Source organism: Dryobates pubescens, chromosome 12 (assembly GCF_014839835.1).
Source record: "Dryobates pubescens isolate bDryPub1 chromosome 12, bDryPub1.pri, whole genome shotgun sequence".
Classification (NCBI taxonomy): Eukaryota; Metazoa; Chordata; class Aves; order Piciformes; family Picidae; genus Dryobates; species Dryobates pubescens.
Genome location: NC_071623.1, coordinates 21448234 through 21520322, shown reverse-complemented (window position 1 = coordinate 21520322; position 72089 = coordinate 21448234). Strand labels below are relative to the sequence as shown.

General features: G+C 41.9%; 1 protein-coding gene across 2 annotated transcripts; it reads right to left on the bottom strand.

Annotated features, from left to right (window-relative positions):
- Positions 1-28285: 28285 nt before the first annotated feature.
- RCAN1 (regulator of calcineurin 1) lies at positions 28286-70098 on the bottom strand. Of its 2 annotated transcripts, none has more exons than XM_054165987.1 (4): positions 69732-70098; positions 33432-33605; positions 32296-32455; positions 28286-29322 (listed from the first exon to the last, which is right to left on the bottom strand). In XM_054165987.1, the coding sequence occupies exons 1-4, from the start codon at positions 69972-69974 to the stop codon at positions 29159-29161; spliced, it is 741 nt and encodes a 246-aa protein (XP_054021962.1). In that variant the 5' UTR covers positions 69975-70098; the 3' UTR covers positions 28286-29158. The 2 variants fall into 2 exon arrangements, with proteins under 2 accessions (XP_054021962.1, XP_009905671.1); XM_009907369.2 differs by lacking the exon at positions 69732-70098 and adding an exon at positions 35710-35914.
- Positions 70099-72089: the final 1991 nt, after the last annotated feature.

Genomic DNA, 72089 nt, shown 5'->3' with positions numbered 1-72089 from the left:
TACCATCAGCTTCTCACCCACTGGGGACAATAAGGCAAGAAGCCAGTAAGGGCAGAAGAGAGACAACATTGCCTCCATGTCCACTTGTGTTCCCAGCAAAGATCATCTAGCTAGCTGTGTCCCTTGGAGCCACACATACCTCTGCACAAATAACCAGTGCCCTCCACATGACCACTAGCCCACCACTCTTGAGGAGAGTTGGCCATGCTACTGCCCCAACCTCCATCAGTCAAAGGTGCAGGAGGCCCAAGGACAAACATCCTCTTGGCCCAAAGCATTTCAGACCTTTACCATTCACTTCATCAGGCATGGCCCCACAGAGCAGGCTGCTGCTCTCATCATGCATGTGGGTGCTTTCTCCTCTCAAGGCTGGGTCACGTTACCCCTCTGGGCTCCACAGAGCAGTAAAGAGGCCACACTCTGCAAGCTGTGAATGGGGACCCTGTCTTGGGAGCAAAGATCTAAATTGCTGCATTTACCTCAATTTTTACTCTCTGCAGAGTGGTGTAATTCTGAGCTGCCATGGAGTTGCTGAGGCACATCCAGACTAGCTTGCAAGGTGCTGCCCTGGAAAGCAGGTTATACAGTTGGCAGCTTTTTAAGGATGCAACCCAACCCTTTCATTTCCTATATAACAGCTATAATGTCTCAATGCCACCACCAGCAAGTTAAATGCAAGCAGCTAAAAAGACTTTTTACAAGAAGTTCAACCTTACTCAGCTTGTGTTAGTTGTATACTGCAAATGCCCATTGGTTTGGACACATACCTCCAGGATTGAGGCAGAGGAAGGAAGGTGAGACTCTGGATCCCAGGCTCAGACATATCTTCCCCAGGAGTGTTTCTCCTGACCCACTCCGGTGCGCAGATCTCGGGAAATGGTTGGGCACCTCCAGGGCTCTGCAGGAGCTGGGCAGTGCTCACTGGGATCACTGTTTTGGTTGAGTGCACCAGGAGGTCCTGTTTTCCTCTACAGCTTCACAGGATGAGCACTGTGGAAGCTTGCACCTCCGGTGCACAGCCATAAGGAGCCATGCACTCAAGAGTCTCTGCACACTTTCCCCCCGGGTTGTCTAAGGGGGATTTAAGTATTTGCTTGCTGTCAAGATTTACAACAAGTTGGGGTTACATGCATCTTTCAAAGGATTATCTCAAACAAGATGTACTTAAGGGAGGATTTAAAGATGCTGTCTGAAGAGCTCACTTAAAGCAGATGGAATTACAACAGCTATATATTCATAAAAAGCAAACATCATGAGAAAAGAGCCTATGAAAGAAGGAAAAGCATCACAGAACCCTCCACACTTTTATGCTGAGGTCATGTTTATACTGATTAGTAAGTGGGAAACACTGTAAACTTTCTCTGCCTTTGTAGTACACAGAAGGTGAAATCCATGTCAGATTCTATTAAGAAATCAAAATGACACACAGAGATGCTGATTTCAGGACCTACCAAGCACAAAATGAGAGTACTGAGAAGGATTAATTGTCTCTTGTTCCACCTCACTGCATAAGTACATGATAGCACTTAAAGACCCTGCTCCCTGCTTAGGTATGAGGTTATATCTGCAACTCACTGTGCAACCCTTACTGCTGCTGCGGCGGTAAAACAGAGGTTGTTAGGTATTGTGCAGCACCCATCAGAACTTGAGCTTAACACCCAAAAGGACAAAGCACTTCCATCTTGCAGGGGAGCAGCCAGTGGTTTATGGTGCCTCTCCCTATGGCACAGCAGCACCTCTGTCTGAGGAAGCTGTTCCCAGACAATCCTCTTCTCCCAACCCTCTGTAGTGTGCAGCTCCCCCTCACGCTTAAGGGGAAAACATGGGCTTGGCAAGCTGTAATGACAACCCAGTCAGGTGGCAAAATTCAAAGGTTAAACTCACAAAGCACATCTAATCCATCCCCAGTGTTAAGGAGCCCATAGCTGTTAAACTATACATCTCCCCAAAAAACCAAAACCCAGTAGGGTTTGTGCTGGCATTGACCCACAAAGAGTCACGGCATCAGGCAGAAAGGACTTTTGGAAGCTACCACATCACCATCACATTGTTAAAGGTTTGTTTGTCCTCCCAGTGTTTAAAGTATTGAAAACTTTACAGCTTTGCATTGTTCTCCACTGGTAGTATGTTGCTTAAGCAAAAATAATACTAAAACTTTGGCTTTTCCTTTGCTTAATCCATCCATCCAAGAGAGCATTTTATACCCACATTTTCCTCTACAGATATCTCATTACACCCAAATGTAGAGAGGCTTTATGCTCAGAAACCCATTTCGCTAGCAGCATTACCAGAAGAAAGGGAGATCAAAGAAACCCTAATGATGGGGAAGGGGTGAGCAGTCCAAACATCCCCTCCAATCTCCAGGGAATACGCACTAAATTGCTAGGTAAGGTTGGGAGAGGAGGGTTCCCCATGCACTAGGAAGGATAGTCTCAAAGACGCACCCATACAGGAGAAGAGTCAGATCACAAGAGAAGGGAAACCTTGTATTCTGAGAAGCAAAAGTGAAAAATACCTTTCCATTAATTTAGCTAAAATAATGAAAGCTGTTTGCTCACCCTCTTGGCCGCATCATCTGCAGCTTCCTGTGCCTGCATGTCACTTATGGTCTGACCTTGCCTGTGTTATCAAGGAAGTCTTGTAGAGGCAGCACTAGTCCTGATTTGGTTGTTGGTTTTTTTTTTCTCTCTCTCTTTTCTTCTTCTAAAGAAGCTGCAAGTTTTAGAGTGTGAGGTACAGATAAGCTTTTCTCCCAAAGCAGCCACATGTGTCTTCCTGCTGTGTTGGTTTTCCCCCTGAGCAAACACCAGATGTGAGCAGTATGAGCAAACTGCCACCTTTTCAGAAACCTATGAGATCCTTTTTGTTTCTGGTCCACTGACCCGTGGTGCACAAAGAGGACCAGGACTGCCCCGGGACACTTTTTCTCTGGACACACATCTATGCCTCCTGCAGACTTTGCCAAAGCCCTGGCATGGTTTTGCTCTGTTCTGAGCATCTCACCTCTCTCTACTCCAACTTTGCCTGGATTTAATCATGTTAGTGTGAGTAAATTTTCTTCCAGTTCAGTGTAAGGAAAGACAGACCTTGTGTTGCCCCCAAGGGTACAGCCAAAGCTTTTGCAGTTGCTCCTGAAATACCTTCCTGAGCATCAGCAGAGGAGCTGGATCAGCCTGACAAGGACAAGGAAGTGATGCAGATCTCTTCATCACTGCACCATGACAGCCTGGAGAGCACAAAGCCTTGCTGCCATCGTCCCAGCTAGGGTCTGCACAACAGAAACGCATAGTGCCTGATGCTGGTCTCTGTCCTGCCCTTCTCTTCCTCAGACAAACACTGGGCACAGCCTGGTTCTCTGGCCATCCTGGCAGTCTATTGGCACTTCTCATGCCATGTCTCTGGTTTACTTGTCCCTGGGATTGGGAAGTGGTGGGCAAGAGAACTGTCTGCTGCTCAGTCCTTTTCCAGGTCAAGGAAGAAAATCTTTCTGTGTTTGTAAACTAAACCAGACATCAAAGGCAAGTGTGAGCCATGCCACCTGTATTTTCTTCAGCAGAAGTGATGCCCTGTGTGTTGGATAGCTGCTCAGGCTATGCAGCAACTTGTTTATAGCTTTATAAACAGAAGGGCAGGATCATGCCTTGGTTAGTACATGAGGTTAGCACACATAGGTTATCTTTGAACACAACCAAGCAGAAAGAAATGAAATCCTGAGGCTTAGGAACAGAAAGTACAGAAAAGTCAGCCAGAGAGTGGTTTTATTCAACCAAAAGCCATTTTCTGCCAGGCTCCTCTTCGCTTTGACAACCACACTTCACGGGAGAGAAAGCAAAAGGGCTTGAGCTGACTCAGAGAACATGAATAACAGAGAGCACTCAGTATCTGAAACGCCTTGAAGCAAAGGTACAAGCTGTGATCCTTTTCTTCCAGGAAACACTGACCACCTCCTCCACACAAACAGCCATAACTGTTTCATTCCACCTAACCCAATATCTTGAGTGGCCAGAGCACATGTTAGGGAACACCAGTAAGAAATTAGTGCCAGTCTAAGCAGCCTTTGGCACAGCCCCACAGCTAGCAGCAGTCCTGTCTGCAGTGGTGGGCACTCTGTGTGCAGCACTACACATTTTTAGACAATTTCCTAGGTATTGCTGGGATTAGCATCACAGAATTGTTCAGGGTGGAAAATACCTTTAAGATCATCAAATCCAACCATAAACCCGGCACTGCCAAGTTCACCACTCAACAATGTCCCAGCACATCTACATGTCTTTTAAATACCTACAGGGACAGTGACTCAACCTCTTCCCTGGGCAGCCTGTTCCAATGTTTGACAAGCCTTTCAGGAAAGAAATTTTTCCTAATGTCCAATTAAAACCTCCCCTGGTGCAACCTGATGCTGTTCCATGCTGTCCTAGTGCATGTTACTTGGGGAAAGAGACCAATGCTCACCTAAATACAACCTCCTTTCAGGTAGTTGTAGAAAGTGATGAAGGTCTCCCTTAAACCTCCTTTTCTCCAGGCTAGACAATCCCATCTCCCTCTGCCTCTCCTCATAAAACTTGTTCTCTAGACCCTTCATCAGCTTTCTTGCCATTCTTTGGACATGCTCCATGAGTGGATTCCATCTGACCCCATGGACTTGTGTGCATCTAAGTGGTGTAGCAGATAACTAAGAGGTAATAGTGATCTACATGAATTAAGAGCACATTCAAATGATCAAAACATCTCCCTAACTAAAAATACATGGAGAGAAAAAACCCACAGAGGTAGCACTGGATAAGTGCAAATCTGGCTGGGATGTTCTGCTTTGCCGTGGTGCTGAGCCCGCACATTCAGTGTCATGCAGTATCTCAAGGCTGAAAATGAGAGGACCATGGCCACCTATTTCTGCAAGTCAGCACCACTAGTGCATGTGATGGGTTAACACCCATCCTGGAAGCAGGGTGAGGAGGGCTTTCGAGTGCTTTGCCACCCCTGCTGGGTGTTTTCCCCCTGGGAAACTGAGTCTGTTCCACTCCCCCTCCCTGCCCAGCTTGGTGCTAAGTTCAGATTCATTCCATACAGCATCTTACAGCGTTCCAGGCCCTGCTGCACCTGAGCACCGTCTGCTGTGCTAGCACAGCTGCTACCCAGGTTGTTCTCCAGTCTGGAAGAGAAACACATCCTGTGGAGACTTGAGCAGCAGATCTCTGCTCAGCTGCTGGACAAGAAATCTCATCTTTACCACACATCGGTGTGCAATTTTTCTCCCTTTCAAACACAAGCAGCTCTCATTTAATACCTGCCTGAAGTTAGTGCCTCCAGCTGCCTGCAGACTGCAGGAGTGCATGCCAGCGATGCGTGGGGGTTAGGATTTGGCTCTGCTGGCCTGGGGGGAAGCAGCTTGCCTGCAAGCATGATGTTTAACTAGGCTTGCCTTGGGCTGAGGTTATGCAAATTCAATTAACCAGCACTTAAATCCTTACCTTAGAGAAGGGCCTGCAACACCAAGGTGAGGAAGAACGCAGCAAAGCAAAGCCCAGCACACAGGGTCTACTGCTGGGTGGCTCTGTTCTTCAAGGCAAGTCCTTCTCTTCCTTATCTATGTCAGCATCGTGTGTTAACTGCAACTTCCTCTCAGCAGAGTCCTAATCTCTCAGTTACTTACAAAACCTCTCAAAAAAAATTAGGTGTGATTTAATTAGAAGCCATGATGATTTTGTATCATCTATCTTCAGTGCTCTTAAAGAATGGCAGAGACAAAGCCTCTCAGAAGTGCCAGAGGCTGTAGCTCCACCTAATGACATTGCTAAAAGTGAACCTGAAAAGTGGTGGAAGAGATTAATTGTGGTAGGGAGGCTGTCACCACTCCAGTCAAACTTTTTTTGTCAGTCATCTGGAGACATGAGCCCAAGGCTTCTGAAAAAGGCAGAGCTGGACAATATTCCAGCTAATGGCTCATGTGGCTAGTAGTCAAAGGCGGTGACAGGGAGAGGAATGTTGAACTGTAGCCCGAGAGTTTCATACCTGTCCACTGAAATAAATACCTGGATGATTCAGAACATCTATACTATCAGTCTTAAACCCCAGACCTTCAGCATATTGTCCTGCTTTTCTTTTGTGCAGGCATAGAAAGTGATACACAGATTTATCAGTCATGCAAGTTCAACAGAAAGAGGAGTAACCTGTTCTCTGAAGTTCAGAAGGCCATGTGGCAGTCATGATCATGAAAGGCACACCCACATAATCTTAGAGCATTCTGAGAACTCTGAAACATTTTTATACTACACCCAGACCAGCAAGAAAGCAAGAGTTTTCTTGTGCTGCTGTCTCTGAAGAGGGGAACAGTTGGATGATAAAAGCTGTGTCACGCTTTCACCATCTCTCTCTTGTAAGAAATTCTTGGGTAAACCCAAGTCAAAGCCACATGTGTGGGGTATGGAATCACTGCACCTGCTGCCCGTCATGTGCACCACCCCCAGCTTTCTTCCCACTGTCCCCACCAGCCCTGCTCACCAGAGCTGCCACTCACTCATCTCCCTTACTCTGTGCTCCCCCTCTTCCTGGGGTTTTTGTACGTGTATGCATACACACATGCTTTAAATATGCACACGTGGACATTCTCTCCACACACCACATATTTTCATTACTTTAGGCGTTTCTTCTCCTCCTAGGCAAACAAGCCTTCCCAGTGTTTTTAATCTCCTCTCACTCAAAACAATAGGCTAGACATGAAGTGAAACAGTCCCTCCTTAAATCAGGCTGTCACACATTCCTCGTGCTTTAAATAAGGGGCTATTGCTAAACTCAATTTCCATTCTTTCTTGGTCAACAAGGAAGGTTGAAGCCTACACTGGTTCTCATCCAGGGCTTGAAAAATCAACCTCCACGGTCCATGCTTTGCTTGTTGCCTGCAATAAGCCATACTCAGTCACGGTCCAGGGATAACACCAGCACAAGTAAATGGTGAGGTGACCTTAATCACAATGTTTGTATGAAGGGCTGGACTTCACTATTGAGATGTTTTAATAAACTGTCCATGCTTTTAAAAATTCCTGGCTGAACCTATGCCTTCTCATCATTGAAAAGGAAATGTCCTCAGAAAAATGGGTTGCCAATAAATTAAAACCTGACAGCTAAAAATAAACTTTCAGATCCAGATAAAAACACTTTGGGAGGCCCAAACTTCCTATGGGAGAGCAGATCCTTCATTGAAATCCCAAAAGGCTACAAAACTCCTGAGCCTTGAAGAAGCCATCATGGCAGAAGCACCAGGGCCATCAATGCATCTGAGCTCTGTTAGCTTCCTGAGAAACCACCAAGCCTTCTTGGCCACCTGGGCATACTGCTGGCTCATGTTCAGCCAGCTGTCAGCCAGTACCCCCAGGTCCCTTTCTGCCTGGCTGCTCTCCAGCCACTCTGACCTCAGCCTGTAGCACTGCATGGGGTTGTTGTGACCAATGTGCAGCACCTGGCACTTGAACTTGTTGAGTACCATCATGCTGGACTCAGCCCATCTGTCCAGCCTGTCATGGTCCCTCTGCAGAGCTCTCATACCCTCTAACAGATCAACACCTGCCCCCAGCTTGGTGTTATTTGCAAACTTACTAATGGTGGACTCAATCCCCTCGTCCAGATCCAGGTAGACCACATCCACAGCCTTCCCCACATCCACCAGGAAGTCACCTGATCATAGAAGGAGATCAGGTTGGAGAGGCAGGACCTGCCCTTCCTAAATCCAAGCTGGCTGGACCTGAGCCCTTGGCCATCCTTCAGGTGCGCAGTTATTGCCGCCAGGATAATCTGCTCCATCACTTTCCCTGGCACTGAGGTCAGGCTGACAGGCCTGCTGTTTACAGGTTCCTCCATCCGACCCTTCTTGTGGATGGGGATCACATTGGCCAGTTTCCAGTCATCTGGGACCACTCCAGTGAGCCAGGACTGGTGGTACATGATGGAGAGTGGCTTGGCCAGCTCATCTGCCAGCTCTCTCAGCACCCTTGGATGGGTCCCATCCGGTCCCATGGACTTGTGGGGATGCAAGTGGCTCAGCAAGTCCCAAACTATTTCCTCACGGATTTCAGGGAGATCATACTGCTCCCTGACCCCTCCTGCCTTACTGTTGAAAATGGAGGCAAAGAAGGTATTTAGTACCTCAGCCTTTTCCTCATCTTTGGTTACAATGTTCCCCTCCAGGTCCAATAAGGAGTGGAGGTTCTTCTTGCCTCTCTTTTTAGCAGTAATATATTTATAAAAGTGCTTTTTACTGCCTTTCACAGAAGGGGCCAGCTTAAGTTCTAACTGGGCTTTTGCCTCTCTAATTTTTCTCCTACATGATCTAACAATATCCTTAAACGTATCTCGAGTTGCCTCCCCCCCTTTCCCAAGGTGATACAGCCTCTTTTTCCCCCTGAATTCCTCCAGGAGCTTCTTGCCCATCCAGGCTGGCCGCCTTCCCCGCTGGCTCATCTTTCAGCACATGGGCACAGCCTGTTCCTGTGCCTTCAAGTGCTCCTGTTTGAAGTAGGTCCAACCATCCTGGACCCCTTTGTTCTTAAGGGCTGCTACCCAGGGTACTCCCTGAATTAGTTGCTTAAATAAGCTGAAGTCTGCTCTCCGGAAGTCCTTTGGAAGTAAGGGTTCTGTTATTGCTCTTCCTTATTTCCCTGCATTTCTCCAGGGGCATATTTTGTGGTGAGAAGAGACTCACGAGCATGAGCTGAGTGTTCCACAGAGCATCAAGTGACCTGATGCGAAGGATGGGGAGCATCACTGATTTTGTTGGCTGGGTGTTGATGAAGGATCCATGAGGCTGCATTCACAGACCACCCAGCCAAACGGGACCCAGTTCCCACTGGAGTGTTTGGATGTTGCAGCTTTAACTTAAAGGAATGGGTTGAAAAAGAAAGGTTTATGTTAAGGTATGCTTTTCTTTTTGACAGCCTTCAAGAGTTTGTCTCATCTCCAACAAGTAAATTGGTGCTGTCAACGTGTTTAATTACTTTGCCATCAGAAGCATGATTACATTTTGTGAAGGATGAGGACTGCTAAAGATGTTGAAGATCAGCTTTGCTAGGGCAGCACTGCATGGAGGAGAGTCAAAAACAAACAGCAGCATCTATGCAAAGGATTCAAGTATTCATCCACTTTCCAGCCGTTGTCATGGCAAGCCCTTTGTTATTCCTTATGCTGGAGCGTGGGTTAAGGACAGAAAGAGGAGGGCCTGTGCACAGCAAATACCTGATTTCTCCTTTTCAGCATCACTGGCTGAGACCTGCTGCTTCTCATGCTGGGCTAGAGGGGGGCAAGAAAAATCAGAGGGCCACCTTCCTCTGCTCACACAATAGTGATGATACTAAGTTTTCCAGACAGACTGTGCTGCTGAGCTGGTGAAAGCTATCTGCAGCCAGAACTGGAAGCAGGGTGGTCTCAGGCACTCTGTGTTGTGGTCTCAGGCACTCTTTCTTGCAGTCTCAGGGGGCAGCCTACTCTACCACATGCATCAGGCTGTGCATGGTGCTTCTCAAACACTCCCCAGAGGGGATCTCAGATCACTTCATTTTATCCCTTTCATGTACCATGGAGGAGATTTTCCAAGAGAAGTCAAGCTGCTGCTGAGTTGGTATAGAAGGTCAGGCAGCAGCTGAGGACTCAGCCTGCGATGCTCTGCAGTACTCAAACCAAATGCTTTTAATTCAGCTAAAATACCCTAGACCAAGATGCTAAAACATTTGGGTAATTTCCAGTGGTTATGGCTGCCTAGAGTGCTCCTGCAATGCTCACAGGTAACAAATCACTGGGGGTTAAAGCTCCTGAACAGACAAAAATCTCAGTTACTTCTGAAAAAAATCATTTGGGTTAAAAGTTGATACCAAATAAAGCTTTTTGCCATGAGTGTAGCTGGTCATAGCACCAGAAAAAACCCCAACATCCTCTTGGTGAGACCTACTGGAAACTATTTGGGTGGTAAATTTATTGCATTAATACAGTTTGAGTAATGGATGATGTTTGGAAACAACACTTTCCAAACAAAAGGAATAATGTACTATATCTGGCACAAGAGCTGAACAACAGGAATTCATATTTTCCATTTCCCAATGTGGAACAAACCAAGTAGGCTTAAAATGAATAAATCTGTTAGTCATTGCATTATGAATGGTATGGCAGATTGCTGCCCCTGCTTGGGGAAAAGGTTTGTTATCACTATACACAATTAGACAAAGAAAACAGACTTGCTGCTTGACACGTGGAACTCACCTTAGCAAGATGGAGCATTTGGCATCTCACACTGAGTATCTTCATTTGTGTGTGACAGGGGATTTGGGGCTCAGATGACCAACAGGAGTCACCAATGTTGTTAGATCATGTAGGAGAAAAATTAGAGGGAAGTCATTCTGCCCATGTACTCAGCACTGGTTAGGCCACACCGTGAGTACTGTGTCCAGTTCTGGGCTCCTCAATTTAAGCAGGATATTGAGACACTTGAATGTGTCCAGAGAAGGGCAACAAAGCTGGTGAGGGGTTTGCAGTACAAGCCGTCTGAGGAGAGGCTGAGGGATCTGGGGTTGTTTAGCCTGCAGAAGAGGAAGCTCAGGGGAGACCTTATTGCTGTCTACAACTACCTGAAGGGAGCTTGTAGACAGGTAGGGCTTGGTCTCTTCTCCCAGGCAACCAGCACCAGAACAAGAGGACACAGTCTCAAGCTGCACCAGGGGAGGTTTAGGCTGAATGTTAGGAAGAAATTCTTCACAGAGAGAGTGATTTGCCATTGGAATGTGTTGCCCAGGGTGGTGGTGGAGTCACCATCCCTGGAGCTGTTCAAAACAGGATTGGACGTGGCACTTGAAGCCATGGTTTAGTTAGTCATGAGGTGTTGGGTGACAGGTTGGACTTGATTATCTCTGAGGTCTTTTCCAACCTTACTGATTCTATGAAAACACTGCCCAGACCTTTCCCCTTCCTGTGGCAGCACAAGTGAGTTTCAGCAGAGGTAGCATCTTCTCTTCAAGACAGGGCACCCTGATAGTTATTACAGGGCTGATTCATGGCCCAGGAAACCTGTTCTGCCTCCACCTCCTCTCCAGCATATGCTGGGCTTCAGATGGGAAGAACTGGAAAGGCACTATACTGTCAAGTCTTCTAGTCCCTGGTGCTCAGGGGAGCCCTGTGTGTGTGTGGCCGTTTGACGCTGTGCCTTTAAGGAAGGGGCACACTGGCTAAATGTTTGTTTCTTCCTTTCCTGCCCTGTTAACCGTCCTCGTCTCTTCTTCTACCTCTTTTGGGGGAGAAGGGAGGTAGGGGGTTGAAGGGGGCACAGGGGGAAGCCCCCTTTGTGGGGGGTCTGGTTTCTGGTTGAGTTCATTTGCTGTATATTCCTGTATATATTGTAAAATACCTGAGTTTGTTGTGTTACATATAATCTGTTTCCTTGTAAAATATACTCTCATTTCTCCGACTGGGTTTAGCCGTGGTCTCTTTCTCAGTGGGGGAGGGAAAGCAGAGCCTTTCCTTTCAAACCACCACAGTGTGCTTGCTTCTGCCAGATTCAGAGAACCCTGTGCCACCACTGCTGCCAGGCAGCACTGCAGTAACTCACTGCAGCATCCTCTCCAACAAGAGGAGAGCCCGTACACAGAGGAAAAAAAATGGTGACCATGACTTTTGACCATTCAGTCAAAGGCAGTTTTTGTTGGTTTTGGACTTTACCTCCATTAAGCTGCAGGATTTTGTTTGGTTTGGATTTTTGGTTGGGTTTGTTTTGGCTTTGTTTGGTTTGTTTGGGTGGTTTTTCTTTGCTGTTGTAAACTAAGATCAGTGTTGAATCACCTTGCAAACATTCCCACATGCAGGAAAAAAAATAATCACACACAAAAACCAGTAGGAAAGTAACTCACAACTGAAAACCCAGAAGAAACTAGGTCAGGAAGCAACACAAGTCACTATTTAGATATTGCAGTAGTACAAAATTCATATTTTAGCCTGGTTTTAAGGTCACCTTTCTGCATGCTTCAATTTTAAACTGAACTACTGGAGACTGGGGGAGCTGGGTCTCCTTAGTTTGGAGAGGAGACTGAGGGGTGATCTCATTAATGGTTATAAATATGTAAGAGGTGAGTGCCAAGGGGATGGAGTCAGCCTGATTTTGGTGATGCCCAATGACAGGACAAGGGGCAATGGGTGCAAGTTGAGGCATAGGAAGTTCCATGGAAACAGGAGGAAAACATTTTTCACTCTGAGGGTGACAGAACACTGGGACAGGCTGCCCAGGGGGGTTGTGGAGTTTCCTACTTTGGAGATACCCACCTGGATGTGTTCCTGTGTGATCTGGTGTAAGTGATCCTGCTCTGGCATGGGGGTTGGACTAGATGATCTTTCGAGGCCCCTTCCGGCCCCTAGCATTCTGTGATTCTGTGATACCTAGAAGGAATATAAAGATCTTAGGTTACCTACTTAGGGTAATTCTATTGACACCAACACCACATACTGGCACTGCTGAAGCTGCAGATGCTCTCTACAGTGAGAACTCCACATCTGAGGTGGCTGGTGATGCGAGAACCTCATCCTTTAATACCTTCCACCACAGGCTGGGTCAAGCTGGTGTACGTTCATCCCAATGTTGAGGCAACACAGTCCCAAGAGATGCTGCAGTTCTGCCCCAGTTCTTTCAAGTGAACTTAATCTTCCTGTTTAGGGATTTTCTTTCTGCATGATCAGACTTTGCAGATTATAAAAATAAATTTAAACAGCAGCTGTTTACATGGATTTAATTTATGAGTTGCTGCATTCAGCATTGGCTCTGTGAGAGCTACTTCACTTGCCAGTAGGCAGGACTCCCACTGAAATAAAAGTCATGGCAAGGCAAAAGCAACCATCAAGCAGAGAAACGTGGCATGACCAAACTTTCTTGGCAGTGGTTATTCTTTTGCTCTCTTTGTACAAGAGGAACCCCAGGCAGGACACTAGATGCTTAAGTACCTGCAAAACACAGCAAGGGTTCTTTACATCACACTGGCACAGACCGATCCAGAAGTCTGCAAAATATGAGAGGAGAAGAGAGGAGAAGAGAGGAGAAGAGAGGAGAAGAGAGGAGAAGAGAGGAGAAGAGAGGAGAAGAGAGGAGAAGAGAGGAGAAGAGAGGAGAAGAGAGGAGAAGAGAGGAGAAGAGAGGAGAAGAGAGGAGAAGAGAGGAGAAGAGAGGAGAAGAGAGGAGAAGAGAGGAGAAGAGAGGAGAAGAGAGGAGAAGAGAGGAGAAGAGAGGAGAAGAGAGGAGAAGAGAGGAGAAGAGAGGAGAAGAGAGGAGAAGAGAGGAGAAGAGAGGAGAAGAGAGGAGAAGAGAGGAGAAGAGAGGAGAAGAGAGGAGAAGAGAGGAGAAGAGAGGAGAAGAGAGGAGAAGAGAGGAGAAGAGAGGAGAAGAGAGGAGAAGAGAGGAGAAGAGAGGAGAAGAGAGGAGAAGAGAGGAGAAGAGAGGAGAAGAGAGGAGAAGAGAGGAGAAGAGAGGAGAAGAGAGGAGAAGAGAGGAGAAGAGAGGAGAAGAGAGGAGAAGAGAGGAGAAGAGAGGAGAAGAGAGGAGAAAAATGTTTTCACTAAAACCCTGAGCTGAGTGCCTGTGCCACCTGCCACAATGGCATGCCTCCCTTGGCAAGCACTCACTGACTAGCCTTCAGGAACCAGGCAACACACAGGCTGACTTTGTAGAGCACCTAATGCCAGTCAGATGTGTCAATGCAAAGCTTTTTTGCTTTCAAGCTGGATCACAATTTACCTACCCACCCAAACAGCAATCAGCCAACAAAAGAAGCTGCATTCAAAGTGCCTGTCAAACCTAAGCTTTTTTTTTACCTTCTTCTTCTTTCAAGGTGGGTCAGCATTTACCTACCTGCCCAAAGAGCAATCAGCCACCGCAGCAAAATGGATTCAGAGCAAGACAAGTGCAAATAAGTGGGCAGGTTTTTCAGCTAAAAGGGGGGAAGAGTGCTTCCCCACCACGACCCCTCCCAACTCCGCCCAGAGCAAACCAAACACAAAAGCCTTCTGTTCAGTTTTTGAAGTAAAAAATCCCCTGGCATTTGACTGTGTTTGATAATATACTGTTAACTGAAGTTAAAACTGTGGAAATATGTTGGTTGGGAACACAAGGACTCCAAGCATTTGTCTGTCACCATTTCTGTGGTTGCACATGCACAGGGACATGTCTTCTGCTCCATTTTGTGCACCAAGAAATAAAGGAAAGGAAAAAGAAACAACTCTATGGGGTAGTTTCCACTAAGATGCTCTCAGTACACTCCTTCAGCTGGCAGTCTGGAGCTTGCAACAGATGATGAAAAGGAGAGGATAAGTTCTGTGGCTCTAGTCCTTCGAAGTGCTAAGAAAAAAAAGGCAGTTGATTTTCCCTGGTTGGAAACATTTTTGAGTGAAATTATCCAAATATCTTTTAAATGTGATTGTTAATAGTCATGGAATTGAGCTAGGCTGGTGGGAAGGGCAGGGAGTAGCTCTTTGCAGCTTCAAATCTGCAAGTTACAATTAAAAAGCTTTCAAGCAGTCCATTTCAGCTTTTGCTACTAGGAATAACTTTTGTCAGTTGTGAGCATGGCTTCTAATTGTAAAAGCTTGATGCCTGCTGGGTTAAAAGTGCTAGCTGGGGAGCCTGAGCCTGCCAGGGGCCTGGCAAATTATAGATACTCCCCACCACCACCCCAGTGGGGAAAGTTGCATGCTTGCTTAGGAGATAATGGAAAAAAGAACATTTGAGAGCAGCTGATTGTATTTGAGGATCCATCTACTGCACCACATCGAACTTTGATGCCTGTTTAAAGATGCACAACATGAGTGTTAGATTAGTTGATGAAGGAAATGATCACAAGAGACTGGCTGCTCCCACACTTGCATGTTTGGACTTCACCCAAATAAAAAGGTTGGCCTAAGATGGAGCCAGCTCATTGTGTCATCAGGAGAGCTAGCACAGACATGATTCAACACTGGGTGAGCTCAGGTGTTTAGCAGAGTAGGTTTTCTGATGTGTTTATAGGCCTCTGGTAATACCTTGGAAATATTATTGCTGTGTTGGACAGACTGAGACACAGAGCTTGAGAAGAGATGAATTTGGACCTCTGCACACAGGCCTTGTATATATGCCTCAAAAAGTCATCCTAAGTTTTCTACCAAACGCTTTAAAAGCTCCACCTCTGCAAAATGACATTTTTATCTTATATTTGGAAATCAAATTTTCCACAAGCAGCAGGACAAAGGAAACTTGCTTTCCTGGGGATTACCCACCCTACATTGAATTTCTTTGGTGCTCCAAAACCTCACACAAAACAGTGGAACTGTTCCAGGAAGGCAAAACAGTTTGGTCTGTTTCTTCCTCTTGTTTTGCTTCCCAGGTCCATGTCAGCTTGCTGTTCTCCTTCCATCTTTGTCCTCATTAGATGCACTAGCAGACTTGTGTCCTACATCTGGCTATTTATCGTATTCTGATGGAAAGACCACGTACCTGGGTCAGACAGCAAGGTTACCTGCAGTGTAAGCTCTCCACGTGGTTTCTGTCTGAAGGCCTTTGTGGAGTTTGTTTGGGGAGCTGGAGCAGAATTTGCTGTACCATCTGGTAGTGTGTAATCAAGTGGAGCACAGGGAGATTGAGACGTTTGGAAGCAAAATAGCTAGCATCTGCAGATAGCTAGCAGCCTCATAGCCAGCCAAGCTGTGGTGTCATCAGCAGAAGTCTGCCATTTCCAGATCCAGGCTTGGCAAATTTGCAATGTCAGCTGAGGAAGCACTTGTTTTTACGGCAACTGGAGACATTGCTGCAGTTCAGGTTGACTAACAAGAGTAAAACAGCAACCTTCCTACTCCTTGTTCACCCTGGGCAATGGGTGACAGCTCTGCTAGCACATCCTCGGGCCCTAATGAGTTACCCTGGGGGTAACAGAGCAAATGCATCTCTTCAGTGCCATTTCCTCTTCTGCCAGCAGCCAGCATCTATTTAGATGAACTAGTAACTCTGCGTGACTCGGCTGGCCAGACAAAGGCATTTAGTGCTGAGGAAGTGAACAGCACTGGCACTCCCTGCCTGCACCACCCTCACCGCCTCACACAGACCAGCCTGCAGAAGTGACACCACTTCTCAGAATTTAAAACAATTCTCAGCTGCCCTAGGGTATAGGAAACTGATTGCCAGGGGAACTTTTGGGTTGTTTTTTTTTTTGCAAGTGTCCTCTTAAAGAGCTCCGAGAGCTTCCTCCACACCAGGGACAGCCATCGACTAGGGCTGTTTCTGTCGACACCTCACTTGCACTTACTGACTTACTCTTTCTGGCCCCCTGAGTGTCCTCTCTCCTATGTCTGTATGTTTCATCCTCCACTTACACTGTAGCCCAAAGGTGCTTCAATACATAGAATAAACCAGGTTGGAAGAGACCTTCAAGATCATTGCGTCCAACCCATCAACCAATCCAACACCACCTAAACAACTAACCCATGGCACCAAGCGCCCCATCAAGTCTTCTCCTGAAAACCTCCAATGATGGTGACTCCACCACCTCCCCAGGCAGCCCATTCCAATGGGCAATCACTCTTTCTGTATAGAACTTTTTCCTAACATCCAGCCTGAACCTCCCCTGGCGCAGCCTGAGACTGTGTCCTCTTGTCCTGGTACTGGCCGCCTGGGAGAAGAGACCAACATCCGTCTGTCTACAACCTCCCTTCAGGTAGTTGTAGAGAGTAATAAGGTCACCCCTCAGTCTCCTCTTCTCCAGGCTAAGCAACCCCAGCTCCCTCACCTTTTGGAGCCTGGTATTTACAAAGCACATGCATCATTGTTAACTTCAGTGACTGACAACATGTCACAGATTTTGACCTGAGCCTTTAAAAGAGAGTATTTACAATTAACCAGCACAACACTCCCCCCGAATGTACTAGTTCCCTCACTGGATGGTTCCACAGGCTGACAAAGCATGGAAAGTTCTTGCTAAATGTTCTCTCCCACACAAAATAATTTGGCAGAGAGATTAACAGCATAATGTAGTGCACCTTCCTTTTAATCTCATGTAAAAATTTTGACTGCCAAACCTCTATCCTTAATCAGCAGCGAGCTGCTAGAACTGCTCCTCGGCAAGGACAAGCTGGAAGATTGTACCATGCTTAAGAGGATTGTACCATGCTCAGGAACTTAACTAACTTAAGGAGCACTAGACTATAATTAAGGTTGTGTCAGAGTTTCAATTCTATAATGCTGCTGTGCAAGAAGAGAGTACCCAAAGCTCAAGGTACCTAGAAAACTCAGGGGTTTCTATTCTATAATGCTGCCGTCCTGTTCAGAACAGGAGATACCTAGAAAACTCATGGTTATTCATCAGGTTGCTTGGGGCTCTTGTTTGGTATTTAAATTAATAAAATCTAATGTATTTAGTACATCTGAGACTTCAAAATGAATACTTGCCAGTGACTCTCCCAAATGTAGTCAAAACTTGACTGGTAGTACAACAGCTCTGTGTCCCTTCTTGAAGATTTTCCTCAGCATAAACTGCATTATTTTAATCAGCCTGATTTTTTTCCATCTTGCCTTTCCTCAAGAGATTTAAGGCAGTAGAAGTGTCCACTCACACTACTATTCTTCCAGTATACTTACCTTATTTTTTTCCCTGCTTACTGTGAGCACACTGCATCCAAATGGATTTCTTTATGATGCAGGGGCTTTGGTCCTTCAGATCATGAGCTCAGCTATGTGGTAGAGAACACACATGTACCTGCTATCAGTCTAAACTCTGTATTCTTGTTATAAAAACAAACCAAAACAAATTAAACCAAAACCAAACCAACACCACACACAGAGTAAAAAAAAAGAAACCAAAAACCTTCCCCCAAAATGCCTGTATCCTTAGCTTTAAAAATAATACCAGTTGTACTTGGCTGAACTTTGAAACAGAGATGCTGATCGGCAGCACCACAACTGTCCACAGGGTTCAAGTGGCAAGGAAGAGTCAGTGAAATACAAATGTGCAAACAGAGTATAACCAAGCAAAGGCTTACTCTCTGTGAACCTCAAAAATGAGGTGGATAGAGAGTTGAGAAGTAACCTGGTGGTGTGTGAGCAATCTAGTGCTGTGAAGCATGTGTTATTGGAGAGGAGAGTGCTCCAGGGGCACAGGGCTACTGCTACAAGGAGGATCAGTGTGATGGTCTCTACAGCAGTAGTGTTGCCAGTGAGTATGAAGAACCTGGATGATTGTGGCATCCACCATGAGGAGGCATACTTGGGGGCACTGAGGAGTGGTGGGAGAGGAAATGTGAGCCAAGCTTGCTCTGATATCCATGTCAAGCTCTCCTTGTTTTGGTTCTTTTCTGTATGCAGACTCTTAATTTTCAACTCAGGAATCTCTTTTCCCTTTCCTTTTCCTTCTGAGTTAATGCAGGCCTGGCATAAGCCAAGAAGTCAGGACAGGCACCCAGCTGACTTACACTCCAAGCTGCAAGATGACACTCCCATGATCAAGAGCAAAAACTGCAGTTGCTGCTAGCCATCCCAGTTAGCACATGGGTAGGGTGAGAGTGTGACAGGTGCCAATGCATGACACCCTGCTAACTAGCCTAGAATGAGGAAATAGTGGTGGCAGAGTCCCAGGTGTGGTCTGGTGAGGTTATCTTCTCATCCAGGAACCACAGACTAGACAGAGTCTATTCTGCTGTGCTCACTGCTTTCCTCACACACATACCTTGCAGTTCTTAAAGTGGCTTGGATCTAGTCATAGATCAGACAACAGTCTCATGTACAGCAGGAAACCAGGAGACACTACTGACAGGTGCTTTGTGCTTGCTCTTCCTCCCAGTTTTCTACTTCCAAGTCAATTCACCTGCTCCTAGAATTTGTCCTGTCTCTGCCTCTTACCACCTTTTACATCACACCATGCTCAATCCGTTTCCTCTCTCAGCCTGACTGCCACTTGCTCTTCCTTAAAATCTCAAAACAAGAAATTTTATGAAAAGAAACAAACCCCAAACATCTGGAGCAGTGCATGAAAAAAAGCTCTTCTTGAAAGTCTTTTCCATCTCTTTGAATTAAATCTTCTGCATGGCTGAGGAAATACAAGCCTGACCCTTTTGGACTTTAGAATAACTCAAGTATATCTAACCAGTGTGATGTTAAGACAGCTTGGGCAGCTACCCTGTTTCAGATGAGGTCACCTTACACAGACTGGAAAAAGCAGTTACAGGTAAGGCTTTCTCCTGCAGGGTTTTGTGTGTATTTCCTTGGGTTTTTTTGCTTGTTTGCATTTGTTCTCTTTGTTGCTTTGTTTGTTTGGGTTTTGTTGTTCTTTTATTGCTTGTTTGGGGGGTTTGTCTGGTGGTTTGGTTTGGTTTTTTACCTCCAAGGAGTAAAACTCCTTCCAGGTGTCCTTCATCACAGACAATTTAAATTGCCTTCAGCCAGAATACTTCATGTTATGACTTGCAATAGTTTTGACCTTCAGTATCAAACAAGGAAGATACTGCAATTCCCTCTCATGAGAGCTATAATAGCATGCATGGTCTTTTTGCATACCAGGCACGGACTACACACGAAGCATCTAAAAGATTAGTTTGATAAATAATTACTTGGCTGAACAAAAATTTCCTTGCAGCCTTTCTAGAAACATTTGTACAGGATGTAAGATACCAGAGGGACACCGAGAAGATACTAACAAACAGTAACAATGCTGCTGTCACTTTCTAGAGAAGTAAATGCATACAAAGTCTCCACACATTTGCTCTGGTACAGTGCCAGCTGACTGCTGGTTTGTTTGTTTTTACTGAGTAGATCAACCAAAAATGAGTGACTCCCCCTGGCCTACAACTGCTGCTGTTAAGGGCACTTTACTTAGCTGGTCTTCTATGCATTAGCCTGACAGTAACTCATATTGAGAAGTGGGTTTGGATGAACTTGCCTATGTACACCCTGTGAATGAGCATGACTTGATATTCTCTATATATGACTCTATATAATTAGCATGAATTTATATTGTGGACAAAGCATTGGGAATCTGAATATCACCTTTCACAATCTGAGTATCACCTTTCACTTTTGTAAGCAGCCAGTTTTCACTGCATGCCCCCTTTAATGCAAATGGTTTTAAGAAGAAAAGTTGACAAAGATAGTTTGAACTTCTTCTCATACTTTAAACACGTCTAATGGCCATGTAACACCAGAATTTTTTACTCTTCTTTACATGGCACACAGCTCTATCAGAGCAACTGGTAGAGCAAATAATATTGTGATAGAAACAGAACTACACGCTGGATAGTTTCTATCCTCTAGGGTAAAATCATACCCCACTTTTAACCAACAGCTTCACTGCTTGTTACACATCCCTTGAGCTGGTGTGCTTAAATAGGAAATGTAGATTAGCACTCATTTGGAAAAGTATGATAGAAAGACATCTGCAAAATTACAAGCATTAAACATCACTGCAAGCCTGCAATGCACAACATCCTTTTATAACTTGCTTTTTCTGTTATGTGAGCATTGCTGTGATAGCTTTTCAGTGAGGAAAACCTCTCCACTGAACTGCTACACCCCCACAAAAACAGCCCACATCTGAATGATGAAGCATTTTGTACCAACCCCATAGGACAGTATGCATGCTTGCTCACATACAGGCCTACCCATAAAGTTACTCCAGTTACTCGGGGGTGCTGATGGATGAGAAGCTGGACATCAGCAGACAGTGTGTGCTTGCAGCCCAGAACACCAATAGCAGCTGGGCTGCATCAAAAGAAGCGTGGCCAGCAGATTGGGAGAGGTGATGCTGCCACTTTGCTCTGGTAAGGCCTCACCTGGAGTACTGCATCCAGCTCTGGAGCCCTCAATACAGGAAGGACATGGATCTGATGGACCGGGTCAGGGGGTTGGAGCACCTCTGCTAAGAAGACAGGCTGAAGGAGCTGGCTGCAGAAGGCTCCAAGGACACCTAATTGCCACCTTCCAGTACCTGAAGGGGGCCTGCAAGAAAGCTGGAGAGAGACTGCTTATGAAGGACAGCCGTGATAGGAAGAGGGACAATGGCTTGAAACTGGAGAAAAGTAGATTTAGACTGGATGTTAGGAAAACATTCTTTACCATGAGGGTGGTGGAAAGGTCGCCCTGGAACACTGGGAAAAGGGAGGTTGTTGGAGATATTCAAGGTGAGGCTTGACAGGGATCTGGGCAACCTGATCAAACTGAAGGTGCCCCTGCTTACTGCAGACCATTCTAGGATTCTAAGATTGGAAGCAATCTTGCTCTGAAATGTTCTATGCACATTTGACAATCTTTTTTTGAAGTTCTAAAGCACAAACTGCACAAACAGAAGTCTTCAAAACCTGTACTGCATCCTTGTGGCCTCCTAAAAAGCTGAGATGGGAGACTAACTCTTAGCTACCTTCCCATAGTTAAGTTGCTCTGAAAAGGAAGTGTTTTTTTAAACAAGCTGATTCAAACACTTCGCACACTTAAACTTTTTCTCATGAGTAGCATCAACAAAATTAAGTAGAGCATAGTGTGCCATATTGCAACTTACTGCTAAAGTGGCTTATGATTATCTCTAATAAGTATTTTGCTACAAGGGTTCCAATTGACAGATTGCCTCAGGTTGGAAGGGACCCTCAAAGTTCATCTTGTCCAACCCCCCTGCAGATCAGGCTGCAAGTCTGATCTTCAATGTCTTCAGGGATAGGGCCTCAACCACATCCTTTGGCAAACTGTTCCAGCATTTTACCACTCTCATTGTAAAGAGCTTGCATCACACATGTGTGTTTCAAAGCAGCTATATTCAAAGGGATCAGTGACAAGGAACACCATACTTTCACAATCTTTTCTTTTCCATTGCAACTGGAGCATTAGATGGAAACTGAGTTTTTACTCAGCAACATGCAATCACATTGCTTGATATTTAGCTCCACCTATGGGCACCTCCATGTACCTCTTTCAATTCACTGAAATTAACCAATTTAGTTACTCTTTAAGGCTCTAATTACACAAGCTTCCCCTATCCCCACTCTCAAAGAAAAAAAGCAGATGCACAATTCTGCTGCAAATCGCACTGAAGCTAGGATGCAAGTTATCATTCAAATCACGAAGCACACAAATTGCTTAATGGAAAGGAGAAGGAATGCAGGGGAAAAAAGAGAGAGAAGAAAAGAAAAATCAACCCAGACAATTGCATCTTAGAAGTGAAACAAAATGATTCAGGATCTCTTCTTAGAGAATACACAAGATTACTTCCTTATTTTCCCAGAGCATTCCTATTGATTGAGCCCTTTAAAGTCATGAGAAAGTCAGACGATTTAATTTTCCCAAGAAGAGACAGACACTGGAAGGAAGCAACACTAAGATGACTTCACCAAAATCTATTTAAAAGCCTGTCAGGCTTTTAAAGCTTTAGAAGAAGCATTACAGAAAATGCTGAAAAAAAAATCTTAGGCATCAGGAGACATAAGTTTATGACATAAGGAAGAAGGGAAGTAACAATTGGATTTTGGCAGAGACATGGCAGCATAGACCTTCAACCACTGAAATGCACAGAGGCAGAGAACTTGGAGGGCAGCACCAGAAGATGCCTAAACCTGTGAGCATCCCTAAAAGCACAACACATTCCTACAAAGGAAACTTCAGTCAAACAATGGCAATGTCCACCTGAATGACACTTACATGACTTCAGGTGTTTTTTTCCTCACTTTAGTGCTTTTATAGGCCTGATACTGGGTTTAACTCCAAATTTTCATTCAAGAGACATAGTGCTCAGTGGCAGACAAAGACAATGTCTTTTCTCTCTCCAGATTTCTGCAGCACCTCGGTAGGCCTCATGTTGGAAAAGTTTTAACCTAAGTAGAGAGGCTCCAGATACAAAACTGAACAAAATCTGTTTGTAAAACTGTAGTTGTGAGGGAAACACTGGCTACCCACTGAAACCCTCGGTATCAAATGCAAATACTCTGAGAAGATAGATAGGAGACCATTCTGACTAAGAAGCCTAAGCAACATCAGATTGAAGACTACTGAAAATTTTCCCATTGGTGCTCTCCCTGTGCTGTGCTACCCTTTGCAAAACCTTTGTAAAGCCTGTAACAAAGCTCTGAAGCCACGAACAGAGCTGTGCCTATCCTTGGATAAAAGTGATTTCAGAAAGAAGTCTGAGGAAGTGCTTGTTAACCTCAGAGACTCTCAGTCTCTTGGAAATATGGAATAACACCTTGAGGAAGAAGGGCACAAGGTGGGAGCAGGAAGCAACATTAGGAAGAACTGGAGCTTCTAGAGCTGGTGCTCTTTGAGAGGCAGAAAGTGCAAACCAGTATGGGCAACATGAATTCCAGAAGTGATAAAGTACCAGCTGGAGCCTCCATCTCCTCTTTCAACAGTTCACCCTTTCATGCTTAACCTCCCATCATTTTATTTCCACAGGTGGAGTGTACCACAGTAAATGAAAACAGTGACAGTTACTAAGGGGGGGGAAAAATGCAAGATGATAGAGATGCTATAATTTTAGACATATAAATACACACCAAGAAAGTGACAAAAAGTTTCAAGTGTGATAGTCACTAATTTATCAATTGAAATTTCATCAGGGAAGATAAATTCAGTTCTGCCAGATTGATCCTGTCACCCACTTGATTGAGTCACCTTTGTGGTCTTGCTTTATTCACTGTGATGAGCAGCATCTTGAAGGATGTCTTTGTTATTATTGGTTGTTTTGTTGTATAGTTTTGACACTAAACATGAATCATTTAAAGCCTCAAGTGGATATAGTTTTCTACAAAATGTTTCTCAAATGTGTTGGGCAGACCAGAATAAAAGCAAACATGATGATAGAGGAACAACTGAATCCAAGACCTAGTGAGGGAGTTGCTGAACTTAGCCTATGCTTAGAGTGCATTTGGTTTGGCTGAGCTGGAGTTAATTCTCCTCAGAGCACCTTTCTAATGCTGTGTTTTGCAGTGCTGCAGATGGGTGTTGGTAACACAGCAGTGTTTTGGCTACTGCTGTGCCAGCCTGTGCTTTTCCAGCATTCTCCCACCAACAGGAGGCTGAACAATGGGCCAGATCTTGGGATGGGTCACAGCTGGGCCAGTTGCCCCAAACTGACCAAAGGGGTATTCCATGCCATATGACATCAACTCAGATAGAAAAGCTAAGGGAAAGAAGGAAGTGAAAGGGCATTCATTGATTGCATCTGTCCTCCAGAGCAGCCACCACATGTATTGAAGCCTTGCTTCCTGGGAAATGACCAAACATTGTCTGCTGATGGGAAGTAAGGAATAATGTCCTTATTTAATCTTGCTTCCATGTGTGGCCTTTGCTTTTCATTCTATTAAATTGCTTCTATCTTGACTCATGAGCCTTTTGTTATATTTTCTTTCTCCCCTGTCCATCTAAGAAGGGGAGCGAAGGAGTGGCTTTGGTGGGCATCCAGCCCCCAGCCAGGGCCAAACCACCACACTAGAGGAAAGGTATCACTTTATATGTTTGGAAGCGGGAGAGGGTTCGGGACATACTATGACAAGCAAGCGAGCAAGCTTTATAGACACAAATCACAATTTAAGGTTAATGAACTTGTCTTCCCCAAGACATTCTTTCTAGTGCAACAAAGCAAAACTTGACTAGGCAGGTGATTATGCCCAGGGCAAAACCCATGTTGTAACTGTTAAAATGGTATGAGAGTTGCTGGAGTTCCTTCCCCACCCTTGACATGTTTGGACTACACAAGAACAACTAATACACTTGTCCAGTATTTCAAATATCAAAGTTACTACACTTGTTGCTGCTCAAAACCAAACCAAACCAAAAACCCCAAGCCCCAACTCTGATTAGAAAAACAAAACAAACTTTACACTTGCAGGGTTTTGAATTCACCTTGGTCAAGAGCAAAGTCCTTGATGCAGTAAGTACAAGCACAAATGCATAATCCAGTGACAGGAATGAGTATCAATACGCTGACAAGTCTCACAAAGTGACAAATGCTAGGCATCTTATGGATTTATGAAGATTGTGTGCACTATCCTCATGCAGAGGGCAAATAACAACACATGAGCTATACTTCCAACAGGAAAAATGAGGTCTTCTCCCTAAGGCATGGCTCAGTTGCATTTGCTATTTTGCTCTCTATTTTCTGCTGGTCCACGTAAGGACCAAGTTATTTCTGTTACGCTGTGCAGCAATGCCCCTGGATGGGCCTGAGAGGCGGCAGCACTTCATTTCAAACCACTTCTATGTGCAGAACAGTTTCTTACAAACATCAATACTTCCCAGTCATTAGAGAGGAATGATGGGCATTAATGTCAATAACTCCTTTCTGCTGCGAGAGAACTATCCGTATTGAGAGCGAAAGCTTCAACACATTTTTGCCTAACATGTTTTGAAACACAAAGAATATTCCAAGAGCTTCCAAAATAATTCATTTTGTGGAACAGAATAGAATAGAATTAACCAGGTTGGAAAAGACCTTTGAGATCATCAAGTCCAACTTATCATCCAGCACTATCTAATCAACTAAACCATGGCACCAAGTGCCCCAGCCAGTCTCTTCCTAAACACCTCCAGTGATGGTGACTCCACCACCTCCCTGGGCAGCCCATTCCAATGGCCAATCACTCTTTCTGTGAAGAACTTCTTCCTAACATCCAGCCTAAAGAAACTGGAAGAAAACTTGTAAGGATATTATGAATGCACAGGAGTTATTATAGAATAGTAAGATGCTGATACTTTCATTATTAAGCATGGCAACTTCAGGCACAGAAGACTCAGTTTTTAACTGGAATATTCTGGACAGTATTTTACTCTAATAGATTCTCATAGTTAATTGAGATATGCAAGTGCCTTGGCTTGAGGAAGCAGACAGATGCTCTTTTACCCCTCCCTAAAGGAGTAAAAAAAAACACTCCACACAGGATTGGAAATTTAAATGGAATTCACAAATATATACACAAATACAAAATACACAAATCCATAGTCAACCTCAGCCCAGTTCTCCAATATGGGCTTACCAGAGAGCCTCATTAAGCCAAAGCTTTCCACAACCTCCCCCCGAACCAGGCCAAAATCCCAGCCCCAAATGCCCCCCAAGCCCCCTGCCTCCCTACCCAGGCCCAGACGGCACAGCAAGAAAATCAGCTTGCCGGCACCATGGCCCAAGTACCCCGCTGCAAGTACCAAAGAGATAAGAGTCTGTGCTGGGAGAAGAGAGAGGGGAAAGGGCAGAACAGACAGAAATACTCCTTTATAAAGGGCTTGCACAATTATGGGAAAGGAATAACAAAGATTACACTTTTCTGGTGTCCGCTTCCTGGGCAATCTAGCCCCTTCTGGAGGGCCTTAAAGAACTGTATAGGTCTTATACCTACAACAGCAACTCTTTGAAGTAGCAGACTTGAAAGCTTTTCTCTGATGAATTCATTTGGTTGGTAAGAATGTGGCCTGGGACAATACTCTTACCTTTTTCAAATCAGAGTTGTTTGGAAGCTTAAAGTCCAGCTTTTGGTGCGAAACCTTCAACCAGTCTCATGCATAAATACCACGACATTTACAAGAAGACAACAAAATCTTTTAATTAAATATGCCCCATACTATACAGCTATATAAAATACCAACTAAGCATTCAGTTGAACATTAAAAAAAAAAAGAAAGAAAGAAAAGGAAGAATCCCACCCAAACAGGAAAAGCAAGCAATACACTGTAGTAATGATAACAGAAGGTGGCACAAGCCAGGATATACAACCAGAAACACAGGCAAGTTACCATCTCAACCTGTTCACAATTACCATCAGAATGGGAAATACACTGTAACCATCCCAAGACTTCCATGTTCCTAGTGCCCATCTTATCAGGCAGATGTCAGCATACCAAACATGACAAACACCATATTGATACTTAACATTCTGCTCTTTTTAGCTGAAAGGTAGCACTGCTTTCTGAGGATTGCTAGGAAATAGAAGAGCAGCTGCCTTGGTTTCTAATGCGAAACTAATGCTTTGATTGGTAATCATGGAAAAGATGGAAAAAAGGACAGAAAAAAAATGATTCCATCAACTTTGAAACGGAATGAAGTGAAACACTAAGTCCAGCAGTAATTGGAGATATGGGGGAAAAAAGGCTTGGAAAGGCTTATAGATAATTGTGGCAAACCCACAAAGCTTCTGTCCCTTTAACTTATGTTGTGTGTTAGTCAGCAGTACATGTATCCAGCTGACTGATTACCTCAGTAACACAAATAACTGTATGCACTCCCCTGTCCATAAAACACAGCTCCACCAGTACATGGCATTAGCTCTTAACACTGTTAAGCTGGAGAGAGTGCCACTTGTGTTAGGTCCAAGACAGACGCCAAGTACCAGTGTTTGTTTCGATTCACAGAGTATGCCAATCAAAAAACAAGGTTGTAACTGTAAGTATTACTGAAGTTCAATACTTTCCTGTTCTCTGCAGTGACAGGATATCAATTTCTATTTTGCTTCATACAATGACAGGCCTTCAGTAACACTGTGTTTACATTGCATCACAGCTTGGAATCGGCTTCATTACAGACCTTACTTTTCCAACAGATACTATTTAATTAGAAACAGCAATATGTGAACCTGTCAATGTTTGCTTCAAATGGCACAGAATGGATTTCTTTATACTACCTCCATCTACAAAACTAATTTTCAGACCAAGTGTGGCAGAAGCAAACCAAGAGAGAATCATGTTTTGATTTTTAAAAACGCTGAGAGGCTTCAAATATCCCCTTCCTAAAACTGTGATGTTTTCCCACAGAGAGTAGCATCTCTCAAAAAGGAAAATACTGAAGCTTATTTCAAAGTGAGGATCTCCATTTTCAAGATCAATTAATAAAAATACACTTCTGTCATCTTTGTTCTTCCCAACTTGCACGCCAGAAGCTACTGCCTTTAAATACTAACATATAAAAAAACCCCTAAAGTTTCTCCCAATACACCCATTTCTTCAATATGCATCTTTAGCTGGCATTAAACATTTCTAAATGCCTGCCTGATTTGGAAGCAAAGCTAAGAAAGGTTATTTTTATGGACATATAAAGCCAGTAGAAAAAAAAAAAGATACAAGTGTGCACCTTGTAGAACAGTTCACGTTAGGAATGAACGAGGAAAAGGCACTCCAGCTCTCTTCACTGTTCTACACGCTGTGTGCAATTGCTCCATTGCTGTTAAACCTCTGCTCACAACAATGCAGATTCACATACTGAGTAGTTTGTCTCCCTATTACCTTTTCTCAGTGAAAAATTACATTGCTGTGAACATGCAGCATCACCTTTAGTCATACATGTCAGAGTGGTTTTGGTTTTTTGGTTTTGCCTTTTTTTGTTGTTGTTTCTTGTTTCAAATGAGAAAGTCAAAACTACCAAACAAGTGCTATGGAAAGATATAAATTATTTAAGCTTCAATAATTTAAAGATCAACTTAACTTTCCTATTGCACATTAATTTTTTTTTCCCCATTACTTTGCCAGGTAAAACCCTATATAGGCATTTAAAAGGTTAAAATTATTAAAAGCACAAGTTGCATGGCCCCAGAAGAAGGTGCCAAAGAAATTGTATGCCTGCTGGACAATGAGTGCCAATAAAAACCAGATATAAATATATATCTATATACATCTAGTAGTAGTTCCAGGATGCTGAGATAATAAATACTTTAAACAATTTCCCAGAAACATGTGAGAAACTATAGAAAATAATGCAGTTACTTGAGAAGACCAAGAATACACATGCACAAAATCTGTTATAAGAAAGAGGTTTACAGTTCCCATACTTGAATCTTTTAAACCACCTCTGTTATCACTATGTATTCCACAAAATGACTAACCTATTAGCTCGAGGATTTATGACAGTCAGAACAAAGAAAACTTCCCCCAGCTGCTGTATAATAGAACAGCCTACAACACCCCCCCCAAAAATAAACCTAGCTTGTCCTGTTTTGTCTCAAAATGTTTTCTTCTGCCTAGCTTTCATTCCCAGTGATCAGGGAATGCACTCATGACATCCATCAACCCGCAGCGTCAAAAATAAGGATGAAACTTCCTCGTATTTCTCAGCTAACGTGTACTGGAGTTTCTCTGACTTCTAACTGCTGCTGTTGCCACAAAACCTGTGACCCGCTGTTTCCACAGTAAATGTTTCCCTTGCATAGGTCTGCTTGTTACCCTTGGAAAAACAACAGCAGTTCAACTTAAGTGGGCAGGAGTATAATCCGGCCTTCTTGTCTGAATAATTTTTGGTTTGGGTTTCTTTGTTTCTTCTTCAACGTCGTTTTCCTGGTCACTCTCGCATACGTGGACGACAACGCTAGGTGTAGTGTCAGTTGCAGCATGTAGCTCATACTTCTCTCCTGAAAATTAAAATATTAAGCAAAACTGGTTTAAAAGGATCCATTCCACAGAAAATAAGGGGAAAAAAAATCTTAAAAGAAAGGAATAAATAAAAATGAGTAAGCAATACACCGCTAACAAAAGCCTCCTAACACAATTCATTAGCTAGTGCAGGCAGGGGCACTGTCAGCAGTCCCGTTTATACCATGCAGAAATATTTAAGCTCTGTTTCCAAATCAACAGAGCTCAGCTGCTCTCTTAAAAGCAAGTTTTAGTAAATTACCCTAGGCATTCAAAAAAAAGCCTTCTACACGAGCAGTCATAAGCCTTCTTGATGGGTTTCAGTCATTTGAAACCATATAATCCATCTCTCTCCTCTAACACATTCAGGAAGACTTTGTTTTGGTGTTTTGTTTTGTTTTTTAATACACGCAAAACCACAGGCTCTTTCTTCCCCCTAAAAGCTTTCAGTGTTAAGAAAGCTGGATGCAGCTCTTCCCACCTCACACACAGGTGCTTTACCACTGTTCTGGCATTCTGCAGAGCCATACAGCAGGCTTCATGCATGTACACTGTGAAATGCTGATGTAATACAGCCTGTGTGTACAAGTGCTAAGATGCACATGTTATTGACCATTCATCTGTAACTGGTTTTCTTTCCATAACAGAGAATTGCTTCAAAATCTAACCAGCTGCTAAATAATTTAAATCTTACATTAGATCATGGAAAGAGTAAACTACTTATTTTCACTATTTCCCTGATGAACTCTCTAATTTCTCTTGTTATATGCATTGCTTCTCGGCGGAGGGTACAGTCTCCATTAAGATCACTACACCGATCTCTAAAGCGGTCTCTGCTGTTTCCTTGAGACCTTTAGGAAAGTGAGCTGGCACAAAGAGCAGTTCCACAGAGTAGAAGGCTCTTGCCTCAGAAAGACACAGGCCATTTTGCTAGAGTAACCCCTGCTTAGTCCCTGTTACAATGAACGCTACCCACTCCTGAGCTTTACAACTCTCAATATACATGATAAATGGAAAGGGATCACAGATCTGCCAAGCGAGCTTACTTCACTGCAGGGCATCTCAGTAACAGAACTTTCAGGGGAAAATGGACCAACTTCTACTGTTTAGTAAGCCTTTAAGTATTTATTTTAAGGCCTATAGGTTTCTTTGTGCTACTGCTAAAACTTAAAAGGAAAGCTTGTAGTAAAATAGAAAGACTGTGGCACCCATGGAGCAAGCTCTGAACTTTAATAAAATCAGCAAGCTGTAACATTATTTATTCATTGAAGTGCTTCACCAAAACCAACTTTCATTTTGACAAATAGCCTTATGGGACTTGTATTTCAAAAATTAATTTCAGGGAAACAGAAATTCCCAATTCCCAAACAGAATCTTTGACAAAAAAAGTTTAGTATGTCAGCAGCATTATTGATGTATGGTCTTAAAAGACCTACATGCAGGCTCATCTGTTCAGTTTACATGTTTCCGGATAAACAAATGATTTGTGGCAGCGTTTTATACCTCCACTTCTACCTGCTACATCTTTCCCATACATTGTTCTGGGCATTATCATTCATATGCCATTTAAAAGATAGTACTGACTGTAAACTTCTAATTATCTACCCTAATTTTTATGCCAGTATAAACATGAATTTTCTCTCTGTGTGTGCCTCCCCTAAAATGTAAAGAGCTGGATTTTCACAGGTAAGAATTCCCTAGTGGTTTGTGAGATGCACATAATTTTCATTAGAATTTTTGGCTCTCACCAACATACAATCAGCCATAAACTACTACACAGATAACTGATGTATGAGGAACTAGAAGTTCTGCCCTAACCTCTTTTCTACCCCTTAATACTGATGTGTTCCCTGAACTGGTAGGTAAACAGGTGTATACAAATACTTCAGTAAAATGATTCAGACCACAGTTTTTCTCTTTGATACTGCGAATAGATGTGGCCATTTTCCCCTCACACCTAAACTCAGCACAGTTGCAAACAAGTTAAATCAGACTTGCACATTTGAGGAAATACCATTTACATCAATCTGCATTAAGAAGGTTGTCTTAGGTATAAAATTACATCAAAGGATGGGATCATTAATCACTGAAAAACCAGAACCACAGTAAGTTCAATTTAGTGAAACTTTACATCTATTTCCCAAAGTAGAATTTGGTTTAAAACACAACTAGCAAGTAGAGCTCTTTCTCTTATCTGTGGTACTGTTTTTAATGAATAGCCCTGCAAACAGCATGGTTAGCTCAAATGACAGAAAGCCTATGGAACAGCACTAGGGCAAAGGGGGAAGTGTACATTCTTGGCATCTTCTTTAGTTCAGACAGTAGGGAAAACAGAGGAATCTGATATAAACTTCTTTCCTTTCCAGGGTGGAGCTATCTCAGTTTTCAATAAAGGCATAAATTGCAGCAGATGAAAATTAGAAGGAGCAACAGGTGGCACAAAACTTTTCTCTTCACTCCAGAAGAAAATTAGTTGCTACTGATAGTAGTATGCGTAGGAGGGAAACTAGATCTCAGCTGCAGAGGTAATTCCAGCACACAGTTACACAGCTGTTAACTGATTCGCTGTCTTAGCCTGAAACAGGACTTTGCCATCTCTTCAGAAGAAATTTAAGTCTCTTAAGTTTTTTTTGGAGGTTGCTTCTTGCAAATTGTGATGAACATGCTAATATATTATTGAAGCAATGTTCTTACTCTCTGTGAACCACAGTTTCACAGAACACCAGGTTGGAAGGGACCTCAAAGATCATCTAGTCTAACCTTTAAATCACAAACCCTCTACCTTGTGCAGGGCCCTCCAAATGATCCTGCCAACTCACTATGTCTGTGAAGAAACTACTCTTTATTGATGCTTTTTCTGATATTATGAATTTAATAGGTAGAGAGGAAATAATTTGAAAGATTCCAGAAACACAAGAAGTTTAAAAGGGGTTTTATTCAATGAAAATTCTTACATTGTTACTCCCTCTTACCTGGTCCTAACTTGGAGATAGCATATAAAAGGTCATAGTTAATGACTGGAGTAGCATCTTCTACTTGCTTCCAGTCAACAGGCGGCGAGGCAGGAGGTGAAATCAAAAACTGTTTGTCTGGATTTGGTGGTGCCAAATGTGAGCTTCCAATGTGCAAAGTCTGAAAAAACAATGAAAGCCACAGCTGTTTCACTACTATCAACGACCCCACCACGCATGAGGAATTTTAAGGTTTGGATAGATGTTATGCTGTAACAGACACTCAAGGTGGCAGCATGTAACTGCATCATTGAAGAGAGCTATATGAAAGACCCAATATACAGACGAGCCACCACATTGATTAACTCTGATGAAACATGCAATGGAGTATGCACATCTGCACCTTCTCATTATGGACTTTGACAAAAATTTCACCAGAAAAGTATCTGTCTTTAAAATACTGAAGTAGGAGGAAGCTGGATATGGGCTTTAAAGCCTAATGACAAATGGTGTTGAAACTCATTACCACAAGTGAGAGTGGTGAGAATTCTAGAAGGTATATAAATAAACTGGCTCCTTCAGGACTGTCCCTAGGGACATCTGAAACAGACACACATAGATTAATTCTCCCATTAAATTTGTGGAGGAAAATACAAAACAGATACCAAAAAGCACCCAGATTACCAGAACCTATGAGTTTCACATCTTTAGCAGCAGATGCTAGCCAGCTACAGAGCTGCACAGATGGCAGTCTCCAAGTACAAATACGTGCTAAATGAACAATTTACAGCAGTGAGAGCAGGACCAGCAGGTAAAACCCTGAATATACAGCTCTATGCTTTGGATTCCCTCAGTTACTAGTGTGTGCATGTGTGCAGTTGGAAGAGCGCTCTTGGCTTCCCCCACCCTGTTAAAACTCTGTCTTGGACTGTGCTGATTACTATCATCTACTGCCTTTCCCCAAGGTTATCAAAACAATACAGAGGGAAACACAAATCCATATATGCAACAGCCTTCAAATACTTGTAGCTTTGGAATAACCTCTATCAAACTAAAAAGATTAGCAGTGTTCATTAACAGGACTGATAACCTATGGAAGCTCATCATGAGTAAGTTATGCTTCAGTAACTTGTTGGGATAATCATAAAGAGACTTACCTGAGCAAAATACAGTTTTATCTCCTTCCCAAGGAACTCTGTCTTATGCAACTGGATTCTAGCATCTGCTGCAGATAAAGGGTTACTGAAATTTATTCGTACTCTTTTGAAGCTCTTAAAATACTGAAAGGTGATATCTCTGTCGTATGTTCTGAACAGTGATTCAAATTTGGCCTGAAAAGAAAGGACCAGAGAAGAAAGTGAATAAGCAGCACTCTACCTTTTCTCTAAAGAAACAGAGAAATAACTTGCAGTTACTAGTAGGGGCATTCTACCACTCCTGAATACTGATGAATTTGTAACACCTGAGAATCAGTTTTCTTTCCCTCTCTTTTCTATAATGAATTTTTCTAACCTACCATTTCTTTCCTCGGAAGCAGATTCTTTTCCTTCCTTATTAAAAAATAGATTATCATCATTAATAAGCATTGGACATAATACTCTGATTTAGTGATGTAATAGTAGTGCTGGTATGATACTGAAAAGCTTGTCTTATAAAATTAATACGCAAAGGCCTTGAAAAACAGTGTATCAAGCATGTCTTTGTCTAAATGACCACTTTTCAGGGAAATCAACAAAACAGTACTAACAGGGGGGAAAAACAACACCAAAACCTCCAAAGATATTTGCAAGCTAAATGTGATTTTGTTCAGTGACTCAGCAGGCATAGCAAAGTTCATGAACATCTCCTGTTTTAATAGCCGTGACTCTCATTGTAGAAAATGCACATACTATTACTGACCTCTACTTGAACAGCATCTTCTATTTCTGGAACCAAATTCTAGAAAGACTCTTGCTACCTTTCCTAAGAAGTCTTAAGTATTAACCATGCAGCTCCTGAAGGGCCTCTGGCACACTCTTTTGATGGTATAGCAAGAATAGGAACTGGACCAAACTAGCATATCTTCACAGGTCTGCAGCTGAGTTACTTTGCTTTCCTATCTGCATGCAAAGACTGAAACAGCTTTACCAACAGCACTTTAGGTTTGTGCTCTGAAGGCATCTAGGCAAACCTGACTTGGCTATTTTTCATATTATTTACATGGAGAGTGCTTCCACTCTCACTTCAGTATGACAGACCAAAGGAGGGAAAAAAAATCCAAGAGGTTCTGAAGCTGCCATGCTCTTGCAAAATGTTTCGGGCTCACACAGAGAACACAGTAACCAACCACAAGCCTTATTTCAGTGATGGCAAGAGATCAAGCATTCAGATTTCAGCTATTTTCAAATATTTCTCTCTCATAAAAGCTTACTAGAAGTTCAAGACAAAGCCAAAATAAACAAGTATGTAAAAATCACATTGCCTCCTTTTTTATTGATACATTTTTGAATGAGAAGGGGAAAAAGCAGCAAAGATGATGTAAGAAGGGTGCAATTACTTCAAAATTTCATTTTCCTTCCTGAAAAGCTCTGCTCCACAAACTCTCCACAGCTGCATGGAGATATTTTAAAATCAGAACTGTCCTGCTTCTTGCTGAGCCACTCTTAAGATTCCTCAAAATGAATTCTGAAACAAGACCAGGACCCTCCACATACAAAGCTTGTATTTGTTAGCCTCCTGTTCTCCAGCGAGCTGGATGTAACCAGGAAAAGCAACCCAAACCCATGCTAACCTGCACCTTGAAGTCCACATTCAACATTTTAACTCAAGAGCACATGCAAGATTTGTGCAATATACACAGATAGTTTTTCAAAACTGTGTTGTTATAGAGGTCATAAATACCATGCCAGCAATACTACACTAAACAATGTTATTTTTGTCTTTAAGGTAACTTAGTCAACAATTCACTGTAAAAGGACTAAATTAATTCTGATTCTTACATTCATTCTAATCAGTTAAAAATAAACCCGAGAGGACTACTTATAGTTTTCACTTTATGCTCTTAACTACAGCACCAGCCAAAAAAAAATCCCATGAAAAGTATAAAGGGTACTATAAATGACGTTAACCTTACTACTTAGATTACAACCTAAACATTTGCTGAAAATGCATATGCAAGTGAAGAACACACGATACAGAGAGCCAAGAAAATCTGTAAGCAAACTTCTGATCATTCACAAACACACACATCTTAAGACTGAAGAATCTCCAGAGTCATTTCACACCAGGACAGACTGTTGTAGATTTCCAAGACCCTTACAACCAAACTAAGTTTCCTTCCAAGTCAAAAAAAGCTATTAGGGCACCCATCCATACTTTAAACAATTAGAAACAGCACCTACGTACTTTAGCAACCCAAGCAGCTCACAGAAACAAACCACAAAAGATAAAGCATACCCTCGTTTCAGCTTGATTGAAGACATCACTATTTGCCACACAGGCAATCAGAGAGCTAAAACTGTAGTTAAAATTTCTAAAATGCATTTTGTGCTCTGCCAAAGTGACACTTGCTGTTCCACAGAAACCAAGGACTTAAGGAAGCCGCAGGTCCCACAGGCAGCGTTTATAAGGGAGACAAGTCCAGCCCCTCCAGAGGAGGGAAAAAAAAAAAAACCCAGAAGAGGTTTCAGAGCATCCTGTATGTGACAGCAAATTCCTGAACAAAGTCCTGCATGCTTTGAGGCAGTCAGGAACAAAATGTAAGCTGCGACTGGAAAGAGGTGACGTCAGCACATTAGTCAGCTTCCCTATGCTAATTACCAGCATTCGGGAGGATGGAAAAAACAGCTGAGGTTTGCACAGCAGCTGCTTTATCAAGCCTCTTGCAGCATAGTTTCCACTGGTAGTAATTCCATTCAGCGCTTCAGACAACATGCTCTTCACTGGAATGGGACAGCCCATCTTAAGATGGAAAATGTTACTGCTAAAGGACCAAAGTCTAGAGTAATAGGCTGTAATTAGCCAGGAGGAAAATTTCAAGACTCCGGAATGGAAAACAAATCCCTCAGGTCAATAGCTTTTGGTGGTTTTGTGGAGAAAAAAAAATACATGGGCTGAAGTTTAGAGATTAGGAGGAACTGATTTGGGAAAAATACTTTTTCCCCTCATTAGTGTGAGAAATTATTTTGAAGCTTTCTTCAAAGCAACTCTGTGGACTAATTACCACGCTCCCTTTGTTAAAAAACTCGCACTAAGCCTCATAAAGAGCTGAATTTTCTGTTTTGTTTGGGATGGTTGGGGGCTGTTTGGTTTTTAAGGGGTCTTTCTGTTGTGTTTTTCTGGTTTTGGGTTAGGGTGTTGCTTGGTTGGTTGGGTTTGGGGGGGTGGGGTGGTAGTTGTTTTTAACAGCAACTTCATCACCAATCTGCTGGCAGGGTTTAAAGAGACAACCTGAACTATCAATAGCAGCGAGGAGGTATGAAACCTACATTTCTGATTATTTTTTTCTGGCTTAATTGTATCCCAGTTTCAGAACATTTCCCAAAAAGTAGCACAAGACAGATTTTTTTTTTTGGATGCAATTTTGGGGTGGGTTGGTTGGTTTGTCCTTGGGGTGGGGTGTTTTTTTTTAGGTTATGCTTTTGGGGTTTTTTGCTTGGTGGTTTTAGTAAAAGTTAAGAACCATTAGAAAAAAATAATTAGCATTTCAAGTAATTCATTAAGTTTAAGCTGTAGCTTTTACAAGCCATTCAGACATCTCCTGTGCAGCTTTAGATCAAAATCTAGAAGGAAGTCAAAATTGTTAGTGTGTTTAACTCATTTTACAGTAATATGGGGCTATGACACAAGCACTGAATTGTATGTAATACCTGCAAACCACAGACTATCATCAGTTTAAAACCTTATTTAATAAATATTGAATTATGTATAATTATTCACATGAATAGCCTCCTGTATTTCCACAGGCTCCACTTGCTTAAAGGGGGATTATTGTGCCAGAGGACAAAATCCCCATTTAGTAATCAAACTCTCTGCTATTGTAAAGCTACCTTAGCGTGAAAGACTACTCAGACCTGCTTCCTTGCATGTTTCCTTAGAAACCCTCACTTAAAAATTGCTCAGCTCAGGAAAAGGTGCCTTGAAGGACAACTCAGCAACTGGTGTAGATGCTGTCAGCAAACTCAGCTCTGGAAGAAAGTAAAAGTTTACAAGCCTCCAGTAGCCCCTAACATACTGTGTGTCTGAAAGACAGAAATAGCAGCTCCTTCCCTATCCCCAAGCTCCAAAACAGTGTGTCCAGAAAGAGCCAGTGTGTCCAGATCATGCCCCTGTACTCCACACTGGTGAGGCTGCTCCTTGAACACAGGCCTGCTCACCCCAAGACAGACATTGAAGTGCTGAAGTGTCCAGAGAAGGGCAATGAAGCTGATGAAGGGTCTGGAGAACAGGTTTAATGAGGAGCAGCTGGGGCAACTGTGATTGTATAATCTGCAGAAGAGATGGCTGAGTCAAGACTTCATATGCTCTCTACAACTGTCTGAAGTTGTTGGACCTTGTAGTGAAGTGGGGGTCAGTCTCTTCTCCCTAGTCTCTTCTCCCTAGGGATAGAATGAGAAGAAATAGCCTCAAGTTGCACTAGGACAGGTTTAGGTTGGATATTAGGAAAAAATTGTTTACTGGAAGGGTGGTCAGCCATTGGAATAGGTTGCCCAGGGAAGTGGTTGAATCACCAGTCCTGGAGGTGTTAGAAAAACCTGTAGACATGGCACTTCAGGATGTGGTTTAATGGCCATGGTGGTGTTAGGTTGATAGCTGGACTCGATGATCTTCTCCAAACAAAGCAATTCTATTATTTCATGACATGCAGTGGCTATCCAGCCACTTAACACTGATGAGATCTGGACTGGACACGTGTACAGCGAGAACAGGTCTAAGTTCCCAAGCTCATGACCCTTACCAGAAATGCAAGTAACTAAGAAGAGGATCCTTAAACAGCCAAGCAGTGAACCACCTCAGCTCACACAAAACCATGTCAAGTATGCCTTGAATCCTGCCCTTGCCTTGGAATTAGGTCTTCAAGTGTCTTAAAGACTTTGGAAGTACAAGCACCAAGCATGACTCCATAGACCAGTGGTCAGGATGCTCACCTGGAAAATATGGCTATGAATCACCTGAGCACAAAAGGAAAACAGGCTTTCCACATCCTAGGTGAATACTATAGCTACTGATAAGAAAGTAAAGAAGGTCCCCCTTTAACTTATTACTGAGTCAGAGCCATTTGGCATACTCTGAAACTACTAAGGTGATTGCATCTTTGTGCGTGACAGGTGGAAAGAATGTTTCTTTTGTAGAGCCTCACAGGCCCTACGCAGGAGGCAGTTTGAGCTGCCCAACAGAATGGAACTTTTGGCAACCTAGCTGCAGACCTTTATATAGCTAAGCATGTCAAAGCTTCCTAGCAGTCCAGTGATTGTGAACATCTCCAAAAGCCCTATTTTGGGCTTCACACTTTCAAGTAGGACAGGTAGATGCTAGGCACTTGCATCCCTTTGTTAGTCTAGACTTACATTTTTATGCCCAGATGCCATGAAGAGCAAGACATTAAACATACTTCTGACTGCTACCCTCAGTAATACCTACATGTTACTGAGACCCAAGGAAAATGGCTTTGCAAGTCTTGCTACAGCCATTTTTCAAAGACAACTGTCATCTAAAACCAGACTGGAACCTGCTGTATTACTGTGTTACCTGTAAAGAAATCAACCATTTTCGAGAAGACTTAAGACCTCACATTGTGTTCTCCAGAGAAAACAAGAGCCTTCTACTGATGCACACTAGCTTTTACACTTTGCCTGTTTAAAAGGAAAAATAAAAGAAACCAGCCCTAGTCTGCTTCACATTATCACTACAATCACTATTTTTTTGGTGAGGCTGTCTCAGCAGTCAGTCTTAAAAAAACCATGATTCTAGGTGCTGCATACTAACACTATTCACAACAAAGAATAAACCAAGAAGTAGTATACTCAGGGCAAAGGCATGGCTGGAGGGTGGGGGGAAAGATTTAAAAAAAAAAAATCATCCCTTTGAAGTGTTCCTAATATCCTTATTGCTGTGGTTGACAGAACAAAAATGCAGTCTTCAACGTAGCGATTCACAGATTAAATAAACTACCTCAAATTAACTAAAAAACTAACAGAAGGCCTTACTTTATCAAAATCAATTAAAAACAAATATTCACTGCCTCTCCTTCATTTAATGAAGTGTTAAGGCAGCAAGGGTATGTTGTGAGCCCTGACATACATTGTAGAAACCAAGAGTCAAAGTTACAAAACCGCCATTACAAAACCCTGCCCGTGTTGCAATGTTTATTCTGCGCTGTTCAGGTTCTGTAACATTTGTTCACCACATGCTAACAAACTGTCTGGAACAAGAACACAGCAAGGCTATCAGAACTTCTGGATTTCATGTTCTGATGCTATCAACGTGCAGTTTTCATTCTCCCTTGTCATCAGAGAGTTTTCTGCTGTCTTCTCTTTGAGACTCCTTAGTGACCTACAGAAAGAGAACAAGGCCAAGGAGATCACCAGTTTAAAGGTATATGTCGTCGTCCACACACTAAATAATATCTGACACTGAAGGACACAAACTTCATCAGTGGAATGGGATGTTGCTGTACTTTGGGCAACAAGAATCAGGGAAATCAAACAAACAGATAAGGATAATACCACACGACCAGGCAGTCAGTCCTGGGTTATCGGGTTTCAGTTTTCCATTGAAAGGCACGGATTCTGAGGCTCAGATTTTAAAGGTTGAGTTCCCAAAATTGCAGGCAAGATACTCAATAAAAATCTAGAGTACTCCCTAACATCAACAGCACCCAACACATCCTCCACTAGCAGCAATTCCCAGGCAGAAAAATTTAAGAGAGACCACTTTTTAATTGGTTTTGGGGGATGAAAGGAAAAACCAGAATTTGAATGAGAATATGGAATAGTGGGAACACAAAATGACTGAATGCTGTAAGGTGTTCTGTAATTTAATCCTGACATGCAGCAAAACAGGCAAGGCACAGAAGAGGGAATGAGAACACAGAAGTAGGAAAAAAAAAGCAAGTCCAAAAATGACTCTTCACTATTAATAACTACATTAGCAAAGCTAACGATATGAGGAAAAAAAATCAATATGAAAATGATGTTTCTGTATTGGCAATTCTGTAAGCTAATAAAATGATCACCTATGAGGTATTAATAAGAACAATAGAGTCCATTCTCTTCCCTTTTACTATAGCCTCTTGGATGGTGCTCCATGTAATCCCTGTAGACCAACTGTGTACACTTCCTGATCTTATGTTATCAACATATAGTTTCTATTCCTGTCTTCATGTTAATTATCTTGTCTTAGCCCTTATGAGAGGGATAAACATCTTGAAATTATCTAGAATGAATAACCATACTTACTGGTTTCATTTTCCTAGTGGTTGGGAAAGGGGAGGGAGGGGCAGATAGTAAAGTATAAACAGCTTGCAGAGTTATTCATGAATGTCTAGGGTCAGTAAGCTCTGCTCTGTGTGCAGCAGCCCACACCTGAATTCAGGTGACCTTGTAACCTGTGCTGCCCATCAGTGCAGGAGCAGGGGTGCTATGAGTCCACATGGGAAGGGCATGGTGAAGGAGAGAATGGGAAGAGCAAATACATGTTCCTTTCTAGGCCTTAATGCTTATCTAGAGCATGGCTTCAGCATGCATTCAGGCAAAAATAAAGAAATTCCACAGAACTCAGACCCACTGAAAAAGTAACAAAACTTACCACACAAAAAGCGAATAAGCACATCCCCCTGACAGTGTGTTTTTCTCTACTGCCTTTAAGGGTGTCCTGCAAACCAACATTGCCATCAGGAAACAGTAACACTCTCCATCACTGGAAAACTTTTTTCCCCTGCCCTTGGGATTTAAGACGTGGTCTGGTTTTATGTGATGGTGTGTGTTGTGCGGTTTGGTTTGGTTCGCTTTGAAACTGAACTTGATCAGCAAGAGAAGTCACAACAGTGCCAGCTGGCTCAACTGAAGAGCTAGGAGTGAGGGCAGTGGGTTAAGTCACTTGCCTTAAAATGCCTGCACAGTTCTTTCACTCATTTTAGTAGCCAAAAATTAATCAATACTACCACTACCACCATATCCCCTTCAAGCAAAAACTCCCCAACCCTCTCCACCCCCCCTTGCCCCCCCAACAAAGATGGTGGAAAGAAAATTGGACAGGATTCAGTTTTGAAAGTCGGATTTAAGGATTTAAGAAGTAAAATTAACGGGCAGAGCAGTAACAGTTGAGTGTAGTTTTCTCCTCAAAATCCTTGACCCCAGAGACAGGCGACCTTGATGGCTAATCCAGAACACTGGGATGGCTACGCACCTACTCATGCAGTCAGACAACCACACATAAGATAGCTGTACACAGTCCTCCTGTGCCAGGCAAACCTAGGTCAGAAACATAGGGATTCAGAATTATTCCAACCGAAAATGTTAATGGATGGGTTCTTCTGCTTTCTGATTTGAAAAACTTAAGGGTTTTTCATAAGTTGTATACTTGTTGGTTTTATATTCTATGTATCCATTAGATCTTCAGAAAGTACTGGGCCCCTCAGTTTAAGAAGGACATCGAGACACTTAACGTGTCCAGAGAAGGCAACAAGGCTGGTGAGAGGCCTTGAGCACAAGCCCTATGAGGAGAGGCTGAGGGAGCTGGGATTGTTTAGCCTGGAGAGGAGGAGGCTCAAGGGTGACCTCATTGCTCTCTACAACTACCTGAAAGGTGGTTGTAGCCAGGAAGGGGCTGGTCTCTTCTCCCAGGCACCCAGCACCAGAACAAGAGGACACCATCTCAAGCTGTGCCAGGGGAAGTTTAGGCTCGAGGTGAGGAGGAAGTTCTTCACTGAGCGAGTCGTTTGTCATTGGAATGTGCTGCCCGGGGAGGTGGTGGAGTCACCGTCCCTGGAGGCGTTCCAGAGGGGATTGGATGTGGCACTTGGTGCCATGGTCTAGTCATGAGGTCTGTGGTGACTGGCTGGACTCGATCTTTGAGGTCTCTTCCAACCTTGGTGATACTGTGATACATGATAAATAAATATACACACTGAGTCAGAAAAAAAAAAGCAGAGAAATAACCTGCAACAAAGCACCTTTCTAACAAGCAAAAAAACCCAAACCCCAAACAACCCAAACTCCAGTATTATGGAATGAACTGCATGCATCATATCTGCAAATTCATTTACCAGAAAGAAATCACATGGGGAACAGCAACACAAGTACACAAACTGGTTTTCCAAATTAAACAGAGCTACGTGCAGGGCATTAAGGTAACGCCTACACAATGACAAAATGGAAAAAGGGGCACTGAACATGGATTTAAGACTCATCATCAGCTCCTCTCATTAACTTTGTTTATAATGGGGAATAGCAAGCACATGACCCTTTACTGTATCATATGCTTACAAGTATTTTAATCACTGAATTTCCAGTCACGGAGACAAAATACAGTGCAGGTTAAAAACTTAAGCATCTGGTTCCAAATAATAGGGTACCCAAAATAAAAGCTTATCTGTCTGTACTACACCAAGTTATGTAAAAGTACTGTACAGGAGTGCCATTTGGCAGGGTGGGAGAGGGGAAAGTATTCAATGGCTATAAATTAAGCTATTGGACAGTATTTTTTTGTATCAAAAAAAGGGAACTTCTCAGCAATAAAGCTTGAATACTTGTCAGTAATATTTATCAGAGCACTAGTTCGGCACAACCATCGCTACCATACTTCGTATGCTGGCACAGATGCTTATTGCAGACAGATACAGCTAGACTCAGTTGACAGTAAAAATTAATCCAGAGGGTGATGCTGCCTCTATTTAAACTTCTAACAGTTCCAGTAAAACTTTTTCCTCTTCTAAACAGAAAACCAAGCAGAGTGACCATTTTCTGAGATACCAGGCAAAGCACGTAAAAGCAAGCAGAAAAGCTATGAAGATTCTGCACCTTCCTAAGATGGTATAGATGTTTAAGACAACACTTTTACAGGCCTGAAATTATGGAAGGCTAAATGCCAATCAGAAGTCTTTCACAAAAACCTTGACTTCTTTCTCCTTTATATTAATTGATTCACTCTATAAAATTATCTACATGTAATGTATTTACAGTAGGAAGAGGATATCATGAAACACTAAGTCTTTTTGCAGCAGTTGGCTAGGGGGACTGAAACAGGGAAGGAGAAAGTTCTTGCAAGGTCAGATGTAAACATTCCCCTCACCCACACCACAGAGAGAGAATTTGGTTTCGAATAATCAGAACAACCTGCAAGATCAGATGCTTTTTAAAAGTATATGAAAGCACCTGAAAAAGATTGTCCAGCTATATTAACAGTTCAATCCATTACATGTTAGGGGACTAGGGGTAGGGCAGCAAGAAAAAAATAATCCACAAAACTAAAAGCCAAAGACCAAGATGACAATCTTTACGCAAGACAAATGTAAACAAGATCACTCCCATGGCCAGATGCAGTTGCAGTGCAGGATTATTTATTTCTATTTAAGGCAGAAAGGAGAAAGAAAAGGTGATGGGGACAATAGTAGAGTCTATAACTCAGCACGGAAGCGGTGTCCATGCCACACAAGAAAGGGCTAACTATGGAAAGGGAAGGGCAGGAAATCCTTAAACAACTCAACTCTTCTAACTTAAACTTGTTAAGGGCTTCTATAAATATAGATATCTATATAAATCCCTTCCTCAGAGTGGAGATTAAAAAGGGGAAAGAGAGGAAAATTCTCCAAAGATCATCTATATTTATTATGAACTAAAAAAGAACAAGGGCTTTTAAACCAAAATGTGTTAATAGGCCATTTTTTACAGATAGTTTTTCTCTAGTATGAAAACTATTTACAGCAGAATTGAAGGAAGTTATTTGTTAAAAACTTTTTCCACATCCCCCAAGATATAAAATAATCTCTCATGAGCACTGCATAAATATGAAATAAAGGAAGCATGAGGTATTCTTCCTAACACCATAATGGGGGGGGGGGGGGGGGGGGGAATATCAGCAGCACACTGACTTTTTCAAGGTTATTTATTTGAATGCCAGCATGAGGAAAAAATTAAAAATCTAGACAGTAAACAGAAGGCAGGTGGATTTGCAAGATAAAACTATTTCAGAAAGAAGGGACATACTATACACAACACCTTCTAAACCAGAAACAGTCCTTCACATAATTATTCCTTGAGTAAGGGGCACCTTCGGAAGATGAAGAACACTGTTTTATAAGGAAGGAAGAGCTGTACTGTTAAGTCAGATTCAGCAGAGGGCAAGGTGCAGGGGATAAGACATGCTTAGAGTTGGATTCATGCACATCATACATGTTCAGACATTAATACAGCTGGAGCACTGCAATCCTGTGCTGCCTGCGCACATTGCCCGCACCTTTGGGTGAAATAAGGGGCATTAAGGAAGCGTTGATGCTGGGCTTGTACACTGGTTTCTAAAAGATACCATGTTTGAAGACTGAACAGGGACCAAGTTTCAGAGAAATGGGCTTTTAGTGTCATTTATATATTGACAGCGATGCAACTATCCTCTGCTGCCAAAACAAGAAGCATTGAGGAATGGAAGTTCTTGCATAAAGATAATCATCACGCATATATAAAGGTACAGAAAGGAGAATATGATACATTTTACAAAACATTTTTAAAAACTAGATTTTTAGAGGATTGGACAACATTCTCACCCAGGTTCAGATATTAACAATTGTCTTCTAAATACACATATGTATATATCACGTTAGCTACAGTAAAAGCTTGATGTCTGCATCCTGGTCTTGAATAATGCCTGCGGAAACAAACCCCCCATATTTGGCCAGCTCTCTGGCTTTATGAAACACACACTTATAATGGCAGGATTAAGAGGTAGGTGGCATTTTTGGTTCAGTATGCTTCCACAGGCATTGAAACTTCTCTGAAAAGACCAAAAAAGTCAAGATATTTTTATCTCACTTCGTACATTCTGGATAGCGAAGGAGACAATAATAAAAAGGTCAGTACAGAGGACAAAAAGCAGAAGGAATGAATCTGTGTCAGCTTGTCTTTATTCTCCACTCAACATTTAAATCAAGAATTACCCTTATAAAGCATGGATCATTGCATATTAAAGCTGCAGATAAACCAATTTAAGAAGACTAACTACTTCTTGAGCAATCAAGATTTTGTTTTCTGTCTGAAACAGTCTATCTGTAACAGAGAGTATTTTGGTGGTTTCCAGACCTATGACCAAGGATCTCTGATGGGCACTTCAGATCAATTAGTTAGACAAGGAGTTCCAAAGTTCTTTAATGCACAACAACTCTGAAGCCAGGGGTCCTTTTTACTGATGATTTTGGAAGCTGCTAACAGCACACCACCAACCTGTGCTTTGGTATGACCTGCACCATTAGCTCTACTCTATTACAAAAGTACTCTGCAGTATGACATATCTACACTGTGTTAAATGAAAATTAAAAAGTAGTAAGTGACATCTGATGGTGGAAAACAAAACTCAGTCTCTCCTATCTGATTGTACTCAGACAGAACCAGAGCTGCAATGAATCTTCCATGATCACATTTGGGAAATTAAATCAGTTCACTATGGCAACTTAAACAAAACAATAGTTAAGTAGGGAAAGATACAGCAGTACTCACTCCTCAGTTCCACCTGTATTTTTTAACTTCACAATTTCAAGACCTTCCAGCCTGGAATTTCACCAGAGCAGATACATACTCCTCAAGGCTAATGAAAGTTTGATTACAAATAAAGAAGGTCAGCTTGGGTCATCACTGCAATAAACATTAAAACACTATTTACTCCCTCAACATAAGAGCAAGGTGCTTTCTTTATTCAAACCAGCAGTCTTGGTGGTCCATACTCCCAAAAGCTGTTTCTCAGCATTACTCAGGTAGAATGTGGGTAGTCTTACACCTAAAGACAACACACAGGTATCATTCTGTGGACAACTCCTCCTAACATACAGAGCAGAGCTGATTTTAAATCTTCAAGAGCTATTATTACTCTTTGATGACATTTGATGAAGTAGCATAGTTTTCCCTGCAGTCTGATTAATTCACAGCAACTTTGGAACATTTTCTTTTGAAGAAAAAAAAACCAAAAGAACCTCAAACACCAAAAAACCCACAACAAAAAAATATTGTGACTAAAAGCTGACTGACTGTTCCAAACCATTCTCACAGGATCTCCAAAACACAAGACAATTTTGTTCACCTTGTAATCAATGGTTCTTGAAAGTTACAACCTTATTTCCTCTCCCTTCACTTCAAATTCTCATCTGTTAAAGACACACAAATTGCAGCCCTGGCTTGTTCCAATGAATGCCAGTTAACTTCCTAATTGTCTTGATCTTCATTTAAGGGGTATTCATATGGCAGAAGTGAAACAAAACAAACCAAACAAAACCCCCCACCCACACAAATGAAAAAAACCACCACCACCCACGGACAACAACAAAAAAACCCAACACTGAAACCAAGAAAAACCCCACACAGCAAAACCAAACCAAACCCCACCCCCAGGTGGTTTCCTGTATCTATTACTATTATTTCAAAAAGAAAAAAATCAGGAAGAATTCCTACTCAAATTAGTTCTTAATGCAATTACAAACATCCACTTGAAGTCCAAAACTACAGACTGTACCCTGAAGCTGTGTCTTTTCGGCAGACAGCCATAATGCTCAGGGAGCCAGAGTTTTGACCACAGAAGTCTGCATCACCTACGGACGTAAGCAAGGCTTCTGTGAAGCCGTTCCTCTGCACACAGAAGCTATCCACAATTACTCTACTGAGGGATTTAAAAAAAAAAGATTCAAATAACCCACTGATTTTTTTAATTTATTTTTTTTTTCTTAAACACAGATTCCAAAGGCACTGCCAAGAAGGAAAGTAGCTGTTTCTACTGAATAGGCTCTTACAAGACTTCTTTTTAATAGCAGCTTAAAATATATGAACTGTTGTCATGCTTGCATTATGTAGCCTACATATGTTCAAACAGAATATAAAAAGCTGTGCTCTATCACAGGAGAGCTATTTACAGATTCAATGTGTGACAGTTTTCCAGCCAACCATTTGAAAAATAAATACCTACACTGTGCTTATTCCTTCCTTGGAAAAATCCATGACTTACACTTCCATTTCCAAGCATTAAACACTAAATTCCTGTTCACTGACTGGTAACATAAAAGCGTTAATTTGGAAATTCCACTACAGAATATTTGAGTAACCAACTGGACTCATTTAGAAAATGCTTTAATATGGCAAATATATTCCAAAATGTAAAGTCTTTTTTCAGCATGTTTCCACTCCTGCAAAGAATTCACTCAAATGACCCACAGTAAATGGATTACAAGTTTGCCCCCGTTCAAGTGTTCTGGAAGAATTAGTTTTCTGTACAGTACATTTACTGGTAACTGGGTTTTTTTTCAGTAGTATGAAAAACACTATTCCACCTAGAAAGGTGAGTTCTATGTGCTATAAACTAGCATCCTAAACTTTTCCAAATTACAGTGACCTATTTAACTGATAAAAAAAACCCAACAGTATTTTAGGATTTTTTTCTGCTCAGAGCATTTTAGAAGAAATAAGCAACTTGTTTAATTAGGTTTGAGAAGAATATTCTAATGATAGGCAAAACCAGAACAACTAAATAAGAACTGCACAGCATTCTGTCAGCCTGTATGGACAGATTATTCAAACAGAGGCTATTTAAATACTCTAACACCTGCGCAAATCAGCATTTCCATCATGAACAAGCCTGCTGAGGAAAGGACAGAACCCTCCACAGAAAACTCTAAGAAATCTCTCCACTTTTTTTCAAGAGGGGACATTTTGGAACAAAGTTGTTCACCTGAACTGAGCAACCACAACACTTTGTTATCACCAATTCATGTAATGCCACCTGAAAGCCTGACCAGCTCTAGAACTCCCTCCTGATACCTCAAACCCACCCTGCACTTCAGAGCTGCAAGCCATCCAGTCCAGAGTAGCTGGTATCTCTTTGGAAAAACCAAGAATGCAGCAAAGAATATTTATGACTGCTGTATACCTAGGAATTATGTGAAAGCCTGTAAGTTTGTTTTCACTTAGGAAAAAAAAAAGGAACAGAGTCATTAGCAAACAGCATCTTAAAAGGTTAGGAATTTCTGAGGAGGACTCTTCCTTCACTTGGAGGATTACAAAGAGCCTATAACACTATATTCACACATCACTCAGAGATAATCTTCTCAAGACATTACTTAAGCCTTTAAAGAATGATCTGGAGGAGGGGGGAAAAAAAAAAGGGCATTGTTTATTGTGTTTTACTTCCAAAGAGCTCCTTCATAGGAGTATAAATCCAAAGAGGAAAAAATGTCCCTTAAAGTGAGAGGGAGAATTTTCTCAAAGTCATCAGACAGCAAGCTAAAAATGGACTTATGTGAGCCTCTTGGCAAATTCCAATCAAATATGATACCAGAAGAAAGGTTTAAGGGGCAGATTTTGTGATAAAGAGTTGTGTGGGACCAAAAAGAAGCATACAAAACTCAGCTGTCAGCTATCTTGCTTGGCAGAAGCAACTTATGTGGGTCACCAGACAAGCTAGAACTGGTATCAGCATACATTGCAGGACGTAAAGAAGGGAGAATCTGAACTTTGTAGAAGGTAATGGCCAAGGACACAAATGCAAAGTAAGATAGACATTTGTTCCATAGCCTGTGGAACGTGCTGAGTGTACAAAGGAATTAAGTAAGGCCTCAAAGCTTGCAAATCTGCACACTATAATAAAATGGCAAAAATAAAAATCCCTAACATTACCTTAAGGAAAAAATAAAGCTTTGTGTTTTCCAGGAATTTTCAGGATGCAGAATGAGTGAAGGCTAAGAATAATTTAGAAGGCCCACCTCCTAACTTGCACATTAAGACTGAAGTGCACACTGATGCAATTCTGAAAAGCATATTTGGCACAGGTTGGATGCTTTTGGTTTAAAAAATGAGAGCACAAAGATCAGAAGTGACAGAAAGAATTATTTGTGGCTATCTGGGGCATGGTACATTGGATACAAATTAAGGAGAGAATATAATCCATATCATAGAATCATAGAATTGCTTGGTTGGAAAGACCTCCGAGATCATTGAGTCCAATCACCAAACCAATAGCACAATGGCCATTAAACCATACCCCAAAGTGCCACATTTATGTTTCTTGAACACCTCCAGGGATGGTGACTCCACCACCTCCCTGGACAGCTTATTCCAATGCCTGATCACTTCAGTAAGTAAAGTTTTTCTAACAGCCAATTTAAACATCCCCTGACACAATTTGATGCCATTTCCTCTAATTCTATCACTTGATACTAGGGAGAAGAGACCATGTGGATGGAGAAGTGCAGTGACAGGTCCAAGCTTGGTTCTATATACATATATATATAATCAGAAATCATTTTGGTTGGAAGAGACATTTAAGACCATTGAGTCAAACCATTACCTAACTCTACCAAATCTGGTGCTAAACCATGCCACTTAGCACCATAACTGTGTGTCTTTCATACACCACCAGAGATGGTATTTCAACCCTAGGGAGTCTAAGCCAGTCTCTGACAACCCTTTTGGTGAAGGAGTTTCTCCTAAGATCTAATCTAAACCTCCTCTGGTACAGCTTGAGGCAATTTCTCCTCATCCTAGCACTTGTTACTGGTGAGAAGAAACCAATAACCACCTTGTTACAACCTTCTTTTGGAAAGTTGCATGGAGCAAAAAGGTCTTCCCTCAACCTCCTTTTTCTCCAGACTGAACAATCCCAGCTCCCTCAGCCACTCCTCATAGGCTCTAGGCCCTTCAGCAGCTTCATTGCCCTCACCCAGCACCTCTTTCTTGTAGTGAGGGCCCCAAAACTGAACACAGTACTCAACATGTTGCCTCACCAGTGCTGAGTACAGGGGGACAATCGCTTACCTGGTCCTCCTTGTCACACTATTTCTAATACAGGACAGGATGATGTTGACCTTCTTAGCTGCCTGGGCACATACTGGCTTATATTCAACCATCTGTCAATTGACACCCCCAGGGTTTTTTTCCTGCTGGGCAACCTTCCAGCCACTCTTTCCCAAGCCTGTAGCATTGCATGTGGTAGTTGTGATGGAAGTGCAGGTCCCAGCACCTGGCCTCATTTCATCACATACAACCAGGCTCAGCTCTTCAATCCAGCTTGTCCAGTTTCCTCTATAGTCTTCCTACTCTCAAGCAGATCAACACTCCCGCACAACATGGCATCATCTGCAAACTTACTGATGGTGCACTTGACAGAACAGGGTAGGACACTGTTTAGCTCTTGAACAACTAAGAATTAACTTCTGAAAGCCCTTTCTTGCCATTAAATTTCTTCAGATGTATTTGACTGGAAATGAGACACCCATGCACTTTCCAAAGAAACTCAAAGCTAAAGTTGCCTAAGCACCATTTGTTTACATTGGCCCCTCTTTGAAAAATAGCCCCCTAAGTTAGCAAGAGACAGTTCAGTACAGCTGAACTGGAAAAGGGAATGCAGCAGTTTTCCCTTACTAAATATTTAACCTATTCCACTAGACCTAACAGGTCTAATAAAGAATATATCCATGCACAAGCTGTTGGCTACAAAAAAACACCCCAAACCCCAAAGCCAAAACAACACAAACCAAACCAACAATCCCCACCCTTCCCCAGCCCCCAAACAACAAAAACCAAACAAAACCCAAAAAAAACCACACACCAAAAAAAAAAATAAAAATCAAACACCCCACAATCACCAAATTAAAAGAAAACCAAAACATAAACCAGCTTCCAATGTAGTCCCCTAAAAGGGCTTGGATGCCAGTCTTTGGCAGATCCAGCCCTTATCATGAAAAAGGAAGCAGAAAAAAGTGAGACTTCTCAGTCATCCAGCATTCACAGCTTCATATCTATGAAAGGATCCAGTTAAGTCCAACCAACTCCCTTCCAAACACTGACAGCTCCCCAAGGCTTTTAGATTAACAGCCCATGCCACAAAAAATAGTGCAAGATACACTCCAAGGAAGACTGAAAGCTGTACTCCCTCATCCCACACACTTTTTCCCCCTGGCATTTCTGATGTATCCTTTCAGTCTTGTAATGTCATAATCATTAACAACATTCAGATCACACTTGCCAGTGCAAAAAGCATTAAAGTTCACACACAGCAATTCATTTGCATAGTTGTGAAATACACAACAGATTGTAGAACTTGGCTGATAAATTACACTGATAATATGAAAAAAATATATTCATTAGCATCCAGTAAATATTTAGCCAATTTACTAAATATGAAGATACCATTTTCAGTCAGTTCTCTGAACAGCAGTAATCAATACTGCAGTGTACATACATTATCAAATCTGTAAGGTGCAGGGTACCAGCACAGAAGCCTTCATTTCTACAGTGCAGTTGTTTCAGTTGTGCAGTCTTTGACTTTAAGTTTTAACCTTGAAAGTAAAAGCCTGACAGTCAAAGGAGAGAAGACAATTGTTTCAGAAGCGAGAATGGAAACACCGCTCACCCCCCCCCCCCTTTCAAGTTATCCCAGCAGGAAAACACATGTACAAGATGCAAGCTCAGGGAAGAAAGCAGATACATTTCCTGAGCATCTTAAGCTTGAAGATTTCTGCTGGAGCACCCACATCTTTGATATTAAAGTTCACATTTATTTCAAAATAAGCATTTTTACAAAGCTGTGAGAAAGTCCAAGAGCTATTCTAACCACAGCTTTTCTTACTTATGCCACATGATTTGTACAAAATCATGGAAAGCTGCATTATTTCCTGATAGCAGAACGCAAAGGATGGGCACTGAAGTATTACTTTGACTAATTCATTCCACTGAATTTTCCATAAGTGATTCATGGCTGTACTCAACTTTCCTGGAAAACATTTCACAAAGTCTGCACAGCATGTAAAGCAGTAGATTCTCATTGTCCAGTTTCTAGTTGTGAATCTTTGACACTCTTTAAAGGCAAACAGCATGTTTCAGTGACTTCGTTCTATCAAAAAGTGTTTTCAACTTAAGCACTCCTATAGCCTAAATAACTGCCAGCACAGCAAACATGAGCACACTTATTTCCTTAAACAAGTTACTCCAGGCTTCACACAGTTCTACTTCAACATGTAACTAGACTTAGTACACCCTTTAATAGTGCATTTTATCCTCTCTTGCCTGTCCTGATCCTGACATCACTATTTCATGTCTTGATGTGTTCCCAGTTAATGCCATAACATTACCACTTTTCTAAATGAAAGGAGGATCAAGTCCTTATCTGTAAGCTCCTCTCAGAAGGGATTTATCGCCATTTAGATGTTGCTGCCAAATGATACAACAGAACCTCCAAAACTATCAATAATTACAGAGTTACTCGGTTGAAGTTACCTTCAAGAAGGTAAAACGATGAGGACATGTTACAACAAATTTGACTTCATGGCAACCCCAAAAGCCAGATGCTGTTAAGCTTCAGTGAAAACAGAAACAGCTCCTGAAAAAGAAGCCTCAAAGAACAGAGCTGTCAGCAGATCTAATGCCCTTTCCACCAACCCAGAAAGGCCCACTATGTTTAAACAGCAGGATGCTGTGTATATGGGAAGAGAAAAGGAACAGTCAAGTATGTACCTTTGAATCCCGTATCTATAGACATAGTCATAAACAGATTTAGATGTTCCCAAACAATTCTATTTGCTTCTTTCTAGAATGGCTTAATTAAAGATTTAGGAGCAAATGATGGTCCAAATGGCAAGGTATTTACTCAGCCTCTTAAGAGAAGCATCTCTGAAGAAATCTCTGCCAAATCCTCTGAGATAGAGTCTCAAGAAAGTGGGAAAGAAGGTAGGTGGTGGATGGAAGAAAGGTAATTTTTAAAGAATTCTGGAACAAAATCCAGGGTTTTGTTCCAATGCTTATTTTCCCCCAAAATTGTGAAAGAAACCACATGCACAGTTTGAGGTTAATTTTCTACACATCCTCACTTACTAGTGCTCCAGCCTCAGATACCTTAGGAAGCAGGATTTTTTGTTGTTGTTTTTCATTTGTTTGGTTTGGGTATTTTTGGTATGAAAGCATAGAAAGGCTCTTTCTGAATACTTTCATCTTCTATTAAAAGTTTGTTCTTTTCTTGGAAGTCGCAAGACTACAAAGAGTTTGTTTACATAGAAGGACTGTAGAATGATTACCAGTTCCCTGAAACTACTTGCCTGACTAGTTTCTAAAATCCCTTGTGGCATCAGCTCAACACAGCACACACCACTTAGGCTGACATCAGTACCTGAACAAAGTTCTGGTTACCCTCTGATCAAGGCCAAATTGGGAGGGTACTACTTACACAGATTAGTCTTCAAAGTAGTTCCCAGGACCCTCATTTCCTCCTATTTTCGTTAAGAAATTTAAGGGAATCTAATTCAGTTTAGTATGCAGATAAGCTCTGGCTTATAGCAAAACTATATATAACATCATTTGACATTATTTATATCTGGGTTGCTGCTTCTGTGCAACTCAAAGGGTAACAGGTTGAATTCTTTCACCATTGTTTCCTACTTACAAAGGCAAACACAATTCCTGCCTTCCCAGACAGTCTGACAAAGCACTGCTAACATTTCCCATGGTTTGAATACGACTTACACATTTTATTTTGATGAGAGCTTTATAATCCTTTCTTCAGGGAAGAGCTGCTGGACTTCCATTAAACCTACATTTGAAACTACTTAGTGTTTACACTATGTTATATTCATTTTTACCAGTTTTAGAAACAGGTTATCACACATGTAAGTAAGACAGTGCTTTCAAAATAGGTTTCCAACGTTCTTATTTCCCAGTGAAGGTTAAAGAAAGAAATGTCAGTGGGATATTAAACACGGATGTAATTTCTCAGGTTTCCCTAGCGCTTTCAAATTTATTTACTTGCTCTTGTAGTCCCCCAAACCCTGTTTTGGAACACACAACCATGAAGCCTTTCCTGCAGTCAAGGAAGAAAGGCAGACAGATCGCTTCCGGGCATTGCCCCTGAGCTATTCTTAGTCTGTTTGCTATTAATGCCACTCTCCAAGGTATTTCTGAGGAACTTCATTAAGTTACTGCAACAATAATGTCCCAGTCAAAGGTAAGACTACTAATGTATACTTAGCCTTTAAGCAGATACATCTTTTGCATGTGAACAGTTAAGGCTTATCTTTTTTTATTTTTCCAGATGAATTTGGGTTTGACTGCAATACTTCTGTAAAAAGCTTGTAGGTAGAGTATTTTATTTCACAAATTTGACTATGAGGAAAACACAGTAATGTGCTCAGATTTCTTCATAAAAACAGGTTGTGCATGATTAACAGATACTCTTTTAGAAGTCAGAGCTCCATAAACTGTATTTTTAACAACCGCAGACTGGTCAAGTCTTCTCAAAGTGACTTGATTCTGAAAGCCTCTAAGGAAAGCAATACCCTGGCTGTTCCTAAAGTCAGCTCAGAAAATTTTAGCTGACATTTCAAACCTGCCAAGCAGAGCAAAGAAGAGCTTACAACAAGCATTTCCAGTTCTGCATTATGCAACCTAAATGTTACAACAAAGGTTTTGCAGATTTAAATGCAACAGAATTGCAGAGTATTCAAGAAAGTCAATATCCAATGCAAAGTATTAACCAGAACAGTTAGGAAAAAAAGCCACCACAACAAAAAAGCCCCAGAAAAGAATATTTACAACAAGCAAGGGTGAGAAGAGGTGTGCAAATACATGAAAAGATTAAGAGTGTTGGGAAAAAAGAAGTGTCTGTGCAGGGGGAAATAACTAAAAGAAACCAGGTCTTGTGAATTGGCACACGAAGCTACATTGTCAACTGCCAGAAAATGGCATCTGCACAGTTTGAAGCTTAGAAACTATCAGTTCCCCTAAAGATAAATCCGTTTGCAATAACAAAACTTTCCAGGGTATGTTCTTCCTCATAGGGGAAAGGACATAATCTCAACCAAACCACCCTACACCGCTGAACTATATTGCATTACTGCACACACTTGTCTGCAGTTAAATGCAACTGCAGGATGTAGCAATTACAGTAATTTCTTTTCTGTCTGATATAGATAAGGCACTAATACACTCTAAAATAAATGCATCCAGATATTACTGTTCAGTACTAAACTCTGGTGTCCCACATCCAATCTATCTAAAAAACAAATACTAGTCACTTCAATAATTATGAAGACTTTTCAGCACTTATTTGGTTATGGTCATCCTTTGCTTTTAGATTGATAGGCCCAGATGGGTTTCTCCCCAAAACCTCATAGTCTGTCACACAGCTAACTTTTCAATCTTCCTAGCCTTTACTCTGACTATATATGTCCAACTTCAGAAAGAACATGGCTGACCTACTAAGCTAACACCATCACTCAATTGTTCCAAGCGCTATGCCAATTGCTCCATGCCACAAGTGGCAGGTTCTCCTGCCAGTGAAGTGCCCTACTACACAGGAGCCTGAAAGGGACCTCAGCTCCTCCACTGACACTACCTCAGCTTTTGGACTACGTTAGCACAAACTGCTGATAGCTTATCTATAAGTGGCTGTATTGCATTGCAGTTTTGAAGCACTGAAGTGCTGTAGCTGGCTTTTCTCCTACTACTTGGCTTTCAGAGCATTCCTATGAGGAGAGGCTGAGTGAGCGGGATTGCTTAGCCTGGAAAAGAGGAGGCTCAGGGGAGACCTTATTGCTCTCTACAACTACCTGAAGGGAGGCTGTAGCCAGGTGGGGGTTGGTCTCTTCTCCCAGGCAACCAGCACCAGAACAAGAGGACAGTCTCAAGCTGTGCCAGGGAAGGTTTAGGCTGATGTTAGGAAGAAGTTCTTCACAGAAAGAGTGATTGGCCATTGGAATGGGCTGCCTGGGGAAGTGGTAAAGTCACCATCACTGGAGATGTTTAGGAAGAGACTGGATGGGGTGCCTGGTGCCATGGTTTAGTTGATTAGAGAGTGTTGGATGATAGGTTGGACTCGACCTTAAAGGTCTCTTCCAACCTGGTTAGTTCTATTCTATTCTTTACCACATACCTAAAGCTTACACTTAGACAAGTTTTATGGATAACTGCCCTCCTAATAATTATGGTTTAACTAGAGGTCCCTAACCCTGAGCTGAAAGAATTTAAACCAGGTTTTGTCTTAGTAAGGGAGACATGGAAGCAAAGAAGGCAAAGATTTAAGTAGCTATTACTTTGCAGATTATGATGAACCATTAAGTGATGAGAATTTAATTCTTATAATTCCATTTGGTTCTGCTATAATCTGGAATTTTAGGCTACTTTTTAAACCATCACATGCCTTCTATTTCAAAACTCATCATACCATTTTAAAAAAATGGATCTATGACAAATAATTTGAACAGCTGATTACTGTGGAGCACACTTCAAAAAATAGACACCATTGTCATCATCCATTTCCCTGACCAAAGGACTCTAAATAGCATGGACAGAAGTCCCAGATATGTCATACAAGACTCTTTGTCATCACCCCTGTATTGCAAATTAAAACAGGGCTTGGCTGTTCAGTGTTTTGTTTACTTTCTGCACTGACTTCTACAGGAATCTATCATGAGAGAGTCTCCAAAATAGTCTTAATTTGACGAAAGCCTGGGATTAAATAAAAAGTCTGTTCAGAACACTTTCAGAGATAAAAGCTTCAATATGGGCATAGTGTTCTTTAACACCTGAACTTCTCCGCATTATGGAGGGGAAAAAAACCAGCAGTGCCCTAAGAATTTAGCAGCCGCCTATCATTTTATACTGGTTAATTCACTTTGACTAGCAAACACTTTGTACATCTTTTAGGCGTCAAACACCTTCAGGACTGCATTATCTATGGCATCAGAAATTTATTATAGTAGGTCATATACTAGGTATTACTCATTTCAGCTTGCAAAGCAAAGTTTTCTGTCATTTACAGTACCTATAAGACAACTCCTAAGAGATTCCCAAGAAGCTGACAGTTTCAATTTTGTTCCCCTTGAACGTGCACAGGTCTCAGAACAGTCATCAACATTAAGAGTATGCTTGGCATTTGCCAAAGAGAAGGAACAAACGTAAGAGGCAAAGCTCTCACACAAATCCACTTTGTTCAGGCCAGCCTGCGATAACAGTTTGAGAACACTGGACACGCTTTTGCCTACATATAACCTAATGCCAGGAATGTTGCAAAATGTGATGACAATTCCAAGGCGTGTTTCTCAGAAACCATGACCCTCACAACTCACAACCTGCAGCACCCATCCAGCTGAAGCCCTGTTATCTCCTTATTGCATTTCAGAGCCTTCAAAAGCCATGAATTTTCCTGCCTTAGCGATAAGGGCACTAGAGTGCAGGGCAGCTGCTCGGAAAGAATGGTCTCTTTCAAGATTGCAAGGCCGTGTTGCCAGGATGCTTCTGCAACAGCCTAACACATCACCACTTCCCTCATCACATGACAATAGTAACCTCCTCCTCTCGCTTTCAGTTCTGCTCCTTCTAGTTTCTAAAAGCAAAGTGGGAGCTTGAGGCAATTCTGCTGTCTACAACCACCTGAAGGGAGGTCGTAGCCAAGTGGGGGCTGATCTCTTCTCCCAAGCAACCAGCACCAGAACAAGAGGACACAGTCTCAAGCTGCACCAGGGGAGGTTTAGGCTGGATGTTAAGAAGTTGCTCTTCATAGAGTGACTGACCATTGGAATGGGCTGCCCAGGGAGGTGGTGGAGTCACCATCACTGGAGGTGTTTAGGAAGAGACTGGCTGGGGCACTTGGTGCCATGGTTTAGTTGATTAGATAGTGTTGGATGATAGGTTGGACTCAACGATCTCAAAGGTCTCTTCCAACCTGGTTAATTCTATTCTATTCTAATATGCTTTGCTGCACATTGTCACCTATCACTCTTGTGCATTTACTACAGTATTCTAAAATTCAGTCTTCATACATGTGCCAAATCTTACCTAAAATACCTGGTGTATCCTTTAAATGACCAAGATGATCAAGAGGAGAAATGAAATCTAGTTTTTCACCTTGCTCTCCCTTTTTTCCCCCCCTAAAGCTTGCACCATGAATGTGTATTTTAGTGGTTTCTTTTTTATTCCAAAAAAGCAAGGCTGAATTTGACCCCAAACATATTTCTAAATGATGGTGTTTTATCAGCTATGACAAGTACATGAGCTGTCATGTTGCCTCAAGATAAGACCATAATCCTGATTAAATTTAATGAAAAAAACCTTCTGCAATTAAATACCTACTGTCGTTTTTAAAATACAACTACATTTATGCCAAGATTAATACCTGAGAAAGTGCAAAATTAGAAGGAAGATGAGGACTAAGTTGTATGCAAACACTATGCTTTGGGGCTCCCTATAGTGTGACAACTTAATTTTTTTAAAGCACAAAAGAGACTATCATAGGCAAGTAAAAGTTACAGTGTTCATTTTCTGAACACTCTTCTGATACATTCTTTTGACCAAGGGGAAAAAAGAAACTTCAAGGAAAAAAAAAATCATCCTGTAACACAGGAGTCTTTAGAAAAACCACAGAAGTTGTTTCAAAGCAGGCTGGTATTTTTGTGAGCTTTAAAGAATGGCATTTTCCCCCTGGAGTCAGGGAAGGAAGAATGAAAGATCGTTACAAAATGTTTCTGAAGAATGTTCTGGGTGGGTAGCAGAAGAACAATGCAACTGCAGTTAGTTATTGTATTTCTAAGAATATACAAAGCACACCTAGAGATTTCAAAAGCATGTAATAACATACTAATAAATACAACAGAAAGAGCTATGTAAGAGCCTGAAATTTATCCTAAATCCCATGCACTTTTGGTAAAGTCAATGTCTAGCATATAATAACTTTCTCAGGCATGTTAAGTTAGTGATACACTAGACATTGTGATAAATCACAAAACCAATATTTGCAAACATACTGCAGTTACAGCTTTTAACAGTCAAAGAGCCCATCTGTGAAGCTTGTGAGGATTCTTACGTAACTAACCCTTTCATTGCAGTAGCCACACCACAGCAACACAAAGGCTGAATCACATCAACGGCTAGTGGCAATATCTTGGCATCAAGAAAACACCCAGCAAAAGAGACCTATGAGCATCTGACCTAATCAGAGGTGCCTCAGGGAAATTTGGCTGTTGAAGCTCTACTGGTAATAAAAAACACTGGCATTTAAAGCTTTCGAGGTACTTAACAATAGATCTTTCAGCTTTTATTTAGTTTCTCTTTACCTGACAAGAGCACATCTGTTTTGATTGAATGGGAAAGAAATAATTCAGTATCAGAAAAATAACTCCTGAAACCACTATAATTTCTTGAACATTCAAGGCAGTGTTGTCTATGAATTTACACTCCAACTAATATATGGCTGAAAACCCTTGTTTGTATTTATTTCTATCTTCTGCTTTCTCCATCCCTCCTACGAAATGTTTGGGTTCCACTTTTTTTCTTCCCCCCCTTCCAGCAGCAGAGTAAAAAACTTCATCATTGCAATCCAATATTTATAAGAACATAGTTTTATATTGGCAACTTACAAAGGAAGAAACAAGAGACAGAGCTGTACCTCAAGTAGTTAATTAAAGAAAAATCCCTCCTGAAATCACTTCTTGGGAGGAATTACTGCACATAATCTGCTATGGGTTAGGTTACTAAAACTGCTTTTAATGTTTGCTTGCTGTATATCAAAGCACAAAACTAAACCTGTTGAAAATTATTATACATCTTAGGCAAATGACCTTCTCCCCCTGTTCCCTTCTCAAGGGAAAAATATCAGACTCCTGACATGAGGGATTTATCAGTTCATGCCTAATAGGTGAGCTCTATTTAGCATCCTTAAATTATATGCTGTAATGAGGCGTGAACACGTGGGCTCATAATGTTTTTAACAGAAGTCACAATCATTTAACCTAGTCTCTGATTCGATTATTCTTTTGGTTATACAACCCCAGGCAAGAGTTATTCATACTTTCCACTGCCTGCAACAGCAGCTGTTTCACTATCACTCTGAAGCCTCAGGAAAATTCAAGCCCTTAATCACTGTTTCCATTAGCCAACTGATCTCTGCTATCAACTTGATGAGATATGGCCAAAGTGCCAAGTAGCCTAACTACGGGAAAAACAACAAAAATCCATCCTTCAAAGAAGCATCCACATACCTCAGAAGATGGACAAATACCACTCAAGAATTCCCACTGAGCCCCTCCTGCATAGACAAGGAACATACATGAGCTTTCTCCACAAGTATGTACGTTCTGCTTACCACTGGAAAATACCTCTTAGTATTTAATATCACAACCAGCCATAAAAACAGTTAAATTATAGGCAAAAGAAGATAAGAATTAAATTCTCCATCACCTAACTGTGCAAACCAGTCTGCAAGATACATATCCCCACTTCTAGACAAAAAAGAAGGACTAAAAGTAGCCTCAGCTTTATATAGTAATGGACATATTGGTACTGCAGCTTTCTAGCAAAGCCACCAGCCAAGAATAATTATCACAATTCTATAAAGATATCTCAGAGATGGGAGTTGTTCTTAACACAGTTCATAAAATATATTATCTACTTGGGTTACACTCTCCGATTCATATTTTCAGTAGAAGCCCACTGACTTGTTTTACTTACATATATGGAAAACTTTATGAAAAGCTTATTCATCTACAAAAAGAGTGGAAAGAGTTAAAAACCCAATTTATTATAACAATACAGCTTGCATCTTCTGGCAGTCCACCAGCTTGGTTTCCTGTCTCCATGGAGAAAGGAAACAGCACATCTAGGAAAAAGAGAAACAATTCTCCATGGTTTTCAGCCAGTTTTTATTTGGAAAGCATCCTTATTTATGAACCCTTTTCATCCAGACAGTCCTTGTTTTGAAAGCAGGCCTAAACCTTCAGGGAAGTTTCCAGAATGGAAGAAAGGAAACAAAACAAACAAACAAACAGAAAGTGATTTTGACTCTTAGATGCTGTATAGGCAAGTAAATGAAGGATGGCTTTTTGTTGTTTGTTTTTTTTCCTAGGATGACAAGATATATTTTTTTTCCAAGAGTGTGATACAGACACTGATATATATCAATCCATTTATTAAGCAATCTCACCATAATCTCCACTAAAAGGCCAACATGCAATCCATCATATCTACAGCCAAAAGACTGAACATACACCTGTTACAGCAGGAAGTTTTTGCAGTTTCTACATATGCCTCAAGAAAGCTCTCTGCAGCTCCTCAACAGGACAACAACTAGCTTTCAGGAAAGAAGTGCCAAAAGCCCTCCTTGCCAGTTGTCTGTCAAATGACTCAAACTTATCCCATCAAACATCCTAAAGCCAGGCTGAATATAGTCAGGAAAAACAACAACTTAATCACACTACTTTCAGCTCAGTCCTACTTCAGTCTCCTAATAGGGCAGTCCGGTCACATTTGCCACTCCTAAACTCACTGTTGCATCAAAGAGCTACACTGTCTCACAGTCAAGGTGGGGAGAGGGGGGGGTTGCATTTCGTAATACCTTTTGTCCTCCATGAACAAGAAGAAACTAAAATCCAACTCATTAGGTTTATAATGTACCCTTGTGCTCTCAGCTCAATAGCTACGATTGCATTTTCCTTCCAGGAACTCAGCCAACATCAAAATAACTCCAAAAAGGAGAAAACCTTGCAAAGAAAAAGCTATTCAAATCCAACTATTAACTTCTGAACTGTATCTGAAAATCTGGAAAGTGAAGAGGAAAGTTTATCTTGGACAACAAGGCTACGTTTCAATTAATGACCATTCATTGCACAAACTGTATTGATAGCTCTGGTTTTATGAGTGGAGTCAGTAATAAATGATGGCTCACACAGTCAATAAAAACAATGAAAGCCACTCCAGTTATCTCTGGCAGTAACAAATACTTCAAGGAAGAGATAAAAAGGTATAAAGCCAGGGGTGCAGACTGCTCTTCTCCCATCTAAACCTGGCAGTAGCACTTCACAAACTAAGTATTAAAGGTATATCATAAACATGGTGCTTGATAGATACCACTCATGAATCAGTTCTGCCCTTTTTTAATATTATGCTGCTGGACTCCCAAATATTCTAGGACAATGACTCCCACATTTTAATTATGCACAAAAATAAAGAAAAAAAATATTTCAGACCTCCATCCCACCCTGAGGTTCACTGAAGACAGTGAACATTTCAGCTTGGCCATTGGAACGGGCTGCCCAGGGAGGTGGTGGAGTCACCATCACTGGAGGTGTTTAGGAAGAGACTGGCTGGGGTGCTTGGTGCCATGGTTTAGTTGATTAGATAGTGTTGGATGACAGGTTGGACTCGATAATCTCAAAGGTCTTTTCCAACCTGGTTAATTCTACTCTATTCCAGCATATTCTTGTAGTCTAAGAGAAAACTAAGAGTACAAACATTCCATACAGATGCTCACTTCCACATCTTCTTACTGAAATGAAAACCCTTCATGTTTCAAAGGCTTTTTGGTAGAGTTTGATGGAGCCCAAGTACTTATCCTTTTTGTTTGGTTGGTTTTTGTGTTGTTTTCATTGTTGTTGTTTGAATTGGGGCTTTTTTAGTTTATTTTAATGACAATCCTTTTATTTTATGAAAACTTTTTATAAATGCCAAGTTACAAAAATTCCTATTGCATAAATGATCTCTTCAGACTTAAATGACAGTTTCCTTTGGTGGATACAGAAAAATTCTGGTTATCAAAATGGAAAAAAATAAATAAATTATGAAGTCATTCCTAGTTGCTTTTAGGCCACATCTAGAAATGTCTCATCATAAAGAGAAGTCCTTACAGTACTGACAAGATTCCCATTTGGATCCATTCTTCAGGTACTTCTATAGTCAGCTGCATCAAGTCTTGAGGGGAAAAAAAGCCCAACACCTCAAAACCCCACCCAGTCTCCATGTCATGGGCATAGGACTTTAGTTTCACCAAGCTGAAGTCTCTGTAAAAAGCAAGGTTTCTGAATTCTCTTGCATGTTTTATAAATTAGCTTACAGAAAACATTAACTAGCTTCACTAACCCTTCTTCTGTGTTCAGTTTTACCTGCCCCTTTGGTAGCAAACAGGCCTTGTGTAATTTACCAGAAAACACAGCAACAATAAGAACAGAACAGAAGCATCTCTCTGAAAAGCCTGAAGTATATAACCATGCTTTAGACCTGGTCATACTTGAAGCAAGAGAGAAAAACCCATACCAACACCAATTAAAACTACCCAATATCTCAGTTGAGGAAGGTGGCACATCTTTATTAGAATACCATTAAAAACAACACTGAAATAAGTATTTCACCATTTTCACCTGACCTAGGAAACCTATAAAGGGATCAAAGATGCTACAGACCTGAGCTTGCTCTCAAATAACTCCTTTTAAAAATACCAATGCACTCAAAGCTGCAGCACCTTATTTTATCAAGGCTTCAACTGGCTGTGATGCACTCTAAAATGCTGAGAACAACAAAGAGCTACAGAAATCAAAATAATTCTCCCTCCCCTTATGAGGGAGGATTTCTATGAGTTTTGTGGCATTATCTGTACTTTCACAAGTATAAAATTAACGTGGACAACAGTTAAAGGAAGCCACCTAAATCGCTATTGAATGCCTCGAAGTCCAACTATACAAAAAAAGCCACCAGATACTGCTTGACCAAAACCTTCTGCACCAGCTGAAAACAGAGTATTCAACTCAAAGCTCATTAAAAAAAGTCTTGTGGTTTGAATTTTATTGAAATATTGGAAATTTGTTCAAGTCACCTCATAGCATTTCACATGAGAATCGAAGCAACTAGAGAACCTACTCTGGGCTCACAGGCCAAAAAAAGCTACTCAGGTGAGAAAACTGAAGGCACCATCCTTAAGCTAAACAGATATACTGAAAATGTAACACACATTTAATATTTGATAATACATAGAACAGTATCCATATTTTAATTCCATTTTCTTATGAAGGCATAGGATAGAAAGAACGCACTGGAAAAAAACCCAACAGGTCAGCACTACCAAAGCATTAAAATCTCTGCTTTGTATGAGTATAGGTTTTTAGCTCTTGTTTTCAAAGTGAGGAATACCACAACTTCACTCTGCCTGGACTATTTCACAGTACTCACAGTACAGTGTCAGAACTCTTCATGCACCATATTTTTAGACACCAAGAAAAATAAACAATGATTTTTCCCAAAGACCCTTAGAAGCTGAAGTCAGACATTGCCATGATTCTCAGGAGCTCACATTTGTCCTCAGATGTAGAGATAAATTATTATGTCATCACAGCGTTATATTTATATGATTTCCAGGCTTCAAGTCCCCAAAAGTCTGCCCTACAGACAGCCTTGCTGCAGAACAAGTCTGCATCATCTGAAAATCACAGAAGCTAAATATATGCATAAGTTATATTGCATAAATTTCTGTTCAGTGTAAAAAGCAGGTTATGATTGTTAACAAAAGCAGTAATAGAACTATAAACACTGACACCAAAAACAGAAAGAGAGAAACACTGGCAGAGAAAGAATGAAAACCTTAAGGATAAGCAGAAATGTACAGATGTCATTGTACAGATGATTTTTACATTCCCATTTGGGAATCTTTCTCCAAGCACGGAGAAACACACAAAAACGTTCACCCTTTTGAAGGGTGATCTAAGAGGATCAACCAACTTTAAGTAAAAGGATTAATGAGGCATGCGACCAAGACAGGAAGAGATTACCAGAAAACCCAAGTACTATTTTGTAAAGAAAGACTTGCAAATACTCCTGAGACATTTGACAAGCTTCCTGTGAAGTAGAAGTAATTCTCTAAGTATTTAAAAAGCATTACATACATTCACCATCTTGTGATTATTCGACTAGGCTGGAAGGCAAGTAACAATTTCTCAAAGCATTGCTCATTTAACAACAGCTTTATTTTTAGATCAGTCAACAAACAAGTTTTTCCATACTGAAACTATATAAAGCTAAAGGAATAATGGCATTTTAAAGCTATTATAATCATTAACAAGATTACAGTACACCTGGCATTACTGCTTGCTTTCTTGGTTGTACTACTGCAGAGATTTCAGACCTTATTCAGGCCTTATCCTCAAACACAGTATTTCTCTTCTTCAAAAAAACACCAACCACAGACACTGTTTCACAGCCATTTCTACTTTTGCATGCCACTGGAGGTTATGTGAGGACAGAGACTACTGCAGGAGGCTGACTCAATCCTACTTCTAGTGCATTTAAAAGCAATCACACTAAAGTTCTTTTAAAATCCAGCTTTCAGTGAAGTTTTCCCTAGCAAGCTCCAGAGAAATCCTATTATTGTGATATAACAGCCTGTTTTCAGGAGTTATCTACAAATGCAAGCTTTTGTAATTGTTGGAAATCTTCTGCTACATTCATCACTTTGCAGTAATTTGCAAGATTTAGTAGATTAAGGCAATTAAAAATATTTTAAAGTGATTTAAGGAACTCAAAACTGTTCTAAGGAAAATTAGCTGTATTAAAAAAAACCAACCAAACTTTCATCTCAGCCCTAAAAACCAATTCTTCTCAGCAGTCCAAAGCTGAATTCTTTCCAGACACCCTTTATGTTCCTCTTACTCTTCACCAATTAAATGAGTGATACTTGCCTACAATTACGTTGAAATGGAAACATGTCAGTTAGAACAGACCTAAGTAACCTACTTAGCAGAGACTACCAGGGCATAAATGAAGTTATTTAGCCCCCATGTGGCTGTACTCAGAACTTCAAAGTCATCAGTGAAGTAAGTATGCCACATCCCTTCAGGATTACAAGATACAAGCAAGCATATTACCTACTGGACCAACCATTTTACAGTACAAGTTCTATAAAAAAAAAATCCAAGTGTCCTCTACTGACATAAAAAGGCTCTTAAAAATTGAACACCAGTAGGGGAGAATGGAAATATGCAAAAGCATAATTACTGCCTCTGGTAATTAGCTACTGACACCTTTTATTCTCTCTCCTTTTTTTTTAACTCAAGTACACAGAAATACAATATGCAGATGTGTTAAACCTGTTGTAACTGTATGAAGAAATACTGCTTTGCTCCGAGGAAGAATTACAATTCTTCAAGCATAGAGTCAATATTAAAACTACCAAAAAGCTGGGAATTAGAAGTAGAAAACACTTCAAGAAGACAGAGCAGCATTTTCCCAAGGTAATTAGCCGGTCTGAAGAACAGACAAAGGGTTTTCATTGAAGATAATTTCTTGTACTTAGAATTATAGAATGGTTTGGGTTGGAAGGGACCTCCACAGGTCATCTAGTTCAGCCCCCATGCAGGTAAGCAGGGACATCCTCCACTAGATCAGGCTGCTCAGAGCCTTGTCAAGCCTGAACTTCAATATACCCAGAGACAGGGCCTCAATTACCTGCCTGGGCAAGCAGGGAGGGCTCCAGTATTCCATCACCCTCATGGTAAAGAACTTGTTCCTAACATCCAATCTAAATCTACTCTTCTCTAAATGAAAACCATTGCCCCTCACCCTATCACTTCAATGTAAACAAAAGAGAATGCAGAATCTACAGGTATTCCTCCAACTGTACTTACTCTAAAGATTTTATAAAGCCTTCAAGCACTCCCTGGAAGATTTTGAAAATGACACTGAAAAAGTAGCCATGAGTTATTTAAGCAACTGAGATTCTTACAAGAATAAAGGAGTGAATAAATTGCAATTTACTAGAACTATTACCATACTTGACAGAATGGTCTATTTCTAAGAGACTGATCACTAACCCAACAAAGCTTCTTCAGATTTCTCAACTGTGACACCAACACTTCTACTAAAAAAAAAAAAGAGAGAGAGAAAACAAGAATACACAAGCAGCATCTGAAGAGTAAGTCACTGTTTGGGAAAGAGGAGGGCAAAATAGAAATAGCTCCTGCCAGCCATTGCCTAGCTGTCCTATCTCACCTTTGATTGGATCAACCCTTCTCAAATAGGGCAATCCTGGATTATTAAGGGGCCCCCTGAAGAGGAAAAAAAGCACTAGCTATGTAGACAAGGTATTTTAGGAGTGTTACAAACACTGGAAAAATATGAAGTCCACAAAGCAGAAGAAAACACGCTGCACACACAATATTCATTGAATATTTATAAAATGCTGGTGATGTTATATATTACATTCATTCCCTTGGCATCACAGAGAGAAAGTTCAACACTACTATTACATTTCCTCACAAATGAAGTTTGATTTTCCTGTATATACCCTGCAGCAGACTTACTGAATCCTCTTAACTCCCTAGTGAAGTGTGGTCTTTCAAAATTATTACCTTGGAATCATTTTCAGATGCTAAGCTGTCACTCTAGACCATCCATTTTCCTGGATGCCAGAATCAGTAAATGCAAAGCAAAACTGGATGCATGCATGGAAGACTGTAATCTTTCCCCCACATTTAATACAACCTTGTTCTTTTCATCAGCAGTATACTGATGCCACTTTTCACACATCCAAACAGTCTGAGATTCAGCCTTTGTGCACCAGCCACTTTTTCTCTTTGCCTTATATGACCATATTAAAACTGTATCAAATTCACAGATCTGCTGTGAATATGCAGTCATACATTTCCAGATTTAAAGAGTTAGCTCTTGCCATCTCTCTGACTGTATTAACTAAATTCTGTATTTTGATGGCTAAGATTGTTAGCAAAAACCTAAGCTCTTGTTTCAGCCTACTAAGTCTGTGTATGACTACATTTTTAAGACACCAGATCTCAAGCACCTCAACATGTCTGGGCTTTTCTTTAATCTTGTGTAATTTGTAAAACTTTGAGAAAGACTTTTTCTGCCTTCTTAGAGATACACACATTCCTTCAAGTTCAAGATAATTCTTTCATTTTTTGCCTTAGGAATTTAAAAGGAACAGAGATGCTGCAACCAAACCGTGTATGCTGTCATCCATGGTTAAGATAATACAGCTTATGCTGAGATAATTAACCTCAAATTTGTTATAATTTTAAGTAATCTGCACTCCTTCCTGCTGCAGCTCTTGGCAAGGGGAAAAAAAATAAAAGAAAGTAGCTAAACCAACTTTTTTTTGGGTCATGTTCTGGTGCTGTTCCCATCACATCCACCAGTGCCCAAAGTGTACAAAAGTACATTACCATTAAAAGTTATATAACTGTAGAAAGTAACTGGAGTACAACAGAGCTGCATCTCCTATTTCCTCCTCATTTTTAATGCATTATAGGTGTTAGCAGGGTTGATCTGTCAGACTACTACAACAATGACAACAACAACCCTAAACTGTTTTTCACAAAGAGACAACCAATTATTTTAATATGATCATAAAGCAGTACAATTATTGCCTTATTTTCCATTTTCATTTCAATCTGTTAAAAAAAAAAGAACACCACCAAAAAACACCTCCTTCAGTATCACAATCATGAGAAAAATAAAGAGTGTGGCAGCAAGACCAATTATAAAACCCAAGAGAGAAGTTAGCTTTGTGCAGCCTTTAAATTTGGCCAGACAAGGATGAAAAGTTAAGATTGATGAGAATTTCTTCCTCATCAAGTAGGCCACAGATGCAATATAACCATTCATTACACTCGGAGCTGCAGTTAACTTCGGGCAGTTTATAGTATTTCTCTGACTGCTGCTGTTACATTGTGCATCTCTGGAACAATGGCTGATGATTCTGACCATTTTTAAAACAAAGTGATGCTCAGCTCAAACAAGTGCTACAGATCTGTGTGTGACACCTGGCTCCCTTTGCCGGTAGGCAGGCTTGTGTCCACTCGGACCACTGTCTACTACCTGCCACCCTCCCAGATCTTAAAACGCTGCCTTCTTCCTCGTGTCTCTCCAAACACTTTCGAGTGCATCAACAAACTGCTGCTCCTTGCTAAACCACAACCGCTACGCTTTGATCAGAGCGCTTGCGGGCAGTTTCTTTCCTTTCTGGTCTATGCACCTTTTCGCCCTGACCTATGGTTCAGGTCAGCGGATCCGCCGGACTGAGCCTTTGGGTCAGATCCTAGGATAGGATCCGAGATAAGACTTCAACACAGCCGCGCCAGCGGAGCGGCCGCCCAGCCGAGGCAGAGCCACCGCACCTTCCGACACTCGCTCCACTTGTCAGGAGAGCAGGCGGGGATGCAGAGCCGCAGCCTCACTACCCTCCCCCCTCCCTGCCCCCCTCCTTTGAGGGAGGGGGCGGCCACGGAGACCCAGGCGGAGGAGGACCGCCCCCTGCCTCTCTGTCATCTCCCCACCGCCGCACAACGCCGGTCCGCAGCGATCGCCCCCGCCGCAGGCCGCCTCTTCCCGCAGGAGCAACCACTGGCGGCGGCGGTGGCCCTGGCGGACGGGAGCCGACCGAGCCGAGCGGAAGCGGCGGTGGCTCCTCGCCGGCAGAGGGAGCCGGCCCGCGGCCCTACCCGCGGTCCCCCGGCGTGGGGCGGGCCTGCCCGCCGCGCTCACCCGGCACGGGCCGTCCTGAAAAACGCGCGGGTCTAGGTTGCAGGCGATAGTGGCGGTGGGCAGGTCCCGCAGCGCCACCGCCTCCATCTCGCCGTCAACGAAGCTCCAGTCCGTCTCGGCCTCGGGCGACGACAGCAGCAACGCCGCCTCCTCCTCCTCCCCTGCTTCTCCGGGCGGCAGTGGCTGCTGGAGCGGCAGCTCCTCCTGCCCCGCCGGGCCCCTCCCGCCGCCACCGCTCTCCATAGCCGGGGGCGAGTGGAGCCCCCGTAGGGCGGGGCACAGCGACCGCCGAGCGTCTTCGAGCGCCTCCCGCCGGCGGCGCTTTTACCCCGCGCCTGCTCCCCTCCTTGGCGCGCACACACACACACACACACACACACACACACACACACACACACACACAAAACTTACACACCCCCCCCGGCCCCGGCTCAACCGGCGACTCTCTGCCGCCCCCGCTTGCCCCTCACAGGGTGCACGGCGCCGGGCGAGCCAATAGGAAGCCGCCTCCGCAGCAACAGGTGGCCTGCCTGAGCGCGGCGCTGCTTCCGCCATCTTGACTAAGGGCAGCGGGCGGCTTGTGGGGCGTGAGCCGTCCGCGGAGCGTAGGGCGACAGCTCATGGGGCAACTGCGCACGGGCGGTGGCTGGGAGGTCAGGACGGGGCGCGAAGCGGAGCAAGGTGACCCAGCGGCTGAGGTTGGGCACATGCCTGGTGAGCATGGGTGCCCGGTCAGGAATAATCGCAGCAATCGAGGGCCAAGGTGACTGGCGAAGGCCTGCTGCGGTGCCCTCTGAGTTTTGCAGCAAGACTGGAGAACAAAACAATACTATGCAATAAGCGGATGAATTTTTAAAAACCTTTAAATACTTACAGGTTAGCCACAAGTCGTCATTGTGTATGTCAGTCCTCTTACCTGCCTTGCAAAGAAGCCAACCCGCTGTAGATGTTCTGCAGGCAGTTCGCAGAACAGACCAACAGAAAAGAAGCTTAGAAGAAGCAGGAAAAGTCTATCTCTAAAAGGCAGTTTCATCTCTTGCTGATGCAGCTCACCTTTGCCATTCCTTTCTACTTTTTCTCAAAAGCATCTTCTTGCTGGTCAAAGACCAAAAGTGCTTTGACTTCAAAATTTGTGAAAGATGGCACACAAAGCTGTGGCTATGTCCTTTTCTCCTTGTTTTGGAAGTGAAGGAGACTTTTGCTTACAGCCTTTCTTTTTCACTTGTCAGTACAGGCCATAAAGGACAACAGCACCTTCTCTGGCTCAAGGAGCTGCTTGTGTCAGGTGTTCCTACATAGAAAAATAAAGTTTGCCTAATGCACTTTGCTGGCTAGTCTGACGTAACTGACCTAGACAAACACTGTTCTTAGGTATGTATACATAACATCACTTTCCAGAGGAAGGCCCAAAAGTGAGCTTCAGAGGTCACAGTTTTCTTAAAAAGTTACTGTGACATTCACATATCTAACTCAAAAGTTCTATACCAGTACAAGAGTGTAATGCAGAGTAGTAAAAGGCAAAAAGGACTAAAAAGATGCTGGGCAGTACTTGGCAAAGTACTAATCTAATACCCTTCCTTTCAGGGCTGCATAAGAAAGAATGACATCCGAAAAGTGGAAGAACCCCCAGAAACCTGTTTTCTCACCTGAGACCTGTTCAATACCAAAATCCATGTCTAATAGCAAAACATACTTGAGTTCCTGTCAAGAACGCAACTGGTTACAAGGTATGGGAGTTTCTTACAATGAGAAAGTGTCTGGGGTGCTAATCCTCATTTTCAGTTACAAGAAACTTCTCAGATACATGAAGAGTGAAAGTGTTAACATGTATACTACAGATCATAGTTCCAGAGCTTACTTGTAAAGCAATATTTCATTCCACATAATGATCTTGTCATCCCATGTCATCTATCCAGAAACCACAAAAAACCCCACCCCAAATTCATTTTCTAGTGACTGATATTCTAACTCACAGATTTTTGACCATATTTTTGTAGCTAGCACATGTTAGTGCACACTTGGAAAACATTACTTTGACAAATACAGAGCCAGATTTTGTAACCAGATTGTACACATACCAGTGCAGGCTATGACAGGTCCTTTCTTCTGGTACAGCAAGTATTTTCAAAGTGAAACATTCTTACATCTCTTTTCTTTCAAAATGCATCAAGATGAAAAACTAAACTAGGTGAAAAACTAATTTTGACAGTTGTGAGTGTGTAGGAGTTTTAGGCTATGCCTTTAAAATTTTTCACAGATATTGAACAGAAAAGTAGTAACATGTAAATAAATCACTATTGGGTGTAAAAAAGGAACATAAAGATAATTCTAAAAAATCCCATTGGAAGAGATAAGGGA

Excerpts from the sequence above, each read along its gene's own strand:
- RCAN1 (XM_054165987.1), bottom strand. The coding sequence starts at position 69,974 with ATGGAGAGCGGTGGCGGCGGGAGGGGCCCGGCGGGGCAGGAGGAGCTG. Across the intron at positions 33,606-69,731 it reads TTCAGGACGGCCCGTGCCGG|GCCAAATTTGAATCACTGTT; the intron begins GTGAGCGCGGCG and ends CTTTCTTTTCAG. Across the intron at positions 29,323-32,295 it reads TATCTCCAAGTTAGGACCAG|GAGAGAAGTATGAGCTACAT; the intron begins GTAAGAGGGAGT and ends TTTAATTTTCAG.